The following is a 60,948-nucleotide window of genomic DNA, read 5'->3' as shown; positions in this document are numbered from 1 at the left end:
GAGAATCCAATCAGCAGTGTACGAAACATTTCCAAAGTACTGAATGTTCAAGTGTCTAGAATTTTTCAGTTGTTGTTCAGTGTTTTAGTCCTTTTTGAAAGAATTAAAGCACCCAGTACCAAAAGAAAGTCAAAAATATTGTTTTTTAACATTGTATTGTTTCACATTTTTCTCGCGAAACAGACGTCTTCCACGAACGAGTTTTTTCTGACAGCATTTCTCACTGATAATAAATTTTTTAATATAAGTCTTAAAAGGCTTAACATTTTAAAAAGTCATGTAAAAATTACGTTTTTAAGACTTGAGTTGTTGCATTAATTAGATTTTAATCTTTATCGTCTAAAATATCTGCATTTTAAATTTCATAAAAATTCGTTAACAAATATCTGAGATATCAGACTCGAAAGTCTTAGCTGAGACACATTGTATACACTGAATCTAGCATGGATCATTTTACTTAAGAAACATAACGGTTACCTAACCGAAATATAATAGTTATATACGTTAAACATAACCATGGTTAGATAACCGTTATATAACCGAAAGATAACTTAGTTAAATTGTGCTACTAGGAGAAGTATATTTTATCTCAAAAAGGATAAGAAGGTTTGTAGAAAAACTTGAATGATGTCGATAATTTTTATTATAAATTGTATTGAGAATGTAATACAAAATTTCAATTGTCAAGTTCAAGAGAATACAGTCAATCTGCAACTGCCGCAAGTAGATTTCTTGTAATAAGATACAGAATACAATTTGTACAATCGCGAGCCACAAAAATGTGTGTGCAATCTTAAACTGTCTTGAGATAAAGGATACACAAACACATTTTTGCACGACTTGTTATAAAAATTCGTAAACTCTTTAACCGTTTGAATATTTAAATACTTGTAGCAATATGTCTTTTGGTACTTACAACTTTCAGTAAATGTAACGTATGCTAAAATCCGATTATTATATTTTGAACTAAATTGTATTTGGTGTTAAACATGTGTTAGCACCAATCATCATCATCTGAATCTGAATGGAGCAATCGGGTGGTTTTTGGCTTGTAACCATTAGGCACTGGACTTGGCAAAATACGACCTCCACGTCCTAACGTCATCCCTTGTTCAAAACTGAGCGGAACTCGGCTTCCACCAGTCAATGGAGCAACTCCTGTTGCCGGTATAAACTGTCTGTCTCGATGATAATTCTTCGCATGTGCGGGCATTTGAAGGGTAAACTAATTAAAACCTTAAAAACAGAGTTTGCAAAAATCACTCACATGCGTAGGTGAAGGAGTCAATCTGGGAAAATTGATGACTCCTCCTGGACGTTGAAGTTGAAGTGTCGAAGGCTTGGAAGGTGTAGGTGGTAGTCTCCGACCTTGGCGGTAACGACTCGTAGGTGTTGGGTTGTCTGGAAACGTCAGGCTTTGATTCGTTTAATTTAGAATAAAAAAAATTACTTGAAAAAGACGATTCTTGTCGTTTGGGACTTGGAGACCGTGAGCGTTGGCCTAGACTTGTGGTTCCGTGAGCTCTTCGAACGGAACGCAATGAATCGTTGTGACGAGTATTGCGCGTAAAAGGGGTGTGTGCTGGGGTTGACGAGGCAGACCAGTGATCTAGAATTATCAAGTTGTGATGATAACACTAAGGCCTAACTGCACCGGTGTGGCTTAAAATTTAAGCTCTGCTTAAGCCTGTCACGTGAACTGCACCGTAAATAAGTGCAACTTAAAATTGCATAAAGCTTGGTAGTGAGAGACCGAAAAATTTATTATTTAAAGGATAAGTCACAGATTTCAGAGCATTATAAAAAGAAAAAAGATCTCACATGATTTAGTAATAACTCTCAGCTTTTTTATCTTTCTATCAACTGAAATAGATTTATAAAGAGTTGAGCAAAAGTGTGGTAGTGTTTTTTTGTGCCTAAACTACGATTTTATTTGCAAAAAATTTGATGAATCATTGATGCAGCCTCTTTGGCCGAATTCGAAAAATCGTCCTAATGATTTCGAAATGCAACTTTAATAATTTATTTAAAAAACAATGGTTTAAAACATTGTATTATTATATGAGTTTTATAAGACGTTCAGTTGTAAAACGAATAGTTTTGGAGCACGACGAAGGAGTGCCACAATTAAGTCTTAGAAAACGAGTGTAATGTACTATTTTTTCTACTTTCTATTTTTGTTGTTTGTTTTTGTTTAGTTTAAAAAATATGTATATTCAAACTATTTCCACTTAATTTTGTTAATTATTGGGGCTATATCAATAAACGACTTGACGCTGTTGACAGATCACACACTAGATTATAGTGATGACTGTCACTGCCAATACAACTCCAAAAATTTACTAAAAGGAATTGTACAATTTTTTTTGTGAAATTACTTTTAGTTTCACAATGAACAATTTGCGAAACCAAAGTAGAACAACAAAACTATTGAATTAGAAGTTATTTTTAGAGCATAATCTTTTACCAAAAAAATCGCCATGTGGGGTGCCTTTAAAAAAATGGTTTTAATAATATAATATAATATAATAATAACTCGAAAACTAAAAGAAAATTCGGAAAATTTTATTCTTGAAAATTGATTTCATTTTTAAAGTACTTCATGTTGTAGTTGTTTTGTTGTTGATTTGATTTGTATTGAGTGTACATACAAATAAGAGTAGTGTTATTAGTAATTACTAATTACTGTAAATGTAAAAGAAACATAAAATTAATGTTTTAGTTACAGACAATTTTTCAAAAAAAAAATCCTTGAACAGGTGGATTTTAATTAATGACACCAAAGCAACATTTCTTAAAATCCAATAACTCATTTTTTAATTTTTATAAATAAGACTAGACACTTTGTATAAGTACACGTTTGGGTAAGTTATAAGTATAAAAAATAGATTAAATAAATTAAAAAATTTAAGAAATTAATTACAACTTTACACAAATGTCTTTATCTTTCTGTTTTTCTTTAATTTTATGCTAGGCGATTGTTAATTATATTTTTTTATTCTTCGACACTGTCAAAATTTCGTTATCACTCGAGGTTTAAAAAACCACTCGTGAAATAAAACGTCCGATTTACACTCAAACTCGTCGAATAAATAACTATTAAACAATTAGCAAGGAAACACTTAATACTAAACACAAAGAAATAAATAAAAACAATCACCTTTTTCATAATAAATCAAGAACAGAAAGATAAAGTCTTTGTGTAAATTTGCAAATACGCATTTAAACTTTTTTTACTATATTTTTTACTTTTTTATTTTTTTAGACCTAGCAAAAAGATAAACGAGTATACTTTAGAGGGTGTCTCAACGAACAGGTAATGGTAATGTCCATTATTAATCTTTAAATATTAAAATAAATATTTTTTCCTAAGCCGTTGATACTAACCTTTTGCCTCACCTAAAAATATTTCCAAATATACAGGGTGTCCCCGAATGCACTGTACACATATGTTTTCTTAAATAGAACACCCTATTTTTTGCATTTTTGGATATAGCTCTTAAAACTAATAATTTTGACCTAAACTTTTATCGATCGGTTTTGCTTAGTTTTTGAAATATTTAAATTAATATAAAGTGTTTCATTAAAAAAAACACAAGACTGTATTGTAGCTGATGTCGAAAACAGACTATATATTTGAAAATAATTTTAGATGAGGCATGAGGTTAGTATCTACGCTTTATAGAAAAAATAATACTTTTATAACGGACTTTACCCACTCGCAGGGACATCCTGTATAACACAATACAGAATAACAGTACAGAAAATGTGAATTTTTATAAAAATGTGTATATTCAAATGTAGTATTTTTTAAAAATCGTCTATTTTTTTAATTGGCCTAAACGAAAATATAATTTTTTTATATTAAAATACGTTTTATACTTAATAAATACGTTTTATATTTAATACGTTTATTAAAATACGTGATAACAAAAAAATTAAAACAGATGTAAATAGAGCATGTTTAAGTCTTCATATTGGTAACATTTTTATTTGAATCTGAAATTTTTCAAAGAAATGTTACCTGAATAAATTGTAAGAAACATAAGGAACAGAAAAGAAGAGAAATCTAAAAACTTTGAGAATATATTATTTTTACAGGGTCACTAAAATGTATAAATACTGTTAAATTTAATTTCATAAACATAAAAGCTATTTATCAAAACTTATTGAAAGTTGGTATATGCTTAAAAAGATATAAACACTATCATCTTCTCAGATATTTAGAAAAATTCTATCTCCATTTGTTGTGGGGATACACGGCTAACTTGATTTTTTTAAAAAGACAAGCATTTGTCGGTGTCGGTAAAGTAACACATGCATACCTTGTTTAAAAATATACTGAACTAATAAAATTTTGTTAGATTTGGAAATGTTGTCTTTATCTAATGTTAGCTCCTCAGCGCCTGAACTTTAACCAAAAAATAAGTGGAAGTTCCAATATTGTTTAGCATATCTAACAATTTTTAAATAAACTTAAGAACAGTAATGTTATTGCCATTTTAGCAGAATTATTGATGTCCTGTCGCAGTTACCACAAGAATAATTATAAGTTATAACAATCAAACATTAAGAGCGAGTTTACAGAACATTTTAATTGCAATTAAATTTTAAGTTTAATTTTTCTAATTCAAGCATGTCATACTGGATATACTATTTTTATGATCAAATTTGACCCGATAATTACCAATTTTACACAAACTTACCTCTCCTACGCCTTTTATTTGAGTTGGTTCGTTGTTCGTGTTTGACGAATTCCATAAAATTGGAAACAGTGTCTGCAATTCCAAAATCTTGACGTGATTTTCGTCGAGATGACGTACTTCTGTGAAATTACAAGTAATAATCAGAAATAAAGTTACAAGCGTGAAATGTACCGAACACTAGGTGACCGAACATGACGATCCGAGTTTGGCAAATCCAAATACTGGCTTCTGGTGCCTTCGCTTGATTGTCGTCTTGAGTCGGAACCACTTTCAATATTTATCACCTGTGCAGTAAACCAAGTTTTGCAAACATCTCACCCTGTATTTACTTACCGTTTGATTGGCCGAGGAGCGATTCCCAAAACCCTAAAACATGTTTTTTCAAAACTGGTCAAAAAATTAGTTATAAGGTACCAAAAATCCAGTCGATGATTGAATTTGACCAAATCTGGTATTTCTCCAATTTTCCAAAATTAGGAGTCCGCCGTATATTTTGCCCACAGTTAATTTACCACTATTTAAAAGGTCATTAGGTGGGACTAACAAATCTACCATGGTTTTGGCTTGTAATGGCCATATAATTTTGATGGTCTCTCTTAATTCCTCATCAGCTTGATCCATTTCATCAGCTGAAAATTAGTGTCAAAAAAATCAAAAACTGGAAATTTTTTTACGTGGTCTCATTTTTATACTCAAATTTTCTCGTATTAAAGCAAACAGCGTTGTGGTAAAATTAACTTTGCCTTCATCATCGACTGGCATATTCATCCTGATCAACTTTTTGTAAGCCAATCTGTTGGGACACTTGTTACCAAAACCTAAAGGAGGTGCCATGTTCTTCAACATTTCGTACATTTCGGTGTAATGGATTTTAGCCCTAAAATTGGACGTAGCTATTTCAATTTTTGTCAATAAATTTACGAAATTACGTTGCTTTTGGGTCGTATTCAGCCCAAATCCGGATAAATTCATCCAAGTGGTGTGCCCCCAAAATTGAAGAATCTCGAGTCAAATAATCAAAATTGTCCATAATGACAGCAACAAACAAGTTCAACATCTGGAACACAGTGAATTATTTTGCCAAATCTTTAAGACTAGGTTAAACGTGTTCGTCTTATGGCATTTCCAATGTAAAAGAATTGTGGCTAGAATTAAGTCATTTGAAAAGATATCAACGTCGTTTTAAAACTCAATGTATTTTAGAAATGACGTCTACAAAATGGCCATTTGAAAATTTTAAAAAATTTTGTTCATAATATATTATTTCTACTTAAATAAATAAATAAATACGTTTTTGGACAACACACGTTTAAAGACACCAAGGCTTCAAAATAAAAAAACTCTCCAACCAAACGATAGAGATTTTTATTTCAAATAGCCTGGTATTAAAAATAAGCTTGATATCGCGAAAATTCTAATTCATTAGAAGCACAAAATTTCTTGTTCGATGATTTATAGTAGATGACTAGACAAATCCGCAGAAAGATTTACAATGGGACTGGGGGGTCTAAGTAACAGACCCAAGAGCATTGTTTATTAACTTTAATTAAGAAAAAAATTAATTCAGTAAACCAAAAAATTTTCAATCCGGAGATCCCTTAAATTAGTTCCTTTTTATCGTGATTTACCTGTATTTTATTACGTTTTTACTTTTCCATTAAATAAACTCTTTTAATTTAAAATAATACTGTTAAAATTGGGAACATTTTCCTTGGGCATACAAGTATCAAGTAAGACCAGTCTAGGTAATGTTGTAAATCACAAATACTTACTTTATTCGTCTTATGGCGTTTTTAATGTAAAAGAATTGTGGCTATAATTAAGTCATTTCAAAAAATATCAACGTCGTTTCAAAACTCAATATATCTTAGAAATGATATCTACAAAATGGCTTTCTGAAAATTTTAAAAAATTTAGTACTTAATATATTATGGCTACTTAAATAAATAAATAAATACGTTTTTCGACTAAAACACGTTTAAAGAAACCAAGGCTTAAAAATGAAAAAACTCTCTTTAATTGATAAAGATTTTTATTTCAAACAGCCTGGTATTTTTAATTTACTTCTATTATTAAAAATAAGCTGGATATCGCGAAAATTCTAATTCAATGAAAGCACAAAATTTCTCGGGCGATGATTTGTAGAAGATGACAAGACAAATCCGCAGAAAGATTGAAAAAGCGGCCGGGGGGTCTAAGTAACAGACCCAAAAGCATTGTTTATTAATTTTAATGAAGAAAAAAATTACTTCAGTAAAGCAAAAAACTGACAATCCGGAGAATCCCTTAAATTAGTTCCTTTTTATCGTGATTTACCTGTATTTTATTACGTTTTTGCCTTTTCATTAAATAAACACCGTCGTTTTAAAACTCAATGTATCTTAGAAATGATATCTACAAAACGGCCTTTAGACAATTTAAAAAAATTTTGTACTTAATAAATTATGGCTACTTAAATAAATAAATACGTTTTTGGACTAAAACACGTTTAAAGACACCAGGGCTTCAAAATGAAAAAAACTCTCCAACCAATCGATAGTGATTTTTATCTCAAACAGCTTGGTATTTTTTATTTTTTTCTATTATTAAAAATAAGCTTGCTATCGCAAAAATTCTAATGCATTGGAAGCACAAAGTTTCTCGGGCGATGATTTATAACAGATGACAAGACAAATCCGCAGAAAGATTTACAATGGGACCGGGGAATCTAAGTAACAGACCCAGGAGCATGGTTTATTAACTTTAATTAAGAAAAAAATTAATTCAGTAAACCAAAAAATTTTCAATCCGGAGATTCCTTAAATTAGTTCCTTTTTATCGTGATTTACCTGTATTTTATTACGTTTTTACTTTTCCATTAAATAAACTCTTTAAATTTAAAATAATACTGTTAAAATTGGGAACATTTTCCTTGGGCATACAAGTATTAAGTAAGACCAGTCTAGGTAATGTTGTAAATCACAAATACTTACTTTATTCGTCTTATGGCGTTTTCAGTGTAAAAGAATTGTGGCTATAATTAAGTCATTTGAAAAGATATCAACGTTGTTTTAAAACTCAATGTATTTTAGAAATGACGTCTACAAAATGGCCATTTGAAAATTTTAAAAAATTTTGTTCATAATATATTATGGCTACTTAAATAAATAAATAAACACGTTTTTGGACAACACACGTTTAAAGACACCAAGGCTTCAAAATCAAAAAAACTCTCCAACCAATCGATAGAGATTTTTATTTCAAATAGCCTGGTATTTTAAATTTTTTTCTATTATTAAAAATATGCTTGATATCGCGAAAATTCTAATTCATTAGAAGAACAAAATTTCTTGTTCGATGATTTATAGTAGTTGACTAGACAAATCCGCAGAAAGATTTACAATGGGACTGGGGGGTCTAAGTAACAGACCCAAGAGAATTATTTATTAACTTTAATTAAGAAAAAAAAGAAATTCAGTAAACCGAAAAATTGACAATCCGGAAAACCCCTTGAATTAGTTCCATTTTATCGTGATTTACCTGTATTTTACTACGTTTTTACTTTTTTATTAAATAAACACTTCAAATTTAAAATAATACTGTTAAAATTGGGAATATCTTGCTTGGGCATTCAAATATCAAATAAGACCAATCTAGGTAATGTTGTAAATCACAAATACTTACTTTATTCGTCTTATAGCATTTTCAATGTAAAAGAATTGTGGCTATAATTAAGTCATTTGAAAAGATATCAACGTCGCGTCAAAACTCAATATATCTTAGAAATGATATCTACAAAATGGCTTTCTGAAAATTTTAAAAAATTTTGTACTTACTATATTATGGCTACTTAAATAAATAAATAAATACGTTTTTCGACTAAAACACGTTTAAAGAAACCAAGGCTTAAAAATGAAAAAACTCTCTTTAATTGATAGAGATTTTTATTTCAAACAGCCTGGTATTTTTAATTTACTTCTATTATTAAAAATAAGCTGGATATCGCGAAAATTCTAATTCAATGAAAGCACAAAATTTCTCGGGCGATGATTTGTAGAAGATGACAAGACAAATCCGCAGAAAGATTTACAATGGGACCGGGGAATCTAAGTAACAGACCCAGGAGCATTGTTTATTAACTTTAATTAAGAAAAAAATTAATTCAGTAAACCAAAAAATTTTCAATCCGGAGATCCCTTAAATTAGTTCCTTTTTATCGTGATTTACCTGTATTTTATTACGTTTTTACTTTTCCATTAAATAAACTCTTTTAATTTAAAATAATACTGTTAAAATTGGGAACATTTTCCTTGGGCATACAAGTATCAAGTAAGACCAGTCTAGGTAATGTTGTAAATCACAAATACTTCCCTTATTCGTCTTATGGCGTTTTCAGTGTAAAAGAATTGTGGCTAAAATTAAGTCATTTGAAAAGATATCAACGTCGTTTTAAAACTCAATGTATTTTAGAAATGACGTCTACGAAATGGCCATTTGAAAATTTTAAAAAATTTTGTTCATAATATATTATGGCTACTTAAATAAATAAATAAACACGTTTTTGGACAACACACGTTTAAAGACACCAAGGCTTCAAAATCAAAAAAACTCTCCAACCAAGATTTTTATTTCAAATAGCCTGGTATTTTAAATTTTTTTCTATTATTAAAAATATGCTTGATATCGCGAAAATTCTAATTCATTAGAAGAACAAAATTTCTTGTTCGATGATTTATAGTAGTTGACTAGACAAATCCGCAGAAAGATTTACAATGGGACTGGGGGGTCTAAGTAACAGACCCAAGAGAATTATTTATTAACTTTAATTAAGAAAAAAAAGAAATTCAGTAAACCGAAAAATTGACAATCCGGAAAACGCCTTAAATTAGTTCCTTTTTATCGTGATTTACGTGTATTCTACTACGTTTTTACTTTTTTATTAAATAAGCACTTCAAATTTAAAATAATACTGTTAAAATTGGGAATATCTTGCTTGGGCATTCAAATATCAAATAAGACTAATCTAGGTAATGTTGTAAATCACAAATATTTACTTTATTCGTCTTATATCATTTTCAATGAAAACAAATTGTGGCTATAATTACGTCATTTGAAAAGATATCAACGTAGTTTTCAAAACTCAATGTATCTTAGAAATCACATTTACAAAATGACTTTTACATTTTTTTTTGAATCTAGTAATCAACAAATTATGGCTAATTAAATAAATAAATAAACACGTTTTTGGATAAGACACGTTTAAAGACACCAAAGCTTCAAAATGAAAAAACTCTCCAACCAATCGATAGAGATTTTTATTTCAAACATCTTGGTGTTTTTTATTTTTTTTTATTATTAAAAATAAGCGTGATATCGCGAAAATTCTAATGTATTGGACGCTCCAATTTTCTCGTTCGATGATGACTAGATGACTAGACAAATCCGCAGAAAGATTTATAATGGAACTGGGGGTCTACGTAACAGACCCACGAGCATTATTTATTAACTTTAATTAAGAAAAAAAAATTTAGTAAACCAAAAAATTGGCAATCCGGAGAAACCCTTGAATAAGTTCCTTTTTATCATGATTTACCTGTATTTTATTATGTTTTTACTTTTCCATTAAATAAACACTTTAAATTTAAAATAATACTTTTAAAATTGGGAACATCATCCTTGGGCAGACAAATATCAAATAAGACCAATCTAGGTAATGTTGTAAATCATAAATACATCTTTTGTTGTGACTTCGACACCCCGAAAGCGAGTTCGAAATTCTTTTTAACCTAGCCTTAAAAGTAATTACCAGAAAGGAACAGAAGAATATGAAAGAGACAAAATAGGCGTAGGCAATGTTTGAGCCACAACTGTTTGGTGCTTTTTTTGCTGCTGGATCACAAGGTCGTTCCTTGACACATGACAGCATAATGTTTGGCCAAGATTCACCAGTGGCACATCTGTCGAAAAAGTTTTTTTTAACAAAATAATGTAAATTACTAAGTGTGAAAATACCGGAATAGGAGCATAAGACCTTGAGTGAAGGATCTGAAGTTATTGTGGCGTGTAATGGAAGTTTCGGGGTCTTCTTTTATATTTCCAAACACCTGGGAAAAGAAAATAGTGTACAGGGTATTTTTTTTAGGGCTTACATTAAAAACTTTTTAAAATCTAATAAAACTTGAGCGTTAAAATTTTGTATATGATCCAAATCGACTATTCCGTGTTCACTTAAAATATTTTCAAAATGAGTGAGCTTTTGAAACAATGAGAAATTGGCGCCAACTTTGAAATTTGAAATAGTAACCAAACGTTTTCTCATCTCCTCAAACTGAGTAAAATTTACACAATTTGTTGGCACTTATTTGTCATAGTTTTTGACAAATGTTAATTTTTTCGTTGATTTTTTATTTGCAAGTCTTATCATAGCCCTTGAACCGATAAGTGAATATTTTTTTTTGCATTCGATAACCAAAATTTCAAAGAGCCTTCTAGAATTTTCAAAATTGTCAACTGTCAAAATTCAAGGCTAATATGATTTTTTCAAAATCGTTATCAAAAATCGGCAATAACTCAGTTTTTTTAAATGGATTGGCCTTATTTTCTTAACGGCAATCGTAAGAACAATAATATTTATGGTGATTTTTATCAACACGTCCTATACCTATCCCTTATAGTTTTTGAAAAAAAATCACAAAAAACGGATTTTAATTAATCAAGTGCTTGCAAAACTTCAACGTTTTATTTAGTTTTTAGCTGGTTCATTATCGAATAAGCAGCGAAACCATAATACAAGATGTTTTTAAATGATTCTTATCTAATCGTCTGTGAATTTCTCATGTAAACTCAGAAAATGCCGCTTTATATAATTAATGATAGACATTTAGACATCGAATATTACTATTCTCCATTTATTTAGTCTCCAATTCGAAAATAAGCTTCGATAATTTATTATAATTTTTTTCTTGCACAAAGTAACAATTTAGTTGCATTTTAACAAATTTTTGAAAAAAAACCTAATTGAATTTCTCAACTGACAGATGTGACATTTATTGACAAAGGATTCAATTGATCAGAGCGTCCCAAATTTTTTTACATGTAAACCAATTTCAAAGTTGACTAGGTAAAAATCATTTAAAAACACATCGTATTTATGCTAACTTAGTAAATTATGTGAATTATGTGGCACAATTTTATCGTATTTTTCGAATGTTTAGTCGAAATATTAAGCTAGAGTTCTGTTTTTTGCTATTATTTTAAAAACTGTAAATGATAAATATAGAAGATGTCAATAAAAGTCCGCATAAAAATTGATGTTCTTTTGATTGCCATTGAAAAAACAGGGTCATTCGATTTGAAAAAACTGTGTGATAATAATTTTTTAATGAACATTTTTAAAATATCACAGTAGCCTTGCAACAATTTGACAGTTGACAATTTTAAAGAATTTAGAAGACCCTTCAAGCCTTTGCTTATCGAATGCATAAGAATTATTCACTTATTATGATTCAAAGATAATTCAAAGACTATGATAATTTAAAATATATCTTTTCTAAATAATTTTATTATTATTAATTAATTAATTTTTTTTTAATAATATTTTTTTTATTTTTTAAATAAACTCCTGCAAATGAAAATGTTAACAAAACAATTGACATACTTTAAAAACTATGACAGATAAGTATTAACAATTAGGGTACATTTTACTCAATTTCAAGAGGCAAATTCAAAAATGCAGCAAAACAGGTGGTTACTATTTAAAATTTCAAAGTTGGCGCCAATTTTTCGTAGCCATTTTGAAAATATATAATTTAGTTGAACTCAGAATGGTCGATTTGGAACGTATACAAAATTTTAAATTTTTAGCTATATTAGAAGTTAAAAAGTTTTTAATGTAGACCCTAAAAGAATCAGCCTGTATTGTTATACGATTTTTATAAGACATTCTATTGTGGCACGAATGGTTTTGGAGCACGACGCAGTAGTGCTCCATTAGAATGAGTGTCACAATTAAATTTTACTACTATACTATTTTTTCTACTATCTATTTTTGTTGTTTGTTTTTGTTTAGTTTAACTTATAAAAATACGTATATTCAAACTATTTCCACATAATTTTGTTAATTATTCGGGCTTTATCAATAAACGACTTGACGCTGTTGACAGATCAGTGATCACACACTAGATTACAGTGATGACTGATGACACCCAACCCAGCACTGCAAATACAACTCCTAAAAAGTTACTAAAAGGAGTTGCACAAAAGTTCTCTTTGTTTCACAATGAACAATTTGTAAAACCAAAGTAGAAAAAAAATATTTTGTTGGAATTTAGACTTACTTGCATGCCAATGATGGCATAAATAAAGAACAACATTGCAATGAGGAGGCAAACGTAAGGAAGGGCTTTGAAACTCTGGACAAAAGTCCAGAGAAGTATGCGAATTGTGTCACCCTGACGGAGGAGTTTGATCAAACGAGCGGCTCGAAAAAGTCTCAAACATCCAACGTTGAAAAAGTTTTCCTAAAATAAGAAAACGTACACAAAATTAAAACATTCGGCATATTTTACCTGAATCCATTTGACGATGGCGTCACCAGTACTTAATTTTTTATCAAGATTTCCAGGCTGAAAAATTTACAGAAATTAACTCAAAAAGTGTAAACAATAAATTGAAAGCTCACATGTTGCTTTGCTATTTTTGCTGCCCTTTCCTGTATGGGAAAATTGTAAGAATTATTTTATTTGAAAATTTTTAATCTTACTCCAAGTTCGACAACTCCGGCGTCAATAATGCTCCCAATCACAGTTATGAAGTCGAAGACGTTCCAAGGATCTTTGAAGAAATTCTAAGAAAATAGTTGGGTTTATTGGTGGAAATGAACGTTTGATAATTAGAAAATCAAAAGTAGGAAGCGCATATTTGCTACAAAAATTACCTTAATGCCAAAAGCGGTGAGTTTGAGAACAGTTTCGCAAAGGAACAGCATTATAAAAAACTTGTTCATTGTTGTCAAAATTTCCGACAACATAGGCGGCGCTTGATGGTACTACAAAATATAATATTCTAGTCTACAAGCTCAATTTTAACAATTCTACGGCCAGTGAGGCACAAGCCAAGCGGGCGAAGGAAGGAAAAAAATGAAAGCACTTCTAGAATAAAAGATGAAACAGAAATCCTTACCCCAGCCCCATAAGCGACAATCTTGAGGATGCACTCAACTGTAAAGAGTCCAGTAAAAAGCCAGTTGAGGTACTTTAGCGTCAGGGTGAAAGTTTCACCTTGCTTGTCGTACTGTTAGAAAATTTAGAAATAATTGTTTTAATTAACAAAAGCTTGAGGTGAATGAAGGTGCAACATCATTGTTTACACTGCAGATAATATGCGAGAGTAAAACGAAATGTAACTTTTTTCTTTAATGAAAATTTTTAAGATAACGACACTGTTTTGTATACTGGAGATGGACATCTAGCTATCGTTTCAACTGCCTTTTTGAATTTCTCGAGTTATTTTCAAGAGATTTGCCCATACCTAGATATAGCCGTTTTCGAAAAATTTTTTGTTTTTTGAAAATTTTTGGTAACTCTTATTTTAAATTTTTTAGAGTCACTTTTAGACAAGTGCTTTAAAAAATTAAAAGACCATAATGTCTTAAGGTTAGGTTAAGAGAACTCACAACATAATTTTCTCTAATAAATCCTTTTTTTTAGAAAGAGGATTTAATTCAGCACCGATCTGTTGTGCTGATTTTCAAAATAATTATTTCTCTTAGGTTGACAAAATGCGTTTACAAAAAATTTTTATAATTCGCTAACTATCAAACGTAGGTACGAACAAATTAAAGGATTTTTTTTTATTTTATGAAAAAATAAAAGTGGACAATTTTATTATACAGCCTGTATCAAAACTCGCTCTTCATACCGGAAAGGTGGAAACAAAACACGTTGCTAGGAAAACAAAAAACAAAAAATAGATAGAACGGACAATAAAAGTAGGTACTTGAACTATTTTTTATTCCTTACTAACGCATATACTCTGTATATCAATGTCCTCTCTATTTATATCGTAAATTGAGATATCGTACCCATATTCACAATTTAAACCTAAGACACCAGGGTCTCATATCTTTACCACCATATAGGACATAAATATCTCGCCGGGGTTTTGCTTATAATATCTATTTATTCTACAATGAAGTTCCTTTGACGTTAAAAAACTTTAAAATCAGCAATTTTAAACACAATTATAAAATGTTTCTTTCAAAATGATTTTTTTGTTTTTCTTATTTTCTTATTTTTCCTCTCTGTAATTTTGTTAAATAGAATTAGATTATATTTTTTTATTATAATTTTTATGTTTCATTAATCACATTGTTTACTTTTATTTTTTATTATTTTTCATTTATTGCTTGGGCCAACACCTTGATCAGCTTGCTGCCTTTTGGTCCAATTTGTGGTAGGAAGAACTTGTAGAAAATTTAAATTTTGTTATAGTATTTTTTTATTCTTGATGTAACTAATTACATTGTAATTATTTTACAGCCACAATTAAATTATTATCATTATTATTATACACTACACCTGGTATACTCTGGTACACCCTGTATGTATTAAGCAGTGGCGGCTCGTCAGGAGAGAGCAACATGGGCAGTGCCTATGCGACAAAAAATTTCAAAAGCGCAATTAAAAATTGAATATTAAATACACATGGTAAAAATAATAAAAAAAAAATTTAAATGGCTATTAAAAATCGGGCCCAAACTTATACAATAATTATTACGTTGTTCTATTTCAAGTGGTTTACAAAAATGAAATCCTACAATTCTTTCGCTGCGAGATTGTTTTGCTCCTGCACTTGCTTTCCACCTCCTTTTCGTGCTCAGAGTCGTCGTTAGAAGCTGTTTTCAACAGGCTAGCCCTTGTTGGACAATCATCGCATTCAAAACACTTATTCTAAATAAAATTTGTCTTATAATAAAATATATTTTGCTATATCTACCTTTACAAATATTTTCTACGTTGACTGTAGATGCAAAAAATTGGCATGCTTTCAAAAAATTTTTAATACCAATAAATATTTTTTTTTAATTTTTAAGAATGTTGTTTAAACTAAAAAAATATTGGAGTAAAACTTTCAATTAAAATTATACTGAGCAATGGAATGCCTGTTTTTATATACATTTTATTTTAAAGAAAATAAAAAATGGTTAATTACTTTGAATAAAAGTGAATGGTATTTAAATTTAAATATGTAAATGTTTTTTATAGGGGGGTCGGTTTCTATTAGCCTTACCTGCCTATGCACTTCAAATGATCACGAGCCGCTACTGGTATTAATAAAAATTGTGTTTTAGAGTATATTTGAACTTTTTTAATCGTAAGTTTATATTTTAAGGGAAGTTTTAATTTTTCTCTTTCTAATGCCCAAATGTTGTTTTAAAATATTTGAAAATGACTAAGTTAACTATTTTTATTGTATTAATTGCAAATTCCTTAAATATTAAATATTTAACTTTACGGAAATATTGGAGACTTTTCTGCAAACGAATAAAATAAGCTTGTTGTTATTGTTTAACATAAGATTCAAATCCCTTTTTAAACTGACACTTTTTAAGGTTGAACAATACTGGGCTCACCGTCCAGGCGGGCGTGCGAATGCACTAATTTAAAACTCAATTTTTAAGAAGAATAAAATACAAAATCGTTTTTTTACAATTGGATGATGTTCTTAGGTTCACTTATTACCTCGCAGATCAGTTCTTATCTCGATTTAAATATTTGTAACCAAATTATAACGAGGTAAACAGCGTAATAATCTTAATGTTTTTATGGAAAAACCTAGAGTTCAAATGGCATGAAAAAAATATAGTATTACAAGTAAGTCATATACAAAATCTATACAAAAAATTATCAAAAAACATAGTACCATTTTTTAATGAAAAAATAAAATGGCTAAAAATTGAAGTTTTTTCATTTTATTTTTAAATGACACTAACATTTTTTTTCAAATTTATGTGTATATTGTTGCTAAGGTCCTCAGAAAGTCACTATATTTTTTCAAGCAATTTAAACTTACAGTTTTTTTTAATAGAACAACAAATTAATTCGACTTTTTAACCTGTTTAAACTTGGTTACAAATACTTATCGTCTTTGTTGGATTTTTGATTAAATGTGTTATGATTAAATAAAATGACTTACGAAACAAAGGCAGTGCTAAGTGCCACTTGTGGGGGTTGTGGGGAACAAACACCTTTACAAATGATTTAATTAACTGTATCTCTTCTTCTAAAAATAACTGTTATCGCAACATAAATAGAAAACCTACGTTCAAATAAATTTATTCGTTCGCCATAATGGGAAAAACTGCTCAGGCTCTTGGAAACAAAACCCCAACGTAAATAAGAAGGTTGAGAAATTCAAAAATTTGCCATCAACTGTATTTTTGAAAACGTGTTCGGAAGATAAAATAATGAAAATAATTTTTAGTGAAACTTGAAAGAATATTCAAGCCCGAGTATGCAAAGCTTTTTAAAAATGTGTTAGAAAGCCTACCTTCATCATCAATAATAAAGTGTTAAAAACAATCAACATCATAATGAAGTAATCGAAAGGCGTAGAGGCGACCACTTTCCATAATTTGTACTTAAATCCATGAGTGGTTTCTGGTACAAACTGTTCCAAAGGATGCGCTTGTACTGTGAAATCGATGCACGATTTCTACAAAGAATAATTTCATTTTCCAAACATTTAAACATTGAACTCACTTGATTTTTGTCGATTTCGCCACTTTGTAACTCCGCTTCGCCTTGCTCTTGGAACGTTATAATAATCAACGCTACGAATATATTTACAAAGAAGAAGGGAAACACTACGAAGTAGACAATGTAGAAAATGGACATTTCTAAACGATAGTTTTCGATTGGTCCTTGATCGACGTATGTTGCAGCCATTGAATGTTGTAAAACCCTTATTTAAACACTTAGAAAGAATCTAAATTAGTGATACTTACTGGGGCCAGCCTTCTCCTGTTTGGACAGCAAAGAGGGTCAACATTGCCATCATAACATCATCATAGTGGAAACTTTGGATTGTCCACTGGCGCTGTTCAGCTCGAGGAACATCGCTGTCTTCATCATAGACGAAGTACTGACCCCTAAAAATTTTTGGATATTTAATAGTAATTAAAAAACAAGTTTCATAAGACTAGTTTTGAAGCACGAATTCAGTTACAAAAATCTGTGGCGTTAGCCTCGAGTTATATGATAGAATGAGTGCTTCAAGGTCTTATGAAACGGTTTTTTTTTACTATTTTTGTAAATTGCCCCCTTTTTGCCATTTTTAAACAAATTTTTTTATTTAAGTCGATTCATTTTGAACGTAAAAAATTGATTTTAAATTTTTGTTATCCAGATTTTGGCAAAAAACAAGATGATAATTATTAAGGTAATCTTGCATGAACGTCCCCAAAAATGTGTATAATTAGCAAAAATATAGTCCCGAATGTGCTTCTTGCCAACCTAAAAATCTTCATTAAATGTTCCGTTAAATAATGACTATTACGAGGAGTAAACCGCTACCCAAATTTGAAAAAAAAAATTGTACATGGAATTTTTCGTTTTGCTTTGATTTTTCCTGATTTTTCTTGATTTTCCCGGATTTCCCCTAATTTTCCCGGATTTCCCCTGATTTACCCTGATGTTGCTGGATTTTCTCTTGATTTTCCCTGATTTCCTCCAGATTTCCCCTAATTTTTCAAAATTGTTTCCCGTGAATTAATCAGCTATCTATCACCTGTTCACCGCAGATGTTTCTTCATTTTTTCACAATTTAACTATCACAATATGTATTTTTTAATTTGTAATATAGATGTCCATATTATCAAAATCAAAAGACAAGTCAAATTTAGAAATTCTATTATGAATATTTGATTTTGTATTTTTTTATCTTTCTCGATGTAATTAAATCATCATTTGGTGATTTTCTATAAGTTAGACATTATTTAATGCAATAATTGTTCATTATTAATAAAACATTGTAAAATTGTAAAACATTATTTTCAACAGCCTCAATTCATATAGATTTTATTAATTGAAAAAAAACTATTTTCTTGAGCTTTTGAACGCTATGAAGTGTATAGATTGTACTCTTTGTCATTATTAACAGATAGGCTGTACCGATTCAGATTCACTTCGTCTGCGCATGCGCCATTTCAGGGAATACCCTGTGCAAATCGTGAGAATTCCCTAAAGTTGATGCTATTTCTGGATTATGATGTCATGGCTTGTCTTTGTATGCGCATGAGTTACTTTGGGGAATCCCACATTGAAAATTATGTGAATCCTCTGATGTCAGTGCAATTTTTTGTATCATAACGTCAGTATGGGAATCTCCTGGGGAATCCCACATCGGAAATTATGAGAATCCCCTTTTGGATACCATGATGTCATGGTTGCTTCAAAATTATGATGTCACACTTATTTTCGGATCGATGAGTCATTGTTGATATTATATAATGTATAATATTACTATTGTTGGCCTATGACATGACTAATTTACTAAGCTTTTTTGGCTTCCTAAATTTGGTCCATTTAATGAAGAAAATATCAGGATCACTTAAGTTGCCACAGCATAGAGTTGTATCCAGCAGCACACATGTGATAAAGGCGGTTGTGGCGTGGCGGCGGTGGCGATTGTCTTTCATGATTATGGTTTCAACTGAAACCCAATCGCATTTCTTTCGATAGAAACTATAACGGCTGGCTTTCAGGCTTTAATTACAATTAAATAAAAAAGCAAGTAAATCCCCCAAAATGGATCAAGATTATATCGTATATACTCACTGTACAGGCTGTCCTCCAGGGTACCGAAAAAATGTTTGAAAAAATTCCGGAGAACAGCTTTATTTATTGTAATAATATTTTAAACAACTTAAAAACCGAACAAACAATGCACTAAAAATTTATAACAAATGCTCAAAGGTTTGGCTTGCACGGGTGTAATGTTTCTGGAGTGATCGTAGCACTAGCGGCATGATTTCGGTTCACCAACCTGACAATTGAAACTTGTGTTAAAAGTAAGATTCAATCTTCTAAACGCTTGCATCTTTATCATATGTCTGCTGTTGGATATAATTGTATATGCTGTAGCAACTTATGCGATCTTGATACATTCTCTTAAATTTACTTCATTAAATGAACCAAATTTAGGAATTTATATTATACATAATATACTATTAACATGACTTATCGATCCGGAAATAAGTGTGAGATCATAATTTAAAAGCAATCTTGCAACGATGACATCATAGTAATATCAAAAGGGGATTCAAATAATTTCCAATTTGGGATTCCGCAAGAGATTTTCATTCTGACGTCATAATCCAAAAATAACCATAAATCATAATACATAAATAGTACTGACACCAGCGGAATCACAAAATTTTTAATGTGGAATTCCCTAAAGCAACGCATGCGCATAAAAAGACAAGCAATGACATTGTAATCCAAAAATGGCATCAACATCAGGGGATTTCCACGATTTGCACAAGGGATTCCCTGAAATGGCGCATGCGCAGACGAAGTGAATCAGCACAGGCTATCTACTATCATTCTTCATAAACCTTGCACATGTGCATTATTTAAAAATTTTCTGTAATTTCCCCTGAATTCCCTTGATTTCCTCAAAATTTCCCCTCGGACTTTTATGACATCGCACTTGATGACGTTGCGTGCTTTAAGATGCCTATTAAAACATCAAAATGGCGGCAAATTACAAAAAGTATTTAAATTAAAACGTTGAATCTTACTGGCACGTTGCTTCAGTTATTTTGCTAGCATCGTTGCAGTACCTAAACTTGCCATTCCATAACTGGACAGCAATCACAGCAAAAATGAAATGAAATAAAATATACACTATGAGGATGTTTATCACATTTTTCAGCGAGTTTACTAAGCAATCAAACACAGCTTTTAACTTCGGGACGCGTTTAATTGTCTTCAATGGTCTCAAAACTCGAAGCACTCTTAACGACTTGATCGTTGATAAGTTGGCTGCGGCTTTCTTTTGCCTACGAATAAATTACAAACAAACTGGAAAATACGTGACAAAACGTACGCAAAGTTGAAACCCATTGATACCAAAGCACAGATCACAACAGTGGCGTCCATAAAATTCCAAATTTCTCGCAAATAAGAACCGGGGTGTAAAATAATCCCCAAATCGATTATTTTAAGAAACATTTCTAATGCAAAAACAACGGTGAAAGCATAGTCTAATTTGTCCAAAGCATTGTTCCATTTGGACTCTTCGTTAACTGGATCTTCCGATGCTAACGCCATCGAACTCAGGCAAATCACAACCATGATGAAAAAATCAAAGTAGCGCAGGTTTACAATTCCGTGGGCAAATTTCCGGACGCTGAAAATTAAAATGGTTTACAAATTATCACATTTTGCTCGTTGTCGCAAATTTAACAGCTGATTCTAGAGAGTGATTCAAAAGTGACAGACAAATTTTTGTATGGTGATAAAAGAGGTTCAATTAAGCAAAAAAATGAAGTCAGTTTTTTTTAAACAACTTAATTTTGACATATTTTTTAAATTGTTTTCCATAGCAGCGGTATCAATTATTTCTTTTTTTTGACAATTTTTTAATTGTGTTCTAGATCATAAGACATTAGTTTATGATTTTTTCAACAGATATTTGTTTAATGTTCCTAGAGCTCCGTCGTTCCACTGACTAAAGTCAAAAAAATATGATCTGACACATCAAAAACTTAATTTAAAAATTTAACTTTGAAGAGCTACAGAAAAAAGGCTCAAAAAATTTTTCGTCATAGGAACTTTTAATTCAGTTTGATATCTTTTATCAGCAACCGAGAAATTGTCCGGTAATTTTGAATCACACTGTATATAACAGGTGTGTCAAAAGTCGCGGATAAGCACTTGAAAATGGATAATAGTGGCCTTATTAACCGCTAAAAAATAATGAAAAACATCATTGTTTCTTATTTTTGATGCAGCAGCTCGTAAAAGTTGCAAAAACACATAGTTTAACGTGGAATTTTAGGAAAAACAGGCCTGTTAACTTTGTTTTTAATAATTTATTATTATATTTACTTAATTTATTACCTAATTATTCAAAAAGAATTGTAGGAAAACATTTCCTTTCGTTTTTAAAGTAAGTTAAAAACACCAGTTTGAAAGTGCAGTAACATAATTTGGCAACATTTGGTAATGTTACCATGGTAATACTTTTGGTTAATATTTTTTTAAACGTATAAAAATAAGCTTACTTGTACGGCGTTGCCATTTTTTGTTTTTGATTTCAGTCAAATGAAATGTTTTGTAAATTTTTGTCTTATCGAAAATAGTGTTCTGTATATATAGCTCAATCTAGCTGCTGTTACGAGCCTATCCGCTACTTTTAACACAACTGATATATGTACTTTTGGAGTATAAATTCTGACCTCTAAATTTGACTATTAGGTAGAGTTTCTATTTTAGAGCTTATAAAAAATGCAGAAAATGCTAATATAAGTTTGTTGGTAGTTTTAAAAACAACGTTATTGAAACAATGCCGTTTTGAAGTCAGTTATTTAACAACAACAAAAAAATCAGAAGCTAGAAACTAAAAAGCTATGTGCATTTTTCTAAATAAATGTTAATATGAGTTACTTGTATCTTGAAAACTAGAGCAAAAACATTAGAGGCAATAAATAAATAAATGACTAAATAAAATTTAATTCCTTGTTAAAAGTTAACTAGAATGCTTCAATTTGGTCATTTGATCAGTTAATCACGCATTTAATTGAGAATTAAATTAAGACGCATTTAAAAACCGATCCTAAAAGTTGTATTATTTTTTTAATGAAATGCTAATTTAAGTAACCTTTATCTCCAAAATTAAAACAAATAAATCTGTTGGCAGAATAGCAAAAATCAGCTTCTAACAGTTACTCAACTACTGCAAAAAATCTAAAACAACATAAACTATGTGCATTTTTCTAAATAAATGGTAAATCAGTTTCCTATATCTCAAAAACTAGAGCTGATAGAGAAAATATGATGGTTGTTTCAACAAACCTCAAAAAAACTTGAGGCAGCAAATAATAATAATAATAAAATAATAATAAATCACTAAAAGTTGTTTTTAAATGAAATGTCAACTTGAGTTACCTATATCTCAAAAACTAAAGCTGATAGGTAAAATATGTTGACAGTTTTGAAATCAGCGTTCAACAGTTACTCAACAGCAAAAAATCTAAAGCTACAGAAAAGAAAACGACTAAAATAAGGATGTGCATTTTCTAAATAAATGCTAATAATCGTATGAGTTACCTATACTTCAAAAACTAGAACTGATAGAAAAAATTTGTTGACTGTTTTGAAATCAGCATTCAACAATCATTCAACAAAACAATAAATCTAAAGCAACAAATAAGTATATGACTAAATTTGTATTTTTTAAGAAATTTTAACTTGAGTCACTTATATCTTAAAAACTAGAACTGATAGAAAAAATCTCATGACTGATTTGAAATAAGCATCTAAGAGTTATTCAAAAATATCTGAGGCAACAAATAAGTAAATGACAAATAAGTTGTATTTTTTAAATAGAATGCTAAATTTAGTTACCTATATCTCAAAAATTAAAACATATAAAAACAATCTGTTGGCAGTTTTAAATCAGCGTCTAACAATTACTCAACAACAGCAAAAAGATCTAAAACAACAGAAAAATAAACGACTAAAAAAGCTATGTGCATTTTTCTAAATAAATGCTAATATCAGTTTCCTACATCTCGAAAACTAGAGCTGATAAGAAAAATCTGTTGGCATTTTTGAAATCAGTGCCCAATAGTGTTCAAATAGTTGACTTTTAAAGCAACGTAGAAGTAAATGACTGAAAAAAGCTTTGTGCATTTTTTCTAAATAAATGCTTATACAAGTTATCTATATCTCGAAAACTAGAGCTGATTGAATTGAAAAAAAATGATGGTTGTTTTATAATCAACATTCAACATTCATTTAACTACAGCAAAAAAACTGAGTCAGCAGTTAAGTAAATGACTAATAAAAGTTGTGTGCTTTTTTTTAATGAAATTTCAACTTGAGTTACTACCTATATCTCAAAAACTAATACTGATAAATAAAATCTGTTTGCAGTTTTTAAAACAGTCCAACAGTTACTCAACAACAGCAAAAAATCTTAAGTAAACAGAAAACTAAATGACTAAAAAATTATGTAATTTTTTCTTAATAAAAATGCTAATATAAGTTACCTATATCTCGAAATCTAAACGAAAATCAGCGTCCAACAGTTACTCATCAAAAAAATTTGAGGCAACAGAAAAGTAAGTGACTAAAAAAAATATGTGTATTTTTCTAAATAAAAGCTAATAAGAGTTACCTACCCGTATATCTCAAAAACTAAAGCTAATAAAAAAATTTGATGACTGTTTTGAAATCAGCATGTAACATATTTTAACATCAGCTAAAACATATTAGGCAAGAAATAAATGAATTTCTAAAAATTCTTTTTTATAGCATGCTAACTTAAGGTACCTATATATCTCAAAAACTAGAACTGATAGAAAAGATTTGTTTGAAGTTTTAAATCAGCGTCCAACAATTACATAGCAACAAATAAAGTGTAAACCAATATATTGATACACTCACGGATTTGTTGGTGATAAGATAAACATGCTAGAATAGGGTAGCATAGGTTTCGGGCCCTCAACTTCCTCTTCTTCTACTTTTTCTTCCTTCTTCTTCTTCGTTTCTTTGGTTGGACTCATCGAAAACACTGTATGGCCATCCATTTGTAACGCTTCCATTTCTTTTTCCAACTCTTGTGCTTGCTTTTCGCGATTTTCCTCAGCTTGTTCTTCCTCAGCAGCTGTGAGTTCCTGGGCATTCGCTAAATTATCAACAGCAATGGCCAAAAAAACATTGAGCAAAGTGTAATTGCCAAAAAGCATAAGTACGATGAAATACAATGAGTAAATCATTCCGCCGTTGTTGTGTCCTCCTAATGCCTCTATTCCAAGGTACATTACTTCATTCCAGTCTTCGCCAGTCAAAATCTAGAAAAAAAATTTCGATTTATTTTGGACCAAGAGTGAGGGGTAAACCGCAGGTGAAATCTGTGTACAAAATAGAGGAAATCAGGGAAAATCTTGAGGAAATCAGGAAAATTCAGGGAAAATCCCAGGAAATTAGGGAAAATCAGAGAAAATCTTTAAATAATGCGCATGCGCAAGTTGAGATTTTGTGAGCCCTATCGGCAACATGTTTGCTGTAATAGAGCTTCAGCATATGGTTTATGATGAATGAAGATAAAGAGTACAATCTATGTATTAACTGTTTCATAAATATAAAAACACCAACGTCGCATTTTATCAAATTATTTTCATAAATAAAATTGATAAAACAATGAAATAGTTATTAATGAGTTGATCTCTCACTGAAACTATAAACTACATCGGCTATTATTTCCTTCAAGTGCGGGAATAATTTGTAACATTATTTATAAATTTTAGAAAAAATACGACGTTGGCGTTTTTATAGCTTTGAAACAGCTAATATATACCGTTTATGGCGTGCAAAAGCTAAAGAATTTTTTTTCAATTAATAAAATCTGTATGACGAAAGACGTCTTTTGTGAATTGAGGCTATTGAAAATAGTTTTCAGGCGCTTTTTGATGTAAAAATGATTATGATCTGCCTTATCCTTTAGCAACAACTGTCAATTTTTAAAATTATTTTTGTCTTTAAATTAGTGAGTTTTATTGGTTCTAAATTTATTGTTAGAATTTAATTTAACACTTTCTATTCTTACACAGAGCTCACAATTTGTGCCCTATTTGACTCCAAAAAAATGCAAATGCGCTGTTGCCATTTTCTATTTTAAGAACTGGAATGAGGCAGAAAAATTAGTAGTTTTAGACTAATTAGCAATTTCACAATGTTTTATTCACAATAAATTTAGAAAATCTGGTAAATGTCTGGGTTGCTAATTTTCTGAAATATTCAGGATGGCTCGTTTGAAAAAATTGCTCTGCATAATAAACCTTAAATACAATAGATCGTGAAGTATTCTCATAATCGTATAACTTGTATGTATAAGTTACATAAACCAATATTTTTGTTTATATTTTAATTATGTTTTATTCTCGGATTTATTTGAGATCTCATTCTTATTAATGGAGTTTGCATTTGCCGTTTTTATTTTTTCGATAATTAATTCTCGCTTTATTTATGGATATTGCAAGACAGCAATAGTAGTTTATTATACAAGTAAAGAAAAATTTATCATTATCTGCGAGTGAGTGCGGAACAAGTTTCAGAAAATAATCACGATAGTGCCAAATTTTCTTTACGTGTATAATTTAACGTTTTCTCTTATAGATTCATTCATAAATTTTTGGGATTAATTCTTCAACAGTAGAATAAAAAAATTACCAAATGACCATTTTATTACATCGAGAAAGATAAAACAAACACTAAATCAAAAAATCATATTAAAATTTCTGATTGTCTTTTAATTTCGATAAGATAAACATCTCGAATAATACAATATTTATCACAAACTAAAAACACATACAGGGTGTCTGAGCGATGTGAAAAGTCTATTATTGACATTTAAATGTCATACTAATGTACATAGTAACCCCCTCATTCACTTAAAATAATTTTCAAGTATACTGGGTGTCTCCGAAATTATCTACAACACAAACAACCAATATTTCTTTGCATTTTTGGATGTAACTTTTAACACTGATGTTTTTAAGCTAAATTATTATAGGTCGATTTTCTTTTGATTTTGAAATAACTTAATTTTTTTGACAAAACCACGCTTTGTTTATTACATAAAAACCAAGAACCTCAGAAAAGTAGAACTTTCACCACTTTAAAGAAAAAAACTCAAACTTGAATGATATATTATTTTTGTTAGCTTACTGCAATCAAGAAGATAAAGAATAAAGAGGCTTGTTGCAAGTTAAATAACTTCAAAATTTTAAACGAAACACCCAATTTTTTATTTTTGCATCTAAAAGACCTTTAAATTGTCTCCCTAAATACATTAACAATTAAGTATCTTTAACTGATTACTCAAAAGATATCTAACATTACACATTAAAAAAAATAATTATTATTTCAGTAGTCGAAAAGTGAAATTTTCAGCTAATAATAACTTTAATGTTACCTTAGGTCATTATTCGTTATTTACTATAGCAAAATAACTAAAATTTGAATTTATGGCAATTTTTTTAATTTCTGTATTAATTCCAACAAATAGTCTGTGGTCTGTGATGAAGTTGCTGTGGTTATAGTATAGTTTACCATGGTTACAACAGTGCTCATGTATGTGCTGAAATTAACTTTTAAAGAAAAATATCTTTTTTAGTTATTAACTTTAGGGCATTTAAAACTTAATATTTTTAGACAGACAATTTAATAATCTTTGAGAAGTAAAAACAAAAAATAGGGTGTTTCTTTTAACATTGTTCATTAACATTATATTATTATTCAACTTTTAACAAACTTTATAATTTTTCTACGTTTCTAATTGTAATGCGCTAAACAATTGATACAGAAAAGTTTAAACTTTTTGCTATAAAGTGGTGAAAATCATACTTTTCTACGATTCTCTGTTTTTGTGTATTAAATTTTCAAATAAAACATGTTTTTGTCAAAAAAATTAAATTATTTCAAAAACTAAGCAGAATAATTTAATACAAGTTAAGATTAAAGTCAACAATATTAAATGCTACGTCAAAGAATGCAATAAAATTTAGGGTGTTTCAATTGAAAAAAAAAGTTTAAGTGTTTTTTTAACATTGAAATAGCCTGTATACCAGGTGCGGCAATCTTATCGCGCACTTACGAAAATTCGTTCAACATTTTTTGGTAATTTTTTACTTACAGATAATGATAATAATTGAAAAAAAATATATTTTCGACTAAAAAGTCAAATTAAATTTTATACTAAACTACGCGTATTCACTGCAGATAATTGTTTACGTTGTTGCTACTTGTGATTGTAAAAGATTTAGTTGGGATATTTCAAAACAAGCAACAGTTTTTGTCAATTTTATTACAAGACTGTAAATAAGGGGCTTCAAAAAGGTCGGCTACTGGTAACTGATCCCTTTGTTGGCAAGTTATACCATCTTCTAATAAATCACGCATCGTTTGCGTCAAAATAAAAAAGACCGATTATTTAACAGAGTAAAAATTTATAATTCTGATACCAGGGTTCGATGAGCTAGCAGGTAACGATTCATTTGGTCGAAAAACTTTGAAGTTAAATTATCAGTTAGTGTCCAAAATCTCACAAAACTGCTACCTCATTATATTTATTAAGAAAAAAAGTAATAAAAATCGAAAATGGTCCCTATCAATGTATAAGCTGCTGTGTAAAATTTCATTAGAAGTCGCAATTTTCTTGGGTGCGCGATAAGGTTGCCGCATCTGGTATACACCACAATATTTTAGAAACATGTTGCAGAAATGCGGCCATAATCTAAAAAAAAATAAAAAGTCTATATTTTTATAATAAACAAGTTAAGGAGCTTTTTTCGATGGTTGGACCAGCCGTTATTTTAATTAAATTTTGAAAAAATGAAAAAAAATCTGCGGTGAAAAGTATGTTAAAGTATAAGAGGATATTGAGGACTTTAAAAGACGCTTGAAATAGAGCAAGTATTTTAAAGACCAGTTATCCTCGAATACTTTACGTTATTTTTTTTATACATTTTGAAATCAAAAATACTAATATTAATATTACAAAAATTGGAAATAGTGTAATGTGTGATCAGTAAACCTTGGCCATGGGCATTTTAAGAAACGCGCGTTTGTGAGTTATATTTGTACATAGTTTTAGCTGCAAACAAGCTATAGCGTGTTTAAAATAAGCAAAATAAATTACCAATAAAAAAGTAGATATTTAATTCACGAGAAAATTTTGGGGAAATCAAGAATAACCTGTAGGAAATTAGGGAAAAGCAAGAAAAATCAGAGAAAATTCGAGGAAATCAAGAAAAATTAGAAAAAATTAAAGCAAAAAGGGAAATCTGGTGCACAAAATTTGGGTTGCCGTTTACCCCTCGACCAAGAGTAACAATGAAAATAATTACCTGAAATACGGTTAGAAGTGCAATTGGAAACGTGTTAAAGTTTGTTGGTGGCGTTTCGTCGTCGAAATTAAATTCGCCCCCGAAAAGTTGCATTCCAAGAAGTGCAAAAATTAGAATGAACAAGAATAGCAAAAACAGCAAGGAGATAATCGATCGCATTGAATTCAATAATGAAATGACCAAGTTCCTCAAAGATGACCAATATTTCGTCACTTTGAAAATCCGAAGTAGCCTCAAAGCCCTCAAAACGGACAATCCAAAAGACCCATCTTTGTATTCCGACCAAACGACTTCGAAAATTGATCCACTGATCACAACACAATCGAAGCGATTGAACGCCGATTCGAAGTAAATTCGGGGTCCTAAAGCGTACACTTTGACGAACATTTCGGACAAAAACAGGCCCAAAAACACAAATTCGGCGTAATCTAAAACATGGAAATGTAAAAGAGTAAAAAAAAATTGTCTAGTTTACATAAAAAATCAGTTAGCCATTGTGGTTGTCCGTGGTATTCGACCGCAACGCAGACCGTGTTGAAGAAAACCAACACAATAACAGACCAATAGAACCACTGGGTTTTGACCGTGTGTCGGATTTTGTAACGGAAGCGTTTTTCGGATCGCCAAAATTTGGCCCATTTTCCGTCGCCTTGCGAACGGGCCGAACGTCCAAATGCTGCAAAAAAATCCAAATATTTGTTACGACACTGAATTGTCTAAATTTATATCTGTAAATAAATAATTGATAGGCTATTTCTACGGCTACAAGTCTACAAGTTTGTTTTAAGCATACCTTTGAAGCTTTTCTTGGAGTCTGTAAGAAATACTGCGAATTAAAATGAAGTGTCAGTACATGATAACAAAAAGGGTCTATTCAATAACTTCGAACAATAATAATAATAGTAGCCTTTGTTTAAGAAAAAATGTGAGGAGGCGCTGTCTAGCTAACGGTACTCTACATAACCTCTTACAAAACAAAACCAAAAGTAGTAATAAATGCGAAAAGAAAACATAATATAATATTAATTCAAGAAAGTTATATAATTTTTAAATAGTACTAAAAGAAAAGTAGATTGTGTCCTGAATACTAATAAAAAAATGTAAAAATAATATTACAAATTGGAAACAAAACTACAAAAGAATAATTTCTGAAATAATAAAAAAAATTATTACAAAATCATTTGGAGTTGTCAACTTAATTTAATCATATGCCACTTTAATCTGAAGTTTGGTGGTTTTGCTGAAAAAAATACTTAATCAATTTCTTTTTTTTTTGAACACAAATACATTTTCCTCAGGTTTACATTTTTTTAACTTCCAAAATAATAATAAAAAAAACAAATTACCTCACAACAACTGGCGGCAAACTTGACTCCCTTTTTTATTATTGATGCGTATTTTACTAGGATTAGATGTAACTTATGTTTTGAATTCTTAGAGTTTATTGGAAGAATGTTTAGTTTTTAATTTGAATTTTCGTATTTATGGGATTGAATTTAATTATGGCTTATTTATTTACATCCTTACATGCCTTTAGATTTAATTTATTCTTTAAGTTTTTAATTTCGACTTTAAAAAAACAACACTTTCAAAGTAACTGGCTCAAAACTACAATCTGTCTATAAATAAATGTTGCATCGTAGTAGGTATTAAAAGTTTGCGGCTTCTTTAAAAAAAATGCGAACAAATGTTAGTACATGAAAAATTTGGTTTTACTAAATACCCCAGAAGATAAAAATTGGTACTTTTCAGAAATTTCATAAAAATAAAATGATTAAATGCGGAAAATCCAAATACCAGAACCTCCTGAGATCCTACACTCTTTTATAAACAGTCAGTACAATGTTAGTGTAATTTTACAATAGAAGAAGAATTTGAAAGTAATACATACAGGTGATCTAGAGGTGTGTAATCGGTCTATAACTTTTTTACTACTTAAAATATTGCCATACCTTTTTATTATCCAATAGATTGACTTAAAGTACACAAACTACAAATATTTTTATTATATACAGAGTGTTGTATACAAGGTGGTGAACCAAAGTTGTATTTTTTTAAATAAAACACCCCATATATTTTTGCGTAATTAGATTCTACACAAAAAATATTGTAACTTTGTATAAATTATTATAAGTTTATCTCTTTCCGTTTCGGAATTATTAAACTTTCGTTTTGAAAAACATTTTCCGACACGTTTTTCATAATATCTTGCACTTTTTGCAAATAGTTGACATTTACTTGAAACACGCAGATAATGTATAGAATGTGCCAAAACGCAAAAAACTGAATAACTAACTTTTTTCAAATGAAACACCATCTATTTTTTACAGGTATCGATAGCATTTTGCATAAGCTTTCCAATGGTATAGAATTTGCATAGTAAAGATTTTTCAAGATTTAAGAAAAAATATTTTATTACAAGAAAATTTGTTATCCTAGAATGTGATAAGTCAAGTGGTAGTTTATTTTTTGATATGTACTAATGTGACGAATTACATTAGTAATTCAATTATTACTTTATACATAAATGAATTTTACTTATTAAGAATTAATTATAAAAAATATATATAAAAAACGTTTTTCTAAAGCTTTAGCTTTGTTTATGCGGCTTTTCGTGCTTATATTGTTTTCTGTTAAAATTTTACAAAATGAAAAAAGATTTAACCTCTTTGGGGAGTATTTAACTACATAGGATTGCATTGTCACGCAGATTAATTAAGTATACAAAACTTCAAATCATTAGGACAACTAGAACCTTTTCAAATTTAGCTCCGAAAATGTAAACAGACAGACAGACAACAAAGCAAGTTAAATAAAAGCTTTTAATAAATAAACAAATGTTTAAACACTTTAATAAATATTTCTAATTTGCTATACAAACCAATTTTTCTTAAAAATTTTTTTGTTAAAATTTGCAAAAAAGTGTCTTCACATTAAAAAAATTATACCAGAGATAGAAATTTTATATCAATTTTTTTTGTAGAAGATACCACAGAATTTCATTCTCTCAAATGTCACCGACTACTTGCTATGTAAACTTTGGAATTTTGCTGAACACATTTTGTGTGAGCAACTAAATACTTTATATTTTTCCCAATGCATGAAATTCATTCATTAATTAAAGTTTGTAAGTATTTTTTAGATCATTTTAGAGCAATTAATACTTTTTATAATTGTGGTGCTGACAGTAATTATGTAAATAATTCTTTGCTCAATACATTATTTAAGCATCGTTTCTTAAAATAACACTAAGGACCGGTTTATGGAAGCGTCATTAATTTAATTTACAATTAAATGCGTGATAAACTGACCACGTGAACAAATTGAAGCAGTACGATTGATTCATTCGCGTTATTAACTTTTAACACTAACGTAATTAACTTTAATTGAACTTTCTATAAACTGGCCCTGAGTGCCGGTTTACAGAACATTTTAATTGCAATTAAATTTTATTTGCGATTAACCTGACAATTGTTAATGCATTCTAAATGGCAACTTATTTCAAATTACTTTAATTTTAAATTAAATCTTCATTTCGCTTTCTGTAAACCTACCCTAAAATTAATAAAATTATGACTGATTATTATTTTCATATTTTTAACTATAAGAAAAAAAAAGAAATGAAAAAATTCAAATGCATAAAAAAGTAAAAGCCAATTTTAATGTGTCTATTGATTCTTAAGATATATTTAGTAAAAATGTTTTTAAAAGACTTATCTTGTATATCACTAGACAACATATCTCAAATAATAAATAAATTTTAACAAATTGACAAATTGAACATTTATTTCAATTATTATTATCATTGAAAATAATTAACTGAAGCCAGTTTTTGTAATTGTTTCAATAACTGTAAAAGGTAAGTAAGGGCACATAATAAAATTCCACACAATTTCGATATTTTTTGATTGACGTGAAAATAATAGAGTACCTACTTTTATTTAAAAAAATATGAGTTAAAGCGGTTTTTTCATTATTATTTACCACAAAAAAATTGTCTTGAAATTTGACGGGTGACAAACTTGAACTACCTTATTCCAAAAACAATTTAGTTGATTTTAGTCTTACACAAAATTCTAAAGTTGTAGGTTAAACATTACACTCTGTATAGTTTAAAGAAAATCTCTTACCATCATCTCCCATTTCTGATTCATCTTCTGTATCAGTACTTTTACTAGGTCCAATCTTTTTCAACTTCTTTTTTCTTGCCCTTCTTCTTGCTTTCATAATGTGCAATTTTTCTTCTTCAGTCGTGCGTTCCTCTGCTAGAATAACTTCCTCTGCTTTACAAATCCACTCAACATAACCGTTTAGTTCTCTTTCCAGTTGTGCCTGTCGTCGCATTTTGAGAAATTCTTGTCTGTTTTCCACTTTTTCTCGTTCTTTTGCAAATTCCCTAATTCCCTAATTGAAAAAAAACAGTCAAACTAAAAGTGTTCCTTACCCGCTGAGGACACCAAGGACTAGATTTAGCATGAAAAACGACCCCAAAACTATGAGTGGGACAAAGTACATCCAGTTGAATGTGCTTCCCATTGCATCATTCATCTATCAAAAAAAAATTTTAAATAGTTAAATAGTATATTAAAAAAACAAGTTTTATAAGGGGTGCTTCAAAACCCTTATAAAGAGTAGTTTATGCTGTTTTCTTATTTTATTTAAAAAAAAAGTGGTCTAGGAAATTTTGTGTCTGTTGATAACGGTAATAAAAACTAAATAAAGAAGAAATGATGATTAGATATATCGTAATGTATATTCCACTCATTATCGATGAAACTCTTGAAAACTAAATACCCTAAATTCATTACAAGTACAGGGTGCTTCATTTTGGATGTCCGAATAGGAGATCTTCAAAACTAAGAGGTTTAGAGAAAAACGAGGACACATTCTCGGGTCCGTTTTTAGAGAAAATAATTTTGGTTAAAATCGCATCCCGCTATCGTCTTTTGTTTACGATTTATAAACAAAAGTTGACATTTTAGCGAAATCCTAAAAAAAATATATTTTTCTTATTATAAAAATATACATTTGAAACATGAACATTCAAAGACACTTTTTTACAGAGAAATAAATAAAGTAATCAGCGTTTTTTTAATCATTTGTTTAGCTGTAATAACATAAAGGTGTATTTTTTTAAATAAGAATCATAGTTGGTTATGACATTTTCGAAAAGTTTATTTTTTCTGATTAGATATGTCTATTTGTGTAATATATTTTTTAAATAATAAAAAAAACATAACATTTCGCTTTTTCTTTATAGTAGGCCATGAAAAAATTTTGGATTTTTGATTAAAACTATGAAAAATGTATTACCCAACAAGTAGTTATAATTTAATGATGTTTTATACACTAATTAATTTAAAAATAGCATAATAAATTATAATTACATCAAATTTTTCCGATTAATAAAAAATATGAAATGTCGGAAAAAGAAATATCTTATTAATCCTATTAATTGCAATCCTAACACCAAAATTAAATCCCATCTGCGGTAAAAAAATACATAACATTATCAACGTCACCTCCGTTTTTTCGTTTTACATTTTTTGCACATTTTGTATGTAATTAAAGTCTGCCACAATTGTATATTTATTTGTTCAATTGAAAACAACTTTAACATAGTTTATTTTCATAATTTCACATTATTTACTATAATAACCGTTCACAAGATTTCTAGACTATCAACATCATTTACGTGAAATAATTTTTCCATGGCCAACTACTTTCAAATATTTTAAATATATTTTATATCAAAAGTGCATAAAAATATCAAACTGTATTTATATTGTTTTCAGTTCAAAAAAAAAAAAACTTCGAAAATGCCATAGCTAACTATGAGTCCTATTAAAAAAAATAACGCCAACGTCGCAATTTACCGTATTATTGAAACTACAAATTACATTAGCTGTTAATTTTTAGAAGTATAATTTATAACAACTAATTTTTAGAGAAAATGCGATGTTGGCGGTTTTATAATTTTGAAACAGGTAATACCAGCAATTTGTTTGCATTGCATTTGTTTGGGAAATTGCTTTCAACATAGAGTTAAATACAATATGTTTTGCAACAAATAGCTCAAAACCACATGCTTTTGTGCTATTTCTTTTGTTTGTTTTTTGTAGTTGTATATTTGTTCAATTGACAATTACTTTAGCATAGCTTTTTTGATAATTTCTCATTTTTTACTTTAATAACCGTTCACAATTTCTAAATTATTTACACCTTTTATGTGAAATAATTTTTCCATGGCCAACTACTTTCAAATATTTTAAATACATTTTTTATCAAAAGTATATAAAAATATCAAACTGTATTTATATTGTTTTCAAATAAAAATAAGCTTTTCGAAAATGTCATAGCCAACTATGATTCCTATTAAAAAAATAAAACTTTAGGTTCTTACAGCTAAAAGAATGATTAAAAAAGGTTGATTACATTATTAAATTCTCTGTAAAAAATGCCTCTATAATGTCTTTGATTCAAATGTGTATCTTTTATAATAAGGAAGATATGAAGTTTTTAATATTCCGATAAAATATCAACTTCTGTTTAAGTCGAAAACAAGACGATAGCGAGATGTAGTTTTGACCAAAATTATTTTTTAAAAAAACGTACCTGAAAATGTGTCTCTCGTTTATCTCTAAACTTCTTAGTTTCTGAAATTTTCTATTCAGACATCGAAAATGCACCACCCTGTACAATGTACTTTAATGAGCCATAAACGACTCCTACTGATAGACGTTAATAAAGATATTATAAACGCAAAGTATAAAAACACTTAAATTAAATTAGTACCCAATAGAGAATTGGCGTCCAACCTTCCATGGTAATACATTGGAAAACTGTCAGCATGGCATAGCCAATATTATCAAATGAGGTGATACCATGGTTAGGACCTTCCCATCGTTCTAAACAAACTGAATTTCCATCTCTACACCAGTTACTACCACTAAGTTTAGCTTGTGTTTCGTTATCTGTGGTACAAGGAACTTCATCTTCACCCTCTGTGACAATTTGATCTACAAAAGGAACAAAAACTAATCATAATTTAAAAAAAAATACCACACGAACCTATATCATACAAACTGTAACACGTCTTGTGTAACACACCAGAATAAAATTCCAATCCAATAATTGCAAAGATAACAATGGCAAATAGTACCAACAAACCAATTTGTAGCAAAGGAGCCATGGCTTTAATGATCGATTTTAACACAACTTGCAAGCCTAGATAAAAAATTAAGTACAGTTTTTCTTAAATTTTCTTAAAGAAGTCTTACTTGGAATCCCAGAAACCAGCTTCAAAGGTCTCAAAACACGAATCGCGCGCAACGTCCGCAAATTTACATCTTGCATCAACACAGTTAAAACACTAAGGCGCAAATTTATTTTACAAAGCCGTTAAGTAAGAAACACTTACCCTGTCAGAACGACAAAAAAATCCATAATATTCCATACGTTTCTCAGGTACGATCCTTTATGAAGCACGAAACCGAGAGCTAGAATTTTCAACAAAGATTCGGCACAAAATATCGCCAAAAAATACATTTCTGTGGCTTCCTGAAAAATCCAAAAATAATTTTTGTTCAAAAGATTGGGATAATTGTACTAGATTTTGTGCTAGGAGTGTTTTGTCATGATTGGGTAGGTGCTCCTCTAGTGCTAGTACCACACAGTTTGCGATGATTGTTAAAATAACTGTATATTCAAACGGATTAAGCTTCAGTTAAGGAAAATAATTTGAAAAAATTGAACAAAAATGTTTGAAAGGATATGGCCACTCGATGATGAAACGTGTTTGTTTCCGGATGAAATTATCTTCAGAAAACAGAAACAAAGAGCTTGCTCCTTCCCCAGGTGCAGTTTTTTTGCGTTTTGTTGTGTTAGTTGTCTGTTCTCCTTGATCCCCCTGCTCTGCAGCCAATCTAAAAGAAATAATCACAAATATTGTTACTTTGAAATAATTAAACATAAGCTTTCTTACCTGAGTGATTCAGCCAACATTTCGACAATTTCCTACACTGTACACAAATCATCAGTAGGTTTTTTCAAAATATTGAATTGTCAAATTTTTGAGAAAAAATCGTTCATTTGCGAGTTTTCGATTTGATAAAGCAGAGCCTCAAGCGACCAGCTTCCAAACTGGCATCATCAGCAAGCATCCAGACGGCGCCTGACGTCTATTTAGACGTCGCCGCCAGTTCGGAGCCAGCACTGGAAATGGGTTACCAAACCAGCATTTGTCCTGCCTCCATTTGACATCGATAATTGCAAGGAGGGTCGAAGACTAGGCCATAAATTTTTAACGACTCTTGTAAAAAATAGAATTGATGAAATTGTATTGTTTCTATTTAATAAAAAAACGGCTTGGCAAAACGCTATAATTTATTACAATTCATTCAGATAGGTAAACATGATCTTTCTGCAGTAATTCATCGTACAAATATCCGAGTCATTCATATTTTCCTCTTTCTATTCAATTTATTAAACCCTGTGACAATACACTTTCAATTTATGTGCAATGATTATTATATCTCTTTATTGTTAGATATTATTTAATAATTGTTAATTATTTTGTTTAATAGGTACTTTCCGAATTAGTTAAATCTTGACCTACTTGTGGTTTTTCTTTCAAATCTATTTTTAAGACATTTTATATGTGTATTACACACTACAATTACTAATTAGGCATTTTTATGAAAAGAGTTTCATTTCAATCTGATTTCAAAAGTTAAGGTAAAATTTATAGGAAAAGTCGGCTTGTTAATGAGAAGTTTTTAACAACAGTAACGCTTAAAAGTAAAAAGTACAAAAAAATCTCGTGATTTTTGTTTTGTTTTGGTAAATCCTAGATGTTTGTCTTTTACGAGTAAGAACAAATAGATTTTTCAAAAACAAAATGTTCGATTTTAGGGTATTCCAAGTTAAAGGACTTGATTTTTCTGAGAAAATTTGATATATTTACCTAAAACTGTATGCACACTAAAACTTTAACCTTGTTACCAATTTGCGAACGCAAAATTAAAATCTCTTCAGTAGAAAAATGAAATTTCTTTCAAATTCGATAGGTGTTTAGTCGAAACCTGGTGAAAGCGAAAAGTAAAGTATGAAAGACATTTTATTCGAATAAGTATGAAGGTAGATTAAAGTATCCTTAGTATCACTAAGCAGAAAAAGAAAGAATAACTTAAACAATTATTTACTGTTTGATGTAATGCTTCAACAGACTAATTATCTTGTATATTGTATTGTAAAAATTATTTTGTTATTTTTTTTTATATCTTACTAAGAGAAGAGAAGAGAAGAGAAGAGAAGAGAAGAGAAGAGAAGAGAAGAGAAGAGAAGAGAAGAGAAGAGAAGAGAAGAGAAGAGAAGAGAGTCTTATGACCTCAATCTCTTAGGAATGGTCATAAAACAGATATAGAGTAAGGAAATTTATTAACTGTTTTAAAACTATAAAAACGCCAACGTTGCATTCTCTCTAAAAATTTGCTGTTATATGCTTTGGTGTTTATAAATTTGAAAATGGTTTGTTTTCTACAATTTATAACTTTTTGATTTAAGGTTTTTTGGATAACTGGTTTCTAACTTGGGGATAAGTTTGGATGGCTTATTAGTTTTTAAACATTGACTGTGCACTTAATAACAAAAAATTTTCTTTCGCGGTGGACGAAAATCCGTAATTAATTTTGAACCGTACATGCGCTTTAAATAAATTCTGGACTAGTTCAGGATTAGTTCTAAAAATCGACCGCGAACAAAGCTATAGATTATTTGCACTTTAAAATATAATAGCTAATGTGATATACACTTTCAATTAGACTTTTCATTATTAACTATTTTACATTTCGTCAATCTTATTCAAAAAAATGATCTGGTAAAATGCGACGTTGGCGTTTTTATAGTTTTGAAACATCTTATATTTGCACTTCATATGAGGTAAATTACGTAGAAAAATGTTCCTAAATTGTAATGTGTTTATTTAGGTTGTTCGTAAAATTTATTGGAAAGAAAGTTCATCATTTTATCAAATTTTAGTAAATAATAAAAAAACAATTTATTTCCTGGTTTGCTTACTTCAGTGCTTGATTATGAATTATCCAAGGTTAAAAGCATAGACTATAGATATTTATTTACCGAAGGAAATATGTCGGGTTACCAACTTTTTCTTATCTCATGCGCAGTGTTTTTGTTTTCTTAACCTAATTTATTTCCTGTGTTTTGGTGGCACTGTAATTATTTTATACGAAACATGAGTGAGTGCTGTGGATGTGTATCGTATTCTAAAGAACAATAAAAAAATCTTCAAGATATCAACGAATCAACGTCAACAACGCATGCGCATTTAAAACCCTGGCCTGCGGTGTTGACAAAAAGCTGAAAATTTAACCCAATTTCTACTAAAGCACTGAAATACGCATTCAAAGTTAAAATCTTTTACATTTACCATCGGTTAGTTATATTTTTTAAAGCGCTGCAAATATGGTTAAAGCTCTAAAACAATTGTAAGACATAAAGCTGAAGACAAATAAATTTCTTTTAAAAAGTTTGCAAGATCTTCAATCGTTTAGATTTAAATTGAACGGGTTGCTGCAAAAAAGGTGTAAGTGACTGTTTTTTATTTGTAAGATAAGTACAGTTCTATTTAAATAAAAGTTCTCTCAGAGGATAACGAGCAGTACGTGTATGGCTTTTCCAAAAATATAAATAATACGATATTCTAATAAAAATGTAACAGAAAAAGGCACAAAAGGCACAGAGTATGAGGTCTTTTAGGTGTACTTAGCATGACTGTATGCATAATAGAAAAATAATATCTATTATATAAAATTGTTTGTGCTGACTTAGCCTAAACGGCTAAGCGTAGAAACCTGAAATTTTCACAATAGGTAGCTTTTATAACGTAGACATGTACCTAAAACAGACTTTTGGAAAATTACCCCCTAAGGGTGTTACATGGGGAATAAAAATATGTCATTTTTAAAGTTATATTCTTGAAAACTAGTATTTAGACTTTCGGTTAAAAAAAAGAAAGGCATGCTTTAGGATTTTTGGAAAATCAACCCCTAAAAGGTTAAATGGGGAGTTGAATTTAGAATTAGAATTTAAAAAATGTCATTTTTAAAGTTACATTGAACTTATATTCTTGAAAATTAGTATTTAAGCTTTAAGTTAAAAAAAAAGAAAGACGTGTTTCAGGATTTTTGGAAAATCACACCCTAAGAAGGTTAAATGGGGTGTTAAAATTTGAATAAAAATCCGTCATTTTTAAAGTTATATTCTTCTAAATTAGTATTTGGGCTTTTGGTTAAAAAAGAAAAAAGACGTGTTTCAAAATTTGCGAAAAATCAACTCCTAAAAAGGTTAAATGGCGTAATAAAACGTTTATAAAAATTCGTAACTTTTGAATTTACATTAATTAAAGTTGGTATTTGGGCTTCCAGTGAAAAGTAAAGAAACACTGTTTTAGTTGGTAATACTTACCCCAAGGAGGTTGAACAGGAGTTGAAATTTGTACAAAAATCCGTAATTTTTAATTTGTATTCATGCAATTGGTACTTCAGCTTTCGGTTAAAGATGAAAAACGTGTGCTTAAGAATATTTGGAATTACTACCCCTAAGGAGGTTAAATCTAAAAATCCGTCATTTTTTAACTGATACCTATAAAAATAGGTATTTGGGCATTCGGTTAAAAATTAACAACTATTATGATATTTTTAGAAATTTCATCTCCAAAGAAGGTTAAACATAAAAAGGTTATTATTTTGAAGCTATATCCATAAAAAATGGTATTTGAGCGTTCGTTTAATAATAAAAAACGCGTGTTAAGGTTTCTTGAAAATTCCACTTTAAAGGAATTAAACAAAAAAATCCTTCACTGTTGAACATATATAAAACATATATAAAAACATATAAAAATATATGAACATATATAAAAAATTCTTTATTGTTGAAGTTATACGTATCAATTAATATTTTAGACAGTCGGTAAAAATTCCACCCTCAATGGAGTTAAACGCAAAAGTTTAAAGTTATTTCTAAGAATATGGCATATGGAGTTACGGTAAAGAAGAAAAAAAAATATGTTTCAAGATTTTTGAAAATTACATCCACCAACAGGGAATGAGTTTGTTTGCAATTATAGAAACAAGCAAAATTTACTCGGATTCACATTGGGTCACGGTTTTAAAATTATGTGATTCTACTTTTTATTATACTAAGTTTTGCATTATTTTTCTGTGTTTCAAAATGGTTGTGAACTTGCGGGCGAAGCCGTGGACAACTGCTAGTTTATAATACATTATTTTGTGCAAGATGGGTATAAAAAGTTAAGAAATTTAAAACTTTGGTTATGTTAATTTTTTATTCGTAATTTGTGGTCTTTTTTAATAACATTTCAAAAATAAGAACAAGAGGGTTTGGTGGGATTGGTGGTACGAAAGCAAACAAGACAAAGTATATTATTATTTATTCACAATTTTCATTAAAAAATGGGCTGTAAGCGATGTTAATATAATTAACACTAATGCAAATTTTCACTGATGGATAAATACATAAATATTCATAACATAATTACGAAAAAGATAAATTTATTTATATATACTCGAACGGATTTCAAAAATGCTGCTGGTAAGTAGTCTTAATCTAAAGATAAATAATGATTTACCTAGGTATGTGTATAACAAGATAATACTTCATTTCGTAATATAATAACAGGTTGCACAGCATCATTTTTGAAATGTTTAACAGATTAGCATGTATTAACAGATATTTCTAGAATTATAGATTTGGTTTTTATTAATATACCTATATTATGTACAGATGCTGGATATAAAACTTGGACTTTTTTTCAATTTAATGTAATAAAACAGACGAAGAACAGCATCTCGGAAATGTCTGTGAATACAAATGGCCTCATGCCTGCAAAGCCACACGGACAGACATAAAGACACACGCACATTCGCACTGATCGGCGATTAACGATTCGCCCCTCAATTACTAGAACTACTTATCTCTACAGAGTTTAAATGAATTACGAGACCCGCATTTTGTTCAATTGGCAGAGATATTACAATTAATCGTAATGATAAAAACAGGCAGGATGGAACCGGACGCGGATTTCGAAAAAGACGTGGTTCCATCGTAGATACTTTTGTCTTCAATGACAATACTTGATGTTATGTGATAACCACAACAAAACTCGAACTCCCGTGACGAAGAAGTGGACTTTTTTTGTCAACGAAATTCAATGGACCTGCACTTTTGGTTCGCGTAAACGTTTTTTGGCCATGTGTTAACGAAAAAAAATCAGATTACTGTATTTCTCCGCGTAGACTTGGTTAATAGTTTATAAGGCATCTTTTTTAATAAACTAAGAGCCACTTGCATCGCTGCAAACGGTCACAAGTGGGCGAATGCCCTATGTAATAACACTAGTAGAGTCTACAGTTATGTGGTTAGGTAGGTTCAACTGAAACGAAACAGTTCCGAGCACTAAACCATTACACTTAACACACACCATTAAGTGCTCATATCACAGAAATAATGTCTCAACTAATCCATGAGAGAAACGAATCAAAACGCTCAAATTACCTCTTATTGATGTAACAAGTATGTTTCGTAAATTTAGTGTTTAAAGCACTTTAGGGAAGAATTATACTTATTTATCAGAATAAAATGCTTGGTATAAATTACATTAATGTAAATTTCAGAACTACCAATCATTATTACTTTTAATATGTACATGTATACGAAACTCTAACTCGTACATCGCTACAGTGACTGAACATCCAGACCCATTTTACTGCTGATATTTTCATAAAAAGCGCGGCGTCGATGAACACAAATAAGGAGTGATTCAGGCAATTTAAAAAACCTTGATATGAATAGGTATAGCGCCAGATTTGAAAATTTTCAGGATCTTCAGCCACTTTTGACGAGAACGCGCGCCAAAATGGACAAGCTCAGACCTCGATAAGAATTTAACAAACTGTTCAAACTCGTAATTCAAAACATGAACAAGTTGAAAACTCAACTGTCACAATTTTTGAGAAAAATAACTAACAAAAATTAAATTAAATTAATTTTTAACATTTTCGGAGCCCATTGTATAATAATAAAAAAATTCTTAGTTTTTTTTTACAAAAAATTTTTTTGAAATTTTGGGATATTAAACTTTTGGATTTTAAACAAATAATTTCAAGATTATGTTTCATTATTTTTTAAATTTGAATGAACACGTCAGTAAAATTCTTTTTTATATTCCAATAATTTTACTAGCTTATACAGAGAAAAAGCAGAAGAAAAAATCAATTACAAAAACTAAATAAAATAAAAAAATGAGAGTACGAATTAAATTAATTATCAAAAGAATTTGTTAAAACTAATACTTTTTTATGTTGGGAATGCTATTTTTTAGGCTTTAATAATGAAATTTAGAGCAATTATCAAAAAACATATGTTCAATGTGTAATTATAAAAAATTCATTATAAAAAAACTTTTTAAAAATAGAAGGATATTACCAAAGTACTGCTTGGTTAAACTTTTGAATTTTAAATAATACCAAAATCGTGTTTTGATCATTTTGCCCCTTATTGCTGTATTTTTTGGGATCTCAGTTATCATCAATAATGAATTAATACAAAGGAAGTAAAATGAAATAAATAAGATAATCCGAAAAATAAGAAAAAAGATTAAAACAAAACTTCCCAAAAAAAATCGAAAACAAAAACAAAAAATTTAAAGAAACTTTTTAAAGTTACTTACCACATTTTCACACGAATCCGTTCATATTTAAGTAATTTTTGAATAGTTTTTTAATTATTTGTTTTTTTTAATACAGCTGATTCATTTTTGTTAGTAGCAGGATATTTGCGTAAAAAATGATTTATTTAAATTATTTTGAATTCAATTCATTATATTGATCCATAACAGAGATTATAAGTTTTATTGTCCCTTCGAATGTCAAATTTAGGAAGTAATTGTTTACACAATTTGATCAAAATACTGGTAATTTTGGTATTGTTTAAAATTGAAAAGTTTAATATAAAAACATTAAAAATTTTTTTTGTTATTTTAACTGTTATACACGTTTTTGTTCGTAATCAAGTAATTTGTTAACAGTTTCTTTAATTTTTTTTATTTTTATTTGATTTTTTTTCTTCCAAATAATCTTTTAATTTTTTTAATTACATTATAGATAGATCATTTGTGTTTGTTTTATTTAAAATATTTAAAATATTATAAACTTAATAATTCATTTACTATTTTCCCTATCGAATGTCAAAGATGTTTATCACTATACCGAACAAATTTTTTTAATTTAAATAAACAAGTTTGTAAAATAGTTTTTTGTTGCAGTGATTTTATTAGCTTTATTATACAGAAAAGAAGCAGAAAAAAAACAATAACATTTTATCTCAAAATATGGTAAAAAAATTAAAAACAATTCAATTACAAAAACTAAATAAAACGATCAAAAGAGAGTAATGAGAGTATAAATGGAAAATGGATTTCTGAACGTTTGGAACAATAAAAATTGGAAACAAAAAAATAGATTGTTACATTGTTTAGGACAAAAAAATCATCAAAAGAATTTGTTGAAGGTAATATTTTATTATAATTTTTTTAGGCTTTAATAACGAAATTTAGAGCATTTACATCCAAAAACATACACATTTGGAGTCCAATGTGTAATAATAAATAATTCAATATAAAAAAAATGGTTTAGAAATATCGGGATATTATCGAGATATTTACTGATTAAACTTTTGAATTTTAAATAATACCAAGATTATGTTTCATCATTTTGACTAATATCGGTGTACTTGTAAAAATATCAAATGCCTAAATTTGGCATTCGATAATGACATTGAAAAAAGAGTTCTGATCTCAGCTGACGTCAATAATGAATTGATGCAAAGAAAGTAAAATGAAATGATCAGAAAAATGAGAAAAAAAACTCTTCAAAGTTATTTACCACATTTTTACACGTTTCCGTTTGTATTCAAGTTCTTTATATATTTGTTTTTTTGTTTTTTTTTCTTTCAAAAAATACATCTAATTTATTTTTGTTAGTAAGAACAATCTCACACTTCCCTTTAAGAATTCTTGACATAATTTAGCGTAAGATTTTTTATTTTAATTATTTAAATTTTAATAAACAAGTTACTAAAATTGTTTTTTATATTCCAATGATTTTAGTAGATTTATTATACAGAGAAGAAGCAGAATCAGAAAAAACTCAATAAATTTTTTTTCTCAAAAATTCGAAAAAAGAAAAAATCATTTACAAAAAATAAATAAATAAATGAGAGTACAAATATAAAACAATAAAAATAGAATCACAGAGAAAAAATGGTTGCTTCATTGTTTGGGATAAAAGAATCATCAAAAGAATTTGTTGAAGGTAATATTTTTTTATGTTGAAAATGTTATTTTTTAGGCTTTAATAACGAAATTTAGAGCATTTACTGAAAAACATGTAAAATAGAAGAAAATAAAAATATTAATTTTTAAACAAGTTTTAATAATTTTAATAATAATTAAACATTGCACGACAATATAAATAAAAACCTTGAAAAAATCGAGGTGTGATGTTCCTTTTGGCGCGCCTCCTGATAAATACAAAGGGCGATAAGTTCAAAATTGTTATTGGCAGTAGTTACAAAATTCAATAAAGAGTTCGGTGATGAGGATCGTCACCACTGTGGAATACACCAACACAACATCAACATGTTATTCAATTCCTGAAAGGCCAGAGATTTATTGTGAATAACAGTTAACATGTTTTTAGATCGTCCGTTCAAATAATGTTGCACTAGTTCTAAAAATGTCGCAATATATTGTATTATTTTAACTCATTTACTGAGTGTTCTCCGTGTGTTAGCACCAGTCGTCGTCGTCAGAGTCCGAATGACGAGAGCGAGTTGGTTTTGGTTTGTAACCATTAGGCACCGGACTTGGGAGCATTCTGCCGCCGCGGCCCAAAGCCACCGCCTGTTCGAAGCTGAGGGGCGCCTGGTTGCCGTCGCGGAGCGCCGTCGCCGCCGTCGGGACGTTGGACGTCGCGACGACCTCGCGGTGGTAGTTGTGGGGCGCGGCGTGCGGCGTCGCGTGCGCCGAGTGCGACTGGATCTGCAAAAAAGTATTTTTTCACATAAAAAAACCAACCGGATCACATTTTTTGTAGTTTAACCATAAAAATTAAACCAAAACACGTCAAATTCAACAGATTTTGTCAAAACAAGTAAGTAGTTCATCGTTTTGGAAAGCACTTCCCAATAAAAATTTGGAAAAATTTGCTAATAAATAAAAAAAATAATAAATAAAATAAAATATTAGTTATTTTATCCGTGAGAAACTTACACACTTATTTAAAAAGAACAACGTAAACTTAAGTTTGTAAAGTAAATACAAAAATTTTCTAATAAGGTAAATAATCCCGGCGCATCCACCAAATTCACAAAGCATTCAATAATTATAATTCAATAATTAATACGCCATTTAAAAAAAAAAAATAAAATACACAAACTCTACAGGGCGAAGTCTAACTGAAGGTTATTCGACCCAACCCCATAATAATAAAAAAAATAATAATTAAACAATGCGAAAAAATAACATATAACAGCAGAAAAGTTAAAAAACAAATTAAAAAATTTTATATAATAGATCGAGAAACTTTTGTCAAAACAAGAGATTTGTAACTTAATTTCGTTAAGAAATTTGGAACAATCGCTAAATTCCACAAGATATTTTCTTAGTTAAAAAATTACGCATTTCTTTAAAAAATATATCGTAAAAATAAGTTCGTAAAATAAATACAAAATCTCCTAATAGAGTAAATGATCCCGGCGCATTCACCAAATTTACAAATCATTCAATACATTTGCGAAATTGGACGATGTAATCATAATATTAATAATAGGCCTTTATTAAAAAAATAAATAAAATATACAAACCCTGCAGGGCGAAGTTTAACTGAAGGCTACTCCACCTAACCCCAAAATAATAAAAAAAAATAAAAATTAAACAATACGAAAAATTAACATATAACAGCAGAAAAGTTAAAAAATAAAATAAAAAAACTTTATATAATAGATCGAGAAACTTTTGGTCAAAACAAATAAGAGATTTGTTGCTTAATTTCGTTTAGAAATTTAGAACAATCGCTAAATTCCACAAGTTATTTTCTTGGTAAGAAAATTACGCATTTCTTTAAAAAATTATCGTAAAATAAAGTTTGTAAAATAAATACAAAAATCTGATTGTAAGGTTAATGATCCCGGCGCATCCACCAAATTTACGAAGCATTCAATACATTTACGAAATTGGTCGATGTAATGATAATAATAATTATAATAATAGGCCTTCATTAAAAAAGAAAGTAAAATATACAAACTTTGCAGGGCGAAGTTTAACTGAAGGCTACTCAACCCAACCCCAAAATAATAAAAAAATAGAAATTAAACAATACGAAAAATTAACATATAACAGTAGAAAATATAAAAAAATAAAAAAACTTTATATAATAGATCGAGAAACTTTTGTCAAAACAAATAAAGGATTTGTTGCTTAATTTTGTTTAGAAAATTGAAACAATCGCAAAATTTCACAAGTTATTTTTAGCATGAGGAAATTACGCACTAATTTAGGAAGAATATCGGAAAAATAAATTAAAAAAATCTTCTAGTAAGGTAAATGATCACGGCGCATCCACCAAATTTACAAAACATTCAATAAATTTGCAAAATTGGTCGTTGTAATAATAATAATAATAATAATAATAGACCTTTTTTAAAAAAAAAGAAATAAAATACACAAACTCTGCAGAGCGAACTTTAGCTGAAGGCTACTCAAGCCGACTCCAAAAATAATAAAAAAAAGAAACAAAAACTAAACAATACGAAAAATTAAAATATAACAGAAAAAAGTTAAAAAGAAAATAAAAATTTTATGTAATAGATCGAGAAACTTTTGTCATTTGTAAGACATTTGTTACCCAATTTCGATTAGATATTTAAAACAATTACCAAATTTTACAAGTTATTTTAAACGTAAAAAAATTACGCACTTATTTAGAAAAAATACCGCAAAAATATTTCGTACAATAAATACATAATTTCCTATTAAAGTAAATGATCCCGGCATATCCACCAAATTTACAAAGCACTGAATAAATTTGCGAAGTTGGTCGATATAATAATAATAATCCGCCCTTATTAAAAAAGAAAATAAAATACACAAACTGCAGAGCGAACTCTAGCTGAAGGCTACTCGAACCAACACCAAAAATGTTAAAATTAAACAATACGAAAAAATAACATATCACAGCAAAGAAGTTAAAAATAAAATTAAAAAAAACTTTATATAACAGATCGAGAAATTTTTGCCAAAACGAGTAAGATTTTTTGCTTAATTTCGTTTAGAAATTTGGAACAGAATTCAAAATTCCACAAATTATTTTGTGCTCAAAAAAATTACGCATTTATTTAGGAAGAATACCGTAAAAATAAATTAAGTAAAGTAAATACAAAAATTTACTAATAGGGTAAATGACCACGGCGCATCCACCAAATTTACAAAGGTTTTACTAAATTTGCGAAATTAGTCGATGTATTATTATTAATAATAATAAAAAATAAATAAAACTTAAACAATACGAAAAAATAACTTATAACAACAGAGGAGTTCAAAAAAAGTCAAAAAACTTTAAATACTGGATCGAGAAACTCTGATCAAAACAAGTAAGAGATTTATTGCTTAACTTCGTTTAGGAATTTAGAAGAATTGCTAAATTTCACAAGTCATTTTGCGCAATTATTTAGGAAAAATAAGTTTGTAAAGTAAACACAAAAATGTCCTAATAGAGTAAATAATCCCGGCGCATTCACCAAATTTACAAAAACTTAATAAATTTTCGAAATAGATCTATGTATTAATAATAACAATAATAATAATAATAGGTATTTATTAACAACAAGAAAATAAAATATACAAACTCTGCAGAGCAAAGTCTAGCTGAAGACGACTCGACTCAACCACAAAATAATAATAAAAAAATAAATAAATAAAAACTAAGCTATAAATCACGTACAAAAAATTTTTATACTTCCAATGAATTAAAATTTTTGCGATATTAAACTTATTTTTAATAACAGAAAAAATTTAAAATACCAAGCTGTTTGAAATAAAAATCTCTATCGATTGGTTAGAGAGTTTTTCATTTTGAAGTCTTGAGTCTTGGTGTCCTTAAACGTGGTTTGTCCAAAAACGTGCTTATTTGTTTATTTAAGTAGCCATCATTTATTAAGTACAATTTTTGTTTAAATTTTCAATAGGCCATCTTGTAGATATCATTTCTAAGATACACTGGGGTTTGAAACGACGTTGATATTTTTTCAAATGACTTAATTATAGCCACAATTCTTTTACATTAAAAACGCCATAAAGCAAATACGTTTAATCTAGCCTTAAACAGTTTTAATGTAAAATTGTTATTTTGTTTGTGATCAAATTCTTAGATTGATTGTCTTGAGTGTAGGTGATTTTAAGACGAAAATGTTTATTAAGTAAATATTGTAACACAAAATTAATTAAATAATTAAGCTACTGCCTAATAGTAAAAAAAACAGTATTATACTTTTTTGTTTCAAAAATTGTTGAAAAATCAGGAATTTTTTGGTGAGACTTACATGCGTTGGCGAAGCATTCAGTTTCGGAAAGTTGATGGGCCCCGGCCTCAGCTGCAAAGTGGATGGTTTGGAGGGCGTTGGTGGTAGTCTCCTGCCTTGTCCCCGCCTCCCACCCAGCACTGGATGGCTGTGCTGTACGCTGGTGCTTTCGTGGGTCGATGACGATTGCTGCTGTTGCTGCTGCATCGGAATACCTACCACAGCACCGGCTGTGAAATTGTCTAACTACTTTAGCTGCTACGTTTGGCAACATCTAAACCTACCGATTATGGGTGGACCTTGCTGATGTGGGATGGGATGGGTTGGACTGGGCGAGCGGGAACGCTGGCAGAGACTTGTGGTGCCGTACCCGCGACGGGACGAACGCAAAGGGCCGTATCCACAGTTGTGGCGGATATCGCTGGGGGATGGAGAACGCGCGGGACTTGTGGAGGCTGACCACGAGCCTGCGGAGAATTCTTTTAGTTGAGAAGAAAAGGTATAAGAAGGTCGGTTTTCGGCTGGATCTAGTTAAGTATAAGATTGCAACCAATCTCGTAATGAAATAGTACAAATTCTGAGAGAAACAAGTTACGAAATTGGTCATTATTGCAGCAAATAACAACACAGAAAATCGTTTAATCTTTTAAAAATCACTTTAAAAGTACAGTCGCGATCATAAAGAACACAGGTACATTAAAGGGAAATCTGTTGGCTCAGCCATATTTAGCTTCACTAATGCTCTGTTAGATAAATTAGAAGAAAAAAAGGTGGTTCTTGGAATTTTCTTAGATTTCTCCAAAGCCTTCGATTGCCTATATCATAATATCCTAATAACTATATTAAAGAATTATGTTAAAGTTGATCAGATCTTATCTTAATAATAGGTATCAGCAGGTCATAATAACAAAAAACAGTACCGTATATATACCGTATATATATCAAATAAACTTCTAATTAAACAAGGTGTACCTCAAGGTAGTATACTAGGGCCTTTATTTTTCGTAATTTATATAAACAACCGATTAAACATTTTAACAGTCTCAGGCAACAATAGTGCAGTTAACTTTGCTGACGACACAAACATATTAATTTGGGGTGAAAATATGACAGATACAATGAAAGAAGCAAAGATATGCATGAGTAAGGTAATAAATGGACTGAGGAAAATAAATTAGTGTTAAATTTTGAAAAAACCTACGGCATTCATTTTGCAATATGTAATCACAAGAATACAGAGAAACCGAATAAAATTGTAATATCATCTAAAGAAATTGATTTAATAGAGAAAACTAATTTTCGGGGAATATGCATTGACCATAAGTTAAGCTGGACTAATCATATAGATAATTTATTAAAAAAATTAAACTCAGTACATTTTACAATACGTGTTTTAAAAAAATATATTAACATAGAACAACTAAGAATAGTATACTTCGTAAATTTTCAATCATTACTAAGCTACGGTATAATATTTTGGGGGCAAAGTGGAAAGATATCAAAAGTATTTGTTGCTCAAAAACAAGTCATGAGAACTATGTTTCACTTAAAATATAATGAAAATTGTAGGAACATCTTTGAAAGCAATAACTTCTTGACAGTAACTGGTTTATACATATATAGATTACTTTTATTTTTCTTTAAACAGAATCTACTATGTAATGTCAATAACGACCATAAGTACAACACTCGCAAAGTAGACTTAGAGTATCCAAGACACAAACTTACGCTGACGGAAAAAAATGTTATTATGCAGGAATATAACTATACAATAGTTTGCCTGTGCATTTAGGCACACTTGTAATTTAAATTTATTTGAAAAGAAAATATTTGACTACATTTTGGATCTCGAACCATATACTTTAAATGAATTCTATAATAGACAAGTTTTTTGACTTATGTCTTGAAATTATTTTTATGTTATTGTTATTTCTCTGTATAATACTGAAGTTTTTCGTATCAATTTTGTTACTACATCTGTATAAATTGATAGAATGTCACCCCCAGCAAGAGACTGAGCGCAAAATTTAGATCTGGAAGGTTCACATTTCCGCCAAGCTTACTTATTTAAAAACTAAAGGACATAATAAGCTAGAAGTTTATTCTTTGTAAAACAAAATAAGACAAAGTTCTAAAAATTCTGGTCGCATATTTAATAGAACTGTCAATTTTTGGCGTTTTTTTCCAAAGCAATCTCTGCAAAAACGCTTTTTTCTTAATTTTAATTAGCATGTAAGATTCGATCATATCATGTGATACATCATCGTTGTAATCAGGAACAAAATGACTTTTAAAAAATACAGGTTTCAATTATAGCGTCCATAAGAAAACCAAAAGCTGAATGTTGTAACTCTGATATCAAGAACGCCTTGAAAAGAAAATGACAGATTCAGGTGTCTTGTAAAAAAGTGCCTGAAGTATGTTTAACTTAAAAACGTATAGTTTGTTTGATTTTAATTAAAAAATTGAAACAAAAATTACAAATTTTTTATTTTTCTTTATAATTTACCAACAAAAAATGAAACATTTTTTTTAGATAATTGTCCAGTATAAAAATTCGCTACTTTGCCCTAATTTAATTGACCTCGTATCTCTCATAATAACTGAGATCCCTATGGTGGAACTCGAAAAATGGACACCCTGTATACGTAATTAAGATCGGTGTAAAAAAAACAAAACTATAAAAACACCAACGTCGCATTATACTGTTTTTTTTAAGATTGATTAAATTGTAAAATAATTATAAATGCTTAGATCCCTCATTGAAAGTGTAAATTCGGCCGTTTTAATGGGCAGCACACCTAAACAAATAACTACGTCGTTTAGTTGTAAATTTAAAAAAACAAATTATTTTTATTTAATTACAAAAGAGTGACTTAAAAATCCAAGACATTAAATAATTTCTCATTTAGTTTACGTAATACGGTTTTAATCATTTTGGGTAAATTAATTATATTAAATACAAATTTCGATGATTTAAATATCGTTGATGTTAAAAAAGTAAAAAGTAAAAAGTAAAAAGTAAAAAGTAAAAAGTAAAAAGTAAAAAGTAAAAAGTAAAAAGTAAAAAGTAAAAAGTAAAAAGTAAAAAGTAAAAAAAGTAAAAGGGCGAAATCATGCTTCCGAGCAGATGTAAACTTCAAAAAAAATATTTATTGATGTTTATGATCTAAAAGATTTATTCCTGAGGTTTGAGTTCAGCCCCTTGCTAGCAAGCCAGATTTAAAGAAGTGACATTCTTTATGATCGTGACTGTACGTCAAAAATATTTAAGTCAAATAAGCTTCAAATAAACTTTTGAAGAATATATTTAAATTTTTATATAAATTACTCTTAACGATTAAAAAGACCGGTTTAAGAGAAAATTTTTTAACCTCTGAAAAAGGGTTAAACACATAAGAAGTCGGACTATTTAAACTACAAAATTTGCTATTTTCTCAATTTCATTCTATATTTCACAAACATGATACGTTACCAGAAAATTGCACTTTGCAATAAATTTACATTCATTAAAGAATCTTTACAAAAAATAAGTTTTTAACTTGTGCGACAAGGAATACTTGAAAATGTAAACACAACATTATCCCTTTCTTTGCTTCTAACAGTTCAAACAGAACATTTTTACGAAAAACTATTTTTTTTAACTTTTGTCCATTTTGGATTATCTTGAAAAAACACTTTATTTAATTTTTTCATCACGTCTTAAAGATTGCGAAATATTTTTTTAATTCAACATTTTCAAATATTACTTCTCAGTAGTTTATATCAATAATAATTCAAGTACTTTCTCCAAAAATTAGAAAACTTATTTGACTGGGCTAAGTAGGGTCATTTAGGGTATTAGTAAACCTAATAATGTATTAAGTTTCAATCTCCATTTCTGGTTTTTAAGAACTGCTAAGACGAATTTTCGACCTTAATTTCTAATTTTTTCTTGGGGAAGTTGAGGGAGTTGACCATCTCAAAGTTAGGTTAAATTTTTTCAAATTGAATAAATGGATAACTTAAAGTCGAAGCCTAACCAAAGTGGAAATAAAAAGAAGGAAGCAGTCTGGTATGGGATGCTGATGATGGTATAAATAAATACCGAAACTAGTCCAATTCCTTCTTTTTATTTCCACTTTGGTTTGGCTTCGACTTTAAGTTATCCATTTATTCAAGTTGTAATTTTTTGTTAAATTTGTCAGAATTTTGGAAAAAATATGCTCAAACAAATATAATAATTTTGAAATATAATCCCAATTTCAAAAAGTGATTTCTCTTTCGAATATAAGCCATCTAAATTAAGCACAAAATCGCAACTAATGAAAAATTGCGCATAAAAAGTGACTTTTGGAAGAAAATAAGCAATTTTTGACGCTTTAACAAAAGTTTTCGTTTTATGCTCGTTGTTTTGCGTCCAGTATTTTAAAAATAAAATAACAGAGCATTTGTAGCTAAAATGAAAACATAAAGCTTGCTTTGGCAAGTTTGTGTTAGCTCTTCACCTAATTTTGAACACAGTGTTTCAATACATTTTTTACGAAAAACGCATTTCAGTAGGAAGACAGAGGAAACACTAGACATAATGATTTTAAAATTTTTTGACTAATCGGTTTGCAACTTAGTATAGTAATTAAGAACGAAGAATTCAAAGACTATTTTTAGAATATGGAATTTAATAATAATACTGTACAACAGAATGAGTGAAATAGAGCTCATCAAAATTAAAAGAACTCAATAAATATTTACATCTGCATACTCACACAGTTGAGTAAAAGTATATAACCAAACGTGTTTTGCTTAAGCTAGATACTTTGCGAAAATAATAATTAGTACAGTTTCAAGTGTTAATTTTTTTATTTAATTATTTTTATTCTTCAACACTGTCAAAATTTACGGTTTTTCTCCTGTGTAAGGAAGTTTTGACAACTGTTTGGCATTTCTCAGTACGAAACGTCAGATTATTTTTAACAAATTTAAAGCAATTTTAAGCCTTGCTGAGTCTATTTCGAAGAATAAAATGTTGTATTCAACTCGTTTTTGTGTAAATCGGTTCATTTATTACGCCTCGTGGATGATAAACCACTCGTTTTCACTCGTGGTTTAAAAATCCACTCGTGAAATAAAGCGTCCGATTTACACTCAAACTCATTAAATAAATAACTATTAATTTTCCAAATTTTTTTCTTTTCCATTTATGCAAAGTTAAATTTTTTTGGATAAAGATTTTCTTTAAAAAGACCTGTAATACAATAATATTGTTTCTAAAGCAGTTTTTTTATTATTCCGAGTTTATCACATTTGAACTTAACGGAAGAGTTAATAATGTAATAATAATTTTTTTGTAAAGTGAAAAGTTTGGACAAAAAACCGCTTGATACCATATTTTTACTCAATCCTCTATAAATTTCCTCCTTGCAAACCTAACCGAAGTATTTTGTGTTTAATTCAAAGAATGTCTTAAAGTAAAAAGTTAAAGTAAAGGTAAGAATTATAAAAGTACAGATTATAGCGAATATTTAGTACAATAAAGTAAAAAATTCGAATTTCAAATTGTTTAACATAATCCAACATCTTTTTTGTTATTTCGATTGATCTTTTTCTTATAAGTTAAGTAGTAAATTAAACTGCTCACCTCTCACAAATCTCCTGTTCGAATGAGACCTCTGATGTTCGTGTTTAACAATCTCGACCACATTGGACACGGTATCAGAAAAGCCAATATCGTGATGAAGATGAGGAGGATATTTTCTACGCGGTGATGGACTTCTTTGCAACGAAGGCGAATTACCACGTCTACACAAAAAATCGCTCAAAAATACAAAATGCAACAAAAACAATAATTACCGAAGACTAGGTGATCTCCGATGAGTATTACTAAAACCTAACGGATGCAAATGTTGATCACCTATTAATATAGGTAGTATGTGTTGTGATAGTTCACAAGATTGTCTTCTGGACCCCATGCCTTCTTGGAGCTCCATCACCTGCAGTGCAATTCATCTTTATTACAAACATTTCGTAAAATGAGTAAAAAATAAAAAAAAATCAAACAAAAATTTAACAGTCCCATTCATGACAGGTCCTGTCCAATAATAAAACAGTAAAAACATGCAAAGAAAACATGCAGTTGTGTTAAACACAGATTAGTTAAATGGAAAACTAGAAGCTTTACCAAAATGTTATTAATACACAATCGTGGAACACATGTGAATTTGTGTACTAGGTATACAGGGTGATTCTTTTAGGGCCTACGTTACAAACTTTTTAACTTCTAGTTTAGGTAGAGCTTTAAAATTTTGTATACGATCCAAAGCGACTATTCTGAGTTCAACAAAATTATTTTCAAGATGGCTGAACTTTCGAAACTACGAAAAATTGGCGCTAACTTTGATATTTTAAATGGAAACCACCTATTTGTTAAAGTTTTAATTTGCAGTGATTTATTTAAAATATCACAGGAACTGTTTACAATAAGTGAATAATTCGTTTTGCATTTGAAAACCAAAGGCTTGAAGGGTCTTCTAAAATCTTTACGATTGTCAACTGTCAAATTGCGAGGCTACTATGATATTTCAAAGTTTTTAAAATTTTTAAAAAATTATTATAACACAGTTTTTTCAAATAGAATGATCTTGTTTTTTCAATGGCAATCAAATTTTTATGTAGACTTTTATTAACATTTTCTACGGAGTGACTCAGGGTGCGTAATCAGTCTATAACTTTTTTGTTACTTAAAATATTGCCGTGCCGTTTTTATTATTCGATAGATCGACTTAAAGTCCACAAACTAAAAATATTTTTATTATACACAGGGTTTTGATACAGGTTGGTGAACCAAAGTAATATTTTTTTAAATGGGACACCCTATATATTTTTGCATAATTTGATTCTACACAAAAAACAATGTAACCTTGTATAAATTATTATAGGTCTATCTCTTTTCCTTTCGAAATTATTCAACTGTTCGTTATAAAAAAGACTAATTTTTGAAAAATCACTACGATGTCGCCAATTAATATTTTCCGATTAATTTACGGTTTTAGAAAATAGTCGACTTTTACTGAAACAAGAAAAGTTGAATAACTAATTTTTTTCATTTATTTTTTTACACGTATGGATAGAATTTTTGATAACCATTTTAATGGTATAGGGTTTGCATAGAAAATTAAAAATATTTTTCGAAATTTAAAAAAAAAAAATTTTTTTGTAGGTATTAATTGTTTACTTCATAGATTCGAGAAGAGGTATTACACCTTTATTCTACAAGATCTATAGTACATTATTTCATTTAGTTATTTTTTATCTTATTAATAGAATAAAGTAGCCAATTGCTAATTTAATCAATAAATAAAATTTAAAAATTTTTCAATGTACCTATAAGAAAAATCGTATTATATATGATAAGAAAAGTTGGCATTATCTGCTTGTGATTCCTTTCTCGCATCACTTGCAGATAATAAAGAACTTTTTTTTACTTCTATAATAAACAACTATTATTACAAAAAAATTTGTAATATGATTTGTATGAAAATGGTAATTTATTTCTTGATATGTACTAATGTGACTAATTACATTAGTAATTTAATTATTACTTGAGACATAAATAAAATTTATTCATCAAGAATTAATAATAAAATACACATTTTTTTTTTAACTCGTTAAGAAATATTTCTAATTTGCTATACAAATCGCATATCATTAGAAAGCTTATAAAAAATGCTATCGATACGTGTAAAGAAATACATGGTGTTCCATTTGAAACATGAGTTATTTAACTTTTTGCATTTTGGCACACCCTGTACATTAGTTGCGTGTTTCAAGTAAAAGTCGACTACTGCTTAAACTACAAGATATTCTGAGTTTTTCTGTTGTAAATTTATCGAAAAATATTTATAGGCGACTTCACAGTAATTTTTATTACGAAAAATTGAATAATTCCGAAACGAAAAGAGATAGACCCTTAAAAGTTTATATAAAGTCACATTATTTTCTTGCGTAGAATCTAATGATGCAAAAATATATAAAGTATTCCAGTTAAAAAAATATAACTTTGGTTCACCACCCTGTATACAACACCCTGTGCATAATAAAAGTATTTTTAGGTTATGGACTTTAAGTCGATCTGTCGAATAATAAAAGCGCCATAACAATGATTCAAGTAATAAAAAAGTTATAGACCGAATCCGCACCCCTGGGTCACCCTGTATATCTGTCTCTTACAGTTTTTGAAATTATCGCAAAAAAACGAATTCTAAGTCATTATTTTCATTTTTAATTGAGTAATCTTTCAAAAAATACGCCACTGATTAACAGAAATGTTATATTTGTGCCCCATTTTCACTCAAGTAGTTCAAAATTGGATGGCAAACTGCGTTACTTTACATAATTCACTAAGTTAGCATAAACCATAATTAAATATTACAGTAAAACCTCTCAACAACAGACACCGGTAGGAAAACTTTAATTGTCCGTTGTGAAGAGGTGTCCGCTTATAAGAAGTTTAAATTTTAAAAATGTCCGTTGTGAAAAATGTCCGTTAAGGGAGATTTCACTGTATTGTTTTCTGCTTATTCGAAAATGAAGCAGCTAAAAACAAAATAAAACTGTTTTATATAATTTTTGTAAGAGATAGATAGTATATAAGACGTGTTGAAAAAAATCACCATATTTATTATAGTTCTTTCGATTGCCGTTAAGAAAATAGAGTCAACCCATTTGAAAAAACTAAGTTATAGCCAATTTTTGATAATTATTTTCAAAAAATCATACTAACCTTAAATTCTGCCAGTTGACAATTTCGAAAATTCTAGAAGGTTCCTTAAAACTTTGGTTATCGAATGCAAAAAACATTATTCATTTATCGCCAACGGTTCAGAGGTTGATATTTTAAATAAACCCTTGCAAATAAAAATTTTTACAAAAAAATTGACACATGTCAAAAACTATGACAGGTAGGTATGTACCAACAACTTGGGTACATTTTACTCAGTTTAAGAAAGTGGATTCAAAAATGCAATAAAAAGGTTTGATTACTATTTAAAATTTTAAAGTAGTTCCCAAAGCTCAGCCATTTTGAAAATGATTTAGTTGAACTCGAAATAGTCAAAATTTTAATGCTCTAGAAGTTAAAAACTTTTAAATATAGACCCTAAAAGAATCACCCTGTTTTGCAAATATCACAGAAGTGAATTGGATGAAACTGTTTTTTTTGCAAATTAACTAATGTTGTTAAGAAAGTAGCAATTGAGAAGACAATGAAGAAATGTTTCTTTTGTGCAATGTAAACTGTCTAGCAAATCTAGCTCAAAACTAATTTTGCTACTCTAATAAAGAACTAGAACGGAATAAAGGATCATCCAAAAGTTGCAATCTTGCAATTCAGAAATTTCTGTAATTATCCTGCGATGACACGACAATTGTGTTAGTCGTCGCCAAATCTAATCTTCTAAGGATACCTTCTAATCTCTCGTCTAACTTACAACAATAACACCATTATCTGCAGCTGTAACGAACATCCAACAATTACCTATGACTGCGGTCTTTCATAACTAAGTAAACCTAAACATGTTTGGTCTAAATCTAATTTACCGCCATATTTTCACCTTTTTGTTCCTGAAATAGAAAGACAAGTTGTGAAAAAAGTCAGTTTGCTGTCTCCCATCCTTTACCTCATGGACCGATTTCGCTTGGTGTTTCTTCGGGCGAGAGTAGCCAATGAGCTTTCTTCATGGGCATGCGAATCGGGGGGTTCTTGGCTGCCCATAAGTGGGGCGCCTTCTAAACTCACTGAACCGGTTCGACTTCCGCCCAAGTGACCCGCCATATCCAACAGGCAGTCAAAAAACGACGCTTTCTGTCATTCAACAAACTTTAACTTTAACCAGTTCTATTCTAAACGGCTGTACAGTTTCCTTATATTTTTTCAAATTTTCTCTTGCACTTAATAAGCAGTTATGAACGCTACGGTACTAGTGCTAGTTGAAAATTCGCTAATTGACTCTCAGATACGACATGTGGCCAGACATCATCGACGATTTTAAGACACACTAGCAAAGGGCATGCACAAAATCCAACGGTACCTTAGAGTACATACGGTAAACCTACCTCTAAGTATTTTTGTAAGCAATTATGATACAAGTTGAATTATACTAGTAGTACTCAAAAAAGCAAGAGAGAAAAACTAGTGAGCGATACGTGAGTGTCAAATCAATCGAACTTTGGAAAACTCTATACTTACTGATCGAATAATTTTGGAAATAATTGTATAAAACCCTAGAAATGGAAAACAAGGGTGGGCGCATGCTAGAACATGACAAATGTCTGATAAACCTCGTTGTGAGAAGTAACCAAAACATGCAGAGATGTTAGTTCTACGATTATGGACAAAGTACAGACATTTATTAAACTTGCAAAACAGATAAATGCACTTCCATATGTATAGAACGCAACCAGAGTGCAATAAACAGGCACATAGAGAAAGAGACCAAATTACTACTACAGGACTGTACTATGAATGAGAATTTGTATAATATTATACAAGTCTAAGAAAAATATATAGAAAAATTAAAAAGGGATAATTATTATATACTACCGCGTGATTTGCTGAGGGACTATTTCCAAAACCCTGAAATAAATATACAACAGTTATAGGGTTACTACTTCTGATCTAACTTTTTGTTTTGTGTAATGTCATTTCTCATTTATAATACAAAAATCAAAGATGTATTATAAAGAAAATCGGGGACTCTACATGTTTAGTGTGATTATGGGGTCCATTTACTACTACACTCAATGTGCCTACTATCTCTTAGTTTAAACACATACTAAACACCTATACTAGAAATCCGACATTCTATACGTTTTTGGAAACAAAGTCAGCTAGAAACCGGTTTACGTATGGGATGGTTGCAGGACAATAATATACACGGCGGTTCAAACAAATGGCGAGGATTTTGACTGAAAGTCAAGCAGCAAAACATCGAGAAAATGGAGTACAAAATGATTTCTACAAATTTATTAATAAAAAAAAACTCCAACTTGTGTATTTTTCTGTTACGAATAGTCAGTAGCTTGAATAATCTGTTTTAACGTTATTACGACAGAAAGCGACTATTTCTCATTTGTTTAATTTGCTGATTCCAAAATATTTTGACATTGATTGCATTAGCGTTACTCTAACAAAAAAAAGACGATTTTTTACATGTTTCGTCAAAATCTGGAAAAGGCTTCCAGTTCAAAAACGAAAGAATATACAACAACAAAAATATAAATTACAAATCAAGAAAAACCCTCCACTTAAAATAACTTTGCCAAAAAATGCAAAAAAAAAAAATGAATAAAAAGGTACCTAACTCAATGATTTGACAGACATGACAGAACTTACTATAAGAGTCATTTGGATGAAACGGCATTTTGAATTTCAACTCCATTGCCTACTTGATGAACAACCATTTTTGAATACATTTT

The 60,948-nt window shown here is 29.5% G+C and overlaps 2 protein-coding genes across 27 annotated transcripts in view; both read right to left on the bottom strand.

The window, feature by feature from the left end:
* Window positions 1-994: 994 nt before the first annotated feature.
* On the bottom strand, window positions 995-36,828 carry LOC661666 (cacophony B). The gene is given in 30 exon segments (NM_001165910.1): window positions 995-1,225; window positions 1,268-1,401; window positions 1,451-1,609; window positions 4,903-4,990; window positions 5,040-5,072; window positions 5,121-5,335; window positions 5,381-5,583; window positions 5,636-5,763; window positions 10,492-10,642; window positions 10,698-10,789; window positions 13,022-13,204; window positions 13,447-13,530; window positions 13,866-13,976; window positions 17,235-17,399; window positions 17,447-17,648; window positions 17,692-17,835; window positions 20,488-20,748; window positions 20,796-21,098; window positions 24,362-24,768; window positions 28,825-29,252; window positions 29,300-29,500; window positions 32,955-33,220; window positions 33,269-33,372; window positions 35,620-35,843; window positions 35,896-36,051; window positions 36,105-36,196; window positions 36,245-36,384; window positions 36,434-36,545; window positions 36,603-36,749; window positions 36,809-36,828. Coding segments are annotated over 30 exon segments (5,184 nt in total).
* Window positions 36,829-41,278: 4,450 nt separating this feature from the next.
* LOC100306946 (cacophony A) overlaps window positions 41,279-60,948 on the bottom strand; it is a 157,966-nt gene continuing 138,296 nt past the window's right edge. For 17 of the 26 annotated variants that reach the window (XM_064357699.1, XM_064357687.1, XM_064357686.1 and 14 more), the window contains 7 exons: window positions 59,151-59,335; window positions 59,085-59,094; window positions 55,327-55,466; window positions 55,115-55,275; window positions 49,782-49,976; window positions 49,519-49,727; window positions 41,279-45,961 (listed from right to left, as the gene is read on the bottom strand). In XM_064357699.1, coding sequence (XP_064213769.1) covers window positions 45,710-45,961; window positions 49,519-49,727; window positions 49,782-49,976; window positions 55,115-55,275; window positions 55,327-55,466; window positions 59,085-59,094; window positions 59,151-59,335 — 1,152 coding nt within the window. In that variant the 3' untranslated portion in view covers window positions 41,279-45,709. 26 annotated transcript variants of the gene reach the window in all.

This window comes from Tribolium castaneum, chromosome 7 (genome assembly GCF_031307605.1).
Source record: "Tribolium castaneum strain GA2 chromosome 7, icTriCast1.1, whole genome shotgun sequence".
Classification (NCBI taxonomy): domain Eukaryota; kingdom Metazoa; phylum Arthropoda; class Insecta; order Coleoptera; family Tenebrionidae; genus Tribolium; species Tribolium castaneum.
This window is presented reverse-complemented; position numbering and strand designations above follow the sequence as displayed.